General features: G+C 34.9%; 1 protein-coding gene and 1 non-coding gene across 2 annotated transcripts; one reads left to right on the forward strand and one right to left on the reverse strand.

Moving 5' to 3' along the window:
• Positions 1 to 12,876: 12,876 nt before the first annotated feature.
• Positions 12,877 to 14,196, reverse strand: LOC131649153 (uncharacterized). The gene is made up of 3 exons (XM_058918901.1): positions 14,004 to 14,196; positions 13,399 to 13,784; positions 12,877 to 13,296 (listed from the first exon to the last, which is right to left on the reverse strand). Exons 1-3 carry the CDS (start codon positions 14,194 to 14,196, stop codon positions 12,877 to 12,879), a joined length of 999 nt encoding a protein of 332 aa, XP_058774884.1.
• A 17,896-nt stretch (positions 14,197 to 32,092) lies between these two features.
• LOC131654364 (small nucleolar RNA R71) lies at positions 32,093 to 32,199 on the forward strand. Its single transcript, XR_009299405.1, has one exon. It is a non-coding gene; the product is annotated as a small nucleolar RNA R71 (small nucleolar RNA).
• Positions 32,200 to 72,089: the final 39,890 nt, after the last annotated feature.

A 72,089-nucleotide genomic window follows, 5' to 3' on the forward strand; every position in this document is an offset into this window, starting at 1 on the left:
CTTGACTAAAGGAGAGGTTGAATACATAATTAGAAATGAAGCAAAAGTTATTGTTTTAGTTGCACGAAGTTATGATTTGACTTTATCTCATGGTTTCATTATTGAGTTAGAGAACAGTTATTTTGTATTTGCAATTAGCTGGAATATTATTTTGTTTCTTGATTAAATTTTGTTTGGTTTGTTATCTTTAATAAAGAAAACATGTTTCTCTATATATTTAAATGATATTTTACATGCTAGTGCACAATTGAATAAGGGATTATATATCAATGATCATGAACCGCCAATTTATAACTTGACTTTATAAAAGGATTAGTAAGTTTTAGGGCATGTTTTGTGAGTTGTGATGTGATAAAACTAGATAAATGATCCGTGCAATCACATAACTTAATTATTTTTTATTTTTTGTGTGAGATATTGGATCGAACTCTAGTATTGTCGAATGGTAGCTTCTTGGTTCGACAGTTCGACAGAGTTAAGCATGAAGTCGAAGGATTGTTCACATGCTGGTGTCGAAGTGTGCATGATGTAGTCGAAGATGGGTCTAGCATACAGATGTCGAAGATGCTAGGGTTGTTAGCATGTTAAATTAGGTTTTAGTGTTTAAACCCTAATTTGTTAAGTTAACTTGTTTATTAAGTTGGCTTGTGTAATGGGCCTTGCTGAAAAAGCCCATTAGTTTGTATGTTAGGTTTTATTATAAATAGCATACTAGTCTCTCATCATTTCTAAGCTGCAAATCCTAATTTGGGGTGAGAGAGGTTATTTGTTATTCTTGTAAACTTGTAATCTTGATTTAAGAGAAAGTAAAAGAATAGCCGTTATAACCAATCTTGTGTTCCTCTTCTTCCTTGTCCTTTATTCATCCCTTATTTTATACTTTGTTCGTGGCATTGAATTCACAACAAATTGGTGCGGTGAGCGTGGAGAAGATGCCTTCAACAAAGTATGAGATTGAAAAGTTCACCGGAGTGAATGATTTCGGTCTGTGGCGCTTGAAGATGAAAGCCCTACTGGTTCAACAGGGTTGTTTGGAAGCGTTGAAGGGAGAGGCAGCCATGAATGCAGAATTGACGGCAACGGAGAAGACGAATATGATCGAGAAAGCACACAGCGCAATTTTGTTGAGCCTTGGTGATAAGGTTCTCCGGCAGGTATCAAAGGAGACGACGGCATCAGGGTTATGGGTGAAACTTGAAAGTTTGTATATGACCAAATCGCTGGTAAATCGACTCTACCTGAAACAAGCTTTGTATTCATTCAAGATGATTGAAGACAAAGTATTGGCTGAGCAGTTGGATATGTTCAACAAGCTGATTCTTGATCTTGAAAATATTGATGTGAAGATCGATGATGAAGATCAAGCGCTATTACTATTGTGTTCTTTGCCTCGATCACATGCTCACTTCAAAGAAACTCTCTTGTATGGAAGGGAGTCCCTGACGTTTGAAGAAGTTCAATCAGCCTTGTACTCTAAGGACTTGAATGAACGAAAGGAGCATAAACCTTCGACTGTTGGCGAAGGTTTGGCCGTTAAAAGAAAACTCTTACGAAAGGATGGTAAGTTCGACAAGAAGAAAGGCAAAAGCCAGTCGAAGTCTTACAGTGGCGAAGCATCTGGCATTCGATGCTACCATTGTAAGAAGGAGGGTCACACAAGAAAGGTGTGCCCTGAACGCCTGAAATATCATGGAGGTAAGGATAATGGCAACGCTGCCATTGTTCAAGATGATTTCGAATCATCTGATGTTCTTGTGGTTTCAAGCAGTGACTCTAAGAAGGAGTGGATTATGGATTCAGGTTGAACTTGGCACATGACTCCAAACAAAGACTTGTTCGAGGAATTATGTGATCAAGATGGTGGATCAGTATTGCTGGGAAACAACAAGGCTTGCAAGATTGCAGGTGTTGGATCTGTGAGATTCAAGCTCCATGATGAATCAATAAGGTTGTTGACTGAAGTCAGGTATGTTCTCTTGGTGAATTCGACAAGAAAGGATATGTTTTCCAAGGAGAGAAAAGTATCCTAAGAGTCATGAAGGGTTCGAAGGAAGTCTTGAGAGGCGTGAAGAAACAAGGCTTGTATACCCTTGAGGCTGAAGTTGTAAGTGGTTCGACAAATGTTGCATCCACGGAACCTTTGTCGAAAACAGAAATCTGGCACATGAGATTGGGCCATGTCAGTGAAAGGGGTGTGGTCGAATTAGGGAAACAAAATCTGCTTGGTGGAGACAAATTCGAAAAGCTGAAGTTTTGTGAACCTTGTGTACTTGGAAAATCTTGCAGAGTGAAGTTCAACAAAGGCAAACAAAGAACACATGGATCCCTTGATTACATCCATGCTGATCTTTGGGGGCCTGCAAGGTGTCCATCACATTCAGGAGCAAGGTATTTTCTATCCATAGTAGATGATTATTCCAGAAAATTATGGGTATTCATCCAGAAGACTAAGGATGAAACTTTTGAGAATTTCAAAAGTTGGAAGACTCTGGTTGAAAATCAGACTGGAAGAAAGGTCAAGAGGTTGAGAACCGACAATGGCCTTGAATTTTGCAATGAGGCATTCGACAGTTTTTGTGCTGCCTCTGGTATTGCAAGGCATAGAACTACTGCAGGTACTCCACAGCAAAATGGTTTGGCTGAAAGGTTTAATCGAACTATTTTGGAGAGAGTCAGATGCATGTTGACTAGTGCGGGGTTAACGAAGGTGTTCTGTGCTGAGTCTGTTTCGACAGCAACATATCTGATAAACAGATGTCCTTCGACAACGTTAGATATGAAGACACATGAAGAAGTTTGGTCGGGACATCCACCAGATCTCGACAAACTGAGAGTATTTGGCTGTGTAGCCTATGCTCACATTAGGCAAGACAAGGTCGAACCTAGAGTTCTGAAATGCATGTTCATGGGATACCCAGAAGGAGTCAAAGCTTATAGGCTATGGTGCCTAGAGCCAGGTCACAGGAGGTGTATCACCAGTCGAGATGTAGTTTTCAATGAAGCTGAAATGGCTTTTAAGAAAACTAATGATGTTGATCGAAGTACAGAAACATCTGACGAAGAGCTGGAACAGGTAGAGATTCCTGTTGAGGTGGAGCATGTTGATGCTGAATTGCATATCCCTGATGAAGTCAAAGAAGAAGCAGATGATGCTGAGGAAGTTGAGGAAACTGACGATGACTACCTATTGTCGAGAGATAGGTCGAGAAGAGTCATCAAGGTACCTCAGAGACTTGGGTATGCAGATCTTATAGCTTATGCCTTAATCTCTGCAAGTGAGGTTTTAGACGAAGAACCTAGAGACTACAAGGAAGTTATGAGGAGTCGAAATAAGACTGAATGGCTGAAAGCCATGGATGATGAGATGAAATCTCTTCATGATAATCATACTTGGGAACTGATCAAGAAACCTGCTGGGGCAAGGTTAGTCAGCTGTAAATGGATTTTCAAAGTTAAGGAAGGAATTGAAGGAGTGACGTCGAAAAGATACAAGGCAAGGTTAGTTGCAAGGGGTTTCACTCAGAAAGAAGGTGTCGACTTCAATGATGTGTTTTCTCCTGTTGTGAAGCATAGGTCCATTCGAATGTTGCTTGCCATGGTGGCACAGTTCGATCTTGAACTGGAACAGATGGATGTGAAGACTGCGTTCTTGTATGGTGATCTAGATGAAACGATCCTGATGAGGCAACCTGAAGGGTATGTCGAAAAGGGGAAGGAAGATTATGTGTGCAAGTTAAAGAGATCTTTGTATGGGCTGAAACAATCTCCTCGACAGTGGAATAGGAGATTCGACAAGTTCATGGCACGCATAAGTTTCATTAGAAGTCAGTTCGACCACTGCGTTTACTTCAGATTTCGACCTGGTAATTCATTTGTTATTTTATTGCTTTATGTGGATGATATTCTCATAGCAAACAACAATGTTGAAGATGTGACGAGGGTGAAGGCTGAACTCAATAAGGAATTCGATATGAAGGATTTGGGAGCTGCTTCCAGGATTCTTGGAATTGACATTCGAAGAGATAGAAAGAAGTCGAAGTTATGCTTATCTCAAGAGGCATATCTACGGAAGATTCTCGAAAAGTTTGGTATGTCGAATTCGAAGCCAAATGTGACTCCAACAAACCCTCAATTCAAGCTGAGTATTGATTAGTGTCCCAGTACTGATGTCGAAAGAGCATATATGAATAGCATCCCGTATGCTAATATAGTTGGTTCTTTGATGTATGCTATGGTCTGTACTAGACCCGATATAGCATATGCAGTAAGTCTTGTAAGCAGGTACATGGCGAACCCTGGAAAGGCTCACTGGCAAGCATTGAAGTGGATTTTAAGGTACATAAATGGGTCTTTGAATAGAGTCCTAATTTATGATGGAGCCTTGGGTGAAGATAGTAAAGCAGTAATAGGAGGATATGTCGACTCTGATTATGCAGGTTGTATGGATTCTAGAAAATCTATTTCTGGATATGTTTTCACTATGTTTGGCACTACAATTAGTTGGAAAGCAACACTTCAGAAGGTTGTTGCTCTATCGACCACTGAAGTGGAGTATATTGCCCTAACTGAAGCTGTGAAAGAAGCATTGTGGCTTGAAGGTTTTGCGAAGGAGCTGAAACTTCAAGGTCGAGGTATCACTGTTAAATGTGATAGTCAAAGTGCAATACACCTGTCGAAGAATTCAGCCTATCATGAGCGAACTAAGCACATTGATGTGAGGCTGCATTTTGTCAGAGGAGTAATCGAGCGTGGAGAAGTCCAAGTGCTGAAGGTTTCGACTGAAGACAATGCTGCTGATATGATCACCAAGACATTGCCGAGTTGCAAGTTTTTCCACTGTATGCAGTTGATAAAGCTGCATGAAGAAAGCTAGTTTGTTCCTTGACGTTGTAGAGTTAGGTCCAAGGTGGAGATTTGTGAGATATTGGATCGAACTCTAGTATTGTCGAATGGTAGCTTCTTGGTTCGACAGTTCGACAGAGTTAAGCATGAAGTCGAAGGATTGTTCACATGCTGGTGTCGAAGTGTGCATGCTGTAGTCGAAGATGGGTCTAGCATGCAGATGTCGAAGATGCTAGGGTTGTTAGCATGTTAAATTAGGTTTTAGTGTTTAAACCCTAATTTTTTTTTTTGACAAAAGTGTTTAAACCCTAATTTGTTAAGTTAGCTAGTTTATTAAGTTGGCTTGTGTAATGGGCCTTGCTGAAAAAGCCCATTAGTTAGTATGTTAGGTTCTATTATAAATATCATACTAGTCTCTCATCATTTCTAAGCTGCAAATCCTAATTTGGGGTGAGAGAGGTTATTTGTTATTCTTGTAAACTTGTAATCTTGATTTAAGAGAAAGTAAAAGAATAGCAGTTATAACCAATCTTGTGTTCCTCTTCTTCCTTTTCTTTTATTCTTCCCTTGTATTATACTTTGTTCTTGGCATTGAATTCACAACATTTTGTTATTTAATAGTTACATATATTTTAAAATATTAGAATATTAATACGATTAATTTTAATTTGTATTTAAAATGATAATATTATTTAAAATTATGAAAATTTATCTTTTAATCATATTTTAATTATATTATAATTAGATAGTTGCGGATTGAGTAACATAATTATTATTTTTACTTAAATATAAAAAATATATGTTGTGTTTATTAATTTTTTAGAGAAAACAAAATTATTTTGGTGTTGGATATTTATACAAAATATTATATCCTACTTACGATTATAGTCAAAGACATGTATAAAAATAAATTAAAAATTATGTACAATATTAACAAATAATAACTTAGATCCATCATTTTTTACTAAAGGTAAAATCATTTAAAATCTCATATATTTTAATTGATAATATATAAGATTAAAATACAAATATTTATTTTTAGTTGATAATATATAATGCTTTTTTTTAATAAGCAAGAAATATATTAATCAAGAGAACCCAAGTTCTCAAAGTTGAAACAAAAAGCACGGACTGAGTACCGGCCGAAGAAAATTATACTCCAATTGAGCCTTACGACAAATAGAATAGGGGATCCCTACTAAACTCGTAAAAATTACAATTGGGTTGAATAATTTTCCCAAAGAAGTACCAACGCCACACCAAGGCTTTAACCCCCCAAACGATGTCGGAGATGTTCCAAGTGTCGCCTCTGAAAACAATACCATTCCTAACTAACCAGATATGCCAAACCACCGCCAACCACACCACTTCCTCTTTTCCCTTTCTAACTCTAGCCCTCCTTCAAAAGTTGTACCACCTCAAAAAACTTTTCTTGATATCCGCCGCTTTGTAATTAACAAATCCAACCCACTCGGCAATTTCCCTCCAAACCAATTCAACACAGTAACATGACAGCATTAAGTGGACCGAGTCCTCTTCGGAACAACGACAAAAAGCACAAACAGAATTGGAATATGTGATTATACCTTTTCTGAAAAGCGCTCCTTTTGTCGGTAATCTATTAATGAAACAACGCCAACCGAAAGCTTTAGATTTCATCGGGACCTCCATCTTCCAAACGAGTTTTAAAGCTTTGTCAAACTCTCCTTCCGGGCCATGCGGAATGTGCATTCTGCTAAGAGAACCGTAACAGCTCCTTGTAGAGAAAATACCATCTTTTTCAAGAAGCCAAACCACACTGTCTGCTCTGGATTGGTCGACTGAGACTCCTTCAAGATCTTGTTTCAGCTGCTCCAGCAAGGCTGAAACCGAGCTGTTAGCGGCCTGGAACTGATGGTTATGCACTGCTACGGATTGCTGCACGGCTGGGGGCTGGATCTGGTTGTTGTTGGCGTGAAGATGCTGATGCAAACACACAACAGCTACGGGCAGCGCCACAGTGGATCGATTGCTGTTCGACAAAGACCGCGATAAGCCGAAATCTCCCCACTTCCAGACGCCATCTATCCAGCTTCCCATAAGGGCCACAGAGACATACTGCAGAGACGATTTAAGGTATAGCCTTGGATAAAAATCTTTAAGGGGTCCCCTATTTGTCCAATTAGAATGCCAAAAAGAGATAATGCTGCCATTACCTACAGAAAAAACAGTTAGTATTAAAGAAGTTGTCCGGTTCTAATGACAGTATATCCCTCCACCAATAAGACTTCGCTTTCTCCCCCCTTTACTTTAGCTCCCACATGTGCCACGTTAAGACTAATATTTCCATACCGAGCTTTCAACACCCCGAACCACAAAGAGTTCGGTTTGTCTACAATCCTCCATTTCCACTTATATAAGAGAGTGGAGTTAAAATCTTCAATCCTTTTAATCCCCAACCCTCCCTTCTCAATAGGTAGGCAAACTGTTTCCCAACTAACCCAATGGATGCACCTTTTGTTATCCGTTCCACCCCACAAAAAATTACTTTGGATACGATTAATGTCCTTAATAACTTTCTTTGGAGCCTTGTAGAACGAAAGGTAAAAAATAGCTAAACTACTAAGGACCGCCTTAATAAGAGTTATTCTACCACCAAAGCTAAGAAATCTTCCTTTCCAACTAACTAGTCTCTTTTTAACTTTTGTCAACAACGGCTCCCAAGTGATGATCCTTCTAGGGTTGCTACCGATAGGTAAACCTAAGAAGGTAAACTCCTTCCCTTCCCTCCTACATCCAAGAAAGTTAGTGGCTATCGCCAAAATATTATCATAATGTTAATCCCAATTAATTTGCTTTTATGGAAGTTTATGCCTAAACCGGATATCATGTCAAAGGCTCTCAAAACTGATTTTGATGGCCCACAAGTGAGTCCAACTACCATCTCCAATCAAGAGAGTATCATTCGCAAATTGGTGGACATCTATGAAGCACCTTCTCTTGAACGTAAACCCCGCAAAGTCAACATTTTCCACCGCTTTATTCACTAATCCCTTCAAACCTTCCACTACAATGACACAAAGAAAAGGAGAGATTGGATCGCCTTGCCTCAAACCCTTCTCCACCTTGAATTCCTTAGTGGGGCTCCCATTTACCAACACCGACATATGACTCGTAAAAACAAGGGCATTCATCCACTTTATCCACATTTCTCCAAAACCCATTGTAATCATCATGGCTCGGAGAAACTCCCAATTGAACTTATCATAGGTGTTGAAGCGGTAAAGCGGCAAGCAACAAAAGATTTGGAAGTATCTATCCGGGAAATTATCGTCTCCACAGGGACTAGTGCATTGAACTGCCGGTCAACAGTTTCCATAGTTATGAGTTTGGATTGAATTTGTTAAAGATAAAAAATGGAAAAGTAAATATTAACACAAAAAGAATTCATTCTTTAGAGAGAAGAAACTATCAAGTATTGCATATAATCTACTCTTCACAAACTTAAACTTATTGACCAAATATACTCAACTTGTAACCTATCAATATTACCACATGTCAACAACACAACCCACAAAATTATCTAAGTGACGATCTCTCAGACACCTAAACAACACATGAGAAATCCAAGCTTCCCGTAAATGTCGATCTCTCAGACAAACACGACCACTCAGACGCATTAAGCACTGACACTAAGTGATTATCAACCTAATCCATCTCTGCAATTAAGTTAATAGAAAATCATCCTAGATAAGCATTAGAGCCCTACATCTCTATAGCAACTCAAACACATAGCAACAAAGCAACAATCTAAGACAATAATCCATAAAAATATGAAAGCAAGCTTTATATAACATAATAGTCAACAAATATACATGAGATCAAAGTATATACATAACAAAACTCACAAAAGAAACTACAAAGAGAAGAAATGGAGAAAAACCCAAAAATCTCCCGGTTTGTCGGCTCCTATTGATGAAGGATTCAACCCCGGATCATCCATTTGACAGCTCCAATGTGTTTTCTAGCATCATTCCACTCAAAAAATGCTATTGGATGGATTGGAGCTCTAAAATATCCAACCATAACCTAAAAAATGTGTTTTTGGCCCTTAAAACGTGTTTCAGTCAGTACCGCTTCGCCCGGCGACGCAAACGGTTCGCCTGGCGACTCCAGGCAGTAGCAAATCACATTTTTGAGTATTTCTGCTTCGCCCGGCGAGCCAATTGCTCCGCCCGGCGAAGTACAGCAGAACAGCAAAAATTCTGCACTGTTTCGGCCATAACTTGAGAACCGTAACTCCGATTTTCGCCCGGTTTGAAGCGTTGGAAAGCTTATTCAATGCTCTATCTAACTATGAATAAATATCAATGCTTGAATACCTACAAAAATAAGATGAAAACAATTAAACTCAATGATATTTACACGATAACGCAATATATACACTATAACGTAAACTATACCAAATATACACTAAAGTTAAGGTTTATTGACGAAAAGCAAATGAATTAAGCTGATGAGTGCTAATTATTCACACTCAAATTCACAACAATTTACCACTCATCAAACTCTCCCCAACTTAGACTTGTTTGTCCTCAAACAAGAAACAAACAAATCTCACTCAAAAGAAAGTTTGTCCTCAAACAAAACTAAACAACTCGAAATGACAAAAAGATCAATCAAAGAATCACGAAACGACAAGTTTTAAAGAAGGAAACAAATGTATGGCTCAATCAAAAACGGTACACACAAAGTATACTACTTACCACTACTTTGATGATAACATAAAAACATGAAACCAATGCTAAATACAAAATTTATGCCAAACATTCTAAAACAATGCAAGTTCACATATGAATCATACCTAGCAAAAAGAATCATCGGTAGATGAAAAACACACAAAATAAGGTAATTTCACACATCCAACAATCTTGCAAACAATAGAAAAAATTATGCATTTATCTCAAAAATTCACATTGACACATGAAAACATAAGTCACAAGGGCTTTTCAAGGTTGTGATGCGGCTCGGTAAAAAAACAAGTGATAAGTCCTAAAGCTAAATGAAACAAAAACTTGCCTAAAACTAAGGGAGTAATTACTTCCACAAAGTTTCACACAATATAATTTAAATCACACTTCTTCATCGTCACAAGTTTCACACCAAACACAAAACTTATTAGCACAATTTATTCCATACTCTTTGTCTTACTATTTTTCAAAGCTTTTCCTCTTTTTTCTTTCTTTTTCTTTTTCTTTCTTTTTCTATTTTTCTCTTTCTTTATTTTTCTTTCTTTCTTTTTTTCTTTTTCCTTTCCTCAACACATACTCAACCAACCAAACAAGCACATAATCAATGCTCTCCCCAACTTGAATTCAACCAACGTTATACAATGAATACTCCCACTTACTAAGGCAAGGTAAAAACTCATACAACAACAAAAGGTTGAGGGTTCAAGAAAAAACAACAATCAAAATCCACCAAAAAGAGAACTAATTCTCAAGTTCAAAAAGCGAAATGGATAATGACAAAAAGCTCAAAGGGGGTTAACAAAAGATCACACACTCACAAGGTGAAATGACAATATGGCTAAGGTAGTTGTGCTCAAAATCAAACAAAATGCCTTGATCATTTTCATGCTTTCACAAAGTCAATACAAACAAAAGATTAAACATAATAACATCTAGTTAAAACAAGAATTGTGGTCTCCCGCATATGTAAACAATGGAAAGCTTCCTCACAAAAAGGTTGGGAACTAAAGTGATTCACAAATGAACAAGTATACGAAATAATGAATGGCATACAAGTTGCAAAAAGCCTAAGTATCATGAATATGCTACAATCTAGAAAGTGATAAACACATACCTCGAACGTGTACAAAATGTTAAACTCTATCATTACCATACATCCGCAAGTCGCAACGATCAAACTTGATAAATCACCAATTGCGACCTCAAGCTATCGAGCCAAACTTTGAACACAAACAATCAAAAACTAAAGAAAAAATTATAAACAATTTACAAACGTTGGGGTGCCTCCCAACAAGCGCTTGTTTTACGTCGTTAGCTCGACGCCTGTTATTTAAGAACGTTCCTTCAAGTTACTTCCGTCTGGCTATTCCTAACCACACACAAGCAAACGTGAAAGGAAAACAAACAATAATATAACAAATGTACAAGTATAGAAAACATGTGAAAGTATAGTAAACATATACACAAATATAGACAAGTAAGAATATACAATATGTTCAATATATACAAAACTCCAAACCAAAGAAACTATTGCAATGCAAATTCAATAAAACACCAATCCCCGGCAACGGCGCCATTTTGTTGAGGCGGTAAAGCGGCAAGCAACAAAAGATTTGGAAGTATCTATCCGGGAAATTATCGTCTCCACAGGGACTAGTGCATTGAACTGCCGGTCAACAGTTTCCATAGTTATGAGTTTGGATTGAATTTGTTAAAGATAAAAAATGGAAAAGTAAATATTAACACAAAAAGAATTCATTCTTTAGAGAGAAGAAACTATCAAGTATTGCATATAATCTACTCTTCACAAACTTAAACTTATTGACCAAATATACTCAACTTGTAACCTATCAATATTACCACATGTCAACAACACAACCCACAAAATTATCTAAGTGACGATCTCTCAGACACCTAAACAACACATGAGAAATCCAAGCTTCCCGTAAATGTCGATCTCTCAGACAAACACGACCACTCAGACGCATTAAGCACTGACACTAAGTGATTATCAACCTAATCCATCTCTGCAATTAAGTTAATAGAAAATCATCCTAGATAAGCATTAGAGCCCTACATCTCTATAGCAACTCAAACACATAGCAACAAAGCAACAATCTAAGACAATAATCCATAAAAATATGAAAGCAAGCTTTATATAACATAATAGTCAACAAATATACATGAGATCAAAGTATATACATAACAAAACTCACAAAAGAAACTACAAAGAGAAGAAATGGAGAAAAACCCAAAAATCTCCCGGTTTGTCGGCTCCGATTGATGAAGGATTCAACCCCGGATCATCCATTTGACAGCTCCAATGTGTTTTCTAGCATCATTCCACTCAAAAAATGCTATTGGATGGATTGGAGCTCTAAAATATCCAACCATAACCTAAAAAATGTGTTTTTGGCCCTTAAAACGTGTTTCAGTCAGTACCGCTTCGCCCGGCGACGCAAACGGTTCGCCTGGCGACTCCAGGCAGTAGCAAATCACATTTTTGAGTATTTCTGCTTCGCCCGGCGAGCCAATTGCTCCGCCCGGCGAAGTACAGCAGAACAGCAAAAATTCTGCACTGTTTCGGCCATAACTTGAGAACTGTAACTCCGATTTTCGCCCGGTTTGAAGCGTTGGAAAGCTTATTCAATGCTCTATCTAACTATGAATAAATATCAATGCTTGAATACCTACAAAAATAAGATGAAAACAATTAAACTCAATGATATTTACACGATAACGCAATATATACACTATAACGTAAACTATACCAAATATACACTAAAGTTAAGGTTTATTGACGAAAAGCAAATGAATTAAGCTGATGAGTGCTAATTATTCACACTCAAATTCACAACAATTTACCACTCATCAATAGGCTTTCTCAAAATCTACTTTAAAGAGTAACACTTCCTTCTTTTATTTAGTCGTGTTATCGACCAACTCATTCGCCACTAACACCCCATCCAACAATTGTCTCCCGGGAACAAAAGCGCTTTGACTACTAGAAATAACTTTACCAATCACTTTCTTAATTCTTACCGTCAACGCTTTATAAATGATCTTATGAATACTACCAACCAAACATATTGGCCTATAATCGTCTAAACCTAAAGGATTGTAAGACTTAGGGATCAAAGCCAAGAAGGATGAGGTTATAGATTTAGACAAAAAAAATCCCCGAGTGGAATTCCCTAAAGCAAGAAATGACCTCTGATTTTATTAGCTCCCAACACTTCTTAAAGAAAAGGATAGAATAACCATCCGGTCCTAGACTTTTGTCCCCTTCGCAACTCCACACCGCTTATTTTATTTCACTTTCCTCAAAGGGTAATTCGAGACTATTCTTATCTTCAATGCTAAGCTTGTTGAAAATATCTCCATCCAAAACCGGTCTAGACACCTCGCTCTCCTTGAATTTAGACTCAAAGTGTTCAAAAATCTCTTCCTTAACCTCCTCCACCTTACTAAGAATTCCTCTAGACGTGGAAATATGACCTAGGAAATTGCGCCTCAAACCCCTCTTCATTATCGCATGGAAATACCTACTATTATCGTCTCCATCATTTAACCACTTTAGTCTCGCCTTTTGGATCAACATATTCTCCCTAATTTTAAGATTCATCCAAAACTTCCTATTCGCCCTCCATCTATCCCCCGACTCCACCTCCTCATCCAAAGGATGATTATCAATGGCATTAATCTCCTTGACTCCTTCCTCCAACTATAAATTAATCTTGTCGAAAACGGTTGTATTCCACCATCTCAATTTGTTTTTGAGAAGTCTCAATTTCTCCTTCAACACAAAGTCTCCACGCCCATGAACATCCAATCCGTTCCATTCTTTCTCTACAAATCCGATAAACTCCTTGTATTGAAACCATTCATTATTGAATTTGAACGGTTTCGGACCCCAATCCATTTTATCCGCCACAATCCAAATAGGACAATGGTCGGAGATATCTCTATCTCCAATTTGTTGCCCTACTACTCCCCACCAATTAATAATTTTTCTAGACACCAAGAAGCGATCTATCCGACTTTTCGACCTACCGTCACTGCTGAGCCATCTGAATTTCTTACCTTTACAAGGCACATCTTCCAACCCTATAGCATTAATGAATCCTGTGAATTCATCCCACTCTACTTGATTGCCCACCACTGACATACACTTCCTTTCCCCTCCATTTTTAACAGAATTGAAATCTCCACCTATTAGCCATTCACCATCCTTTTACTTGTCTTTTAAATCAAGCAAATTTCTCCAGAGAACACGCTTAAGAAAAAGACTACAAGGAGAATAAACGTTGCAAATATATAACACTCTATCCATCCAAATAACTTTGATACCCAAATAGCCAGAACCCCTAAAACTGCATACTACCTTTAGTTTCAAAGAATTCCACAGAATGATTAAACCACCAGACATACCTACAGAATCAGACACAGAGTAATCGATGCCGACATCGCGCCAGAAACTCTTCGCAGTAGAGTCAGTGCATGATTTCAGTTTTGTTTCCTGGATGAGAAACACATCTGCCTTCCCATTACTAATAATTTGATGAATCCTTCTTCTCTTTATGAAGCTGCATACCCCTCTGATATTGAAAGACCCGATAATCATTGGTACCTAATCTCTTGCGCCTGCGCACCTTCTCTGATATACAATCTGTTAGCTTCCGACTCAACATCAAACACTTGCCGCGGATCGGACACTCCCAACTTGCTGATGCAATTCCTGAGCTTCTCGCCTCCTCCTCCTTGACATAGAGATTCGGTTATCCTCCGATTGCATCTGATAATATCTTATAACTTAGACTTATAAGATATAATTTATAATATCTCAAACTTAGACTTATACTATCTCAGACTTATACTTATGATATATAAAAAATATTTAAACTCTTCGATAAATAAAAAAATATATAATAACTCAGACTTATACTTATGATATGAATATAATTGAGAAGATTAAAAGTATAACTTTCACCTAAACTAAATTTAGGTAAAAATGTCAATTTAACTGTCATGAATAAATTTTCTTTTACTAACATAAATTTTTATTATATATATTTATATCACCATACTATTTCAATTAAGTAAAAAGTAATTGATTAAATACGAATATAAGATTAAATTTATGAAAAGATCAATATTTTTTTCTTACGATAAAATTTTTAGGGATGCTATTATATTTAAATATATCTAAGAGCACTTGGATTAGGGATACTAATTTCTTTTAGATTAATAAGAGGGTCTGCGTTCAAACCCGATCCTAAGCACGCGCACCAGTGTTGCGCACAGAGGATACGTGATTTCTATCAAAATATATATACAAATAAATAATTTTTTATATAAAATTGTGTGTAAATAACAATTATAAAAAATATAACATAACTAAATATGAAATTATTGATTATTTTAAAGATATCTTTAATATAAAAATTAAATATATCAGATTAGTTATTTGTTGATTTGGACATTTAATAAAAAATTATAAATAAATAACATTTCAAGAGTTGCTTGATAAAAATAGAGAAAATTCAAACTAAAAGTTTATAAGACAAACAAACAATATTTCTTTTGGTAGAATTACACTCTATATAAGCTATAATTGATTATTTTAATATAAACTAAATAATAAATAAAATTAGAAAAGTAGATAAACAAATGTTTTATATCAATAAAAATAGGATTAAAATATTTTGTCAATCTATATATTAGAATGTCTTAAAATATACTTCTCAAGAGTTGATTGCATGACAACCAAACTAAATTTTATAGTTTCACAAAACAAACTAAACTTTTTAGTTCGAGAAACCAAAATAAATTAATTTCTTCAAATCTTAAATGATACAATTAGTCTTGTCTTCATTTTCAATATTATATCAATTGAACCATTATTTCATATGCACTCCTTAAAAAAAATGTTTAATCAATACATAAAATGCTCATTATTAAATATCATTAAAATAATCTCATTGTTGTATTAGAATAAAAATAAATTTTATTATTCTAGAACAACCTATAAAAAATATGTGTAACAAAAATTAAGTATATAACATAAATTAAGTAATAAATAAAATTAGAAAAGTAGATGAACAAATGTTTGATATTAATAAAAAACACACGGTTAAATTTTTTTATCTATCTATGGCTATGGTAAAACTAGCTGGTAGGTGATAACTTATAGCTTATAGCTGGAAGGGGGTAGCTGATAGCTGGTAGCTGGTAGCTAGTAGCTTATAGTTGGTGAATGAGAGTTTATAAGCTAACATGAGTCTTTGGTAAATTAGTTGTTTCATTAGCTGATAGATACAAAATGACATAAAAGATCATTTTAATTAATAAGGGTAATAATATTTTGTTAAAATAATAAGGGTATAAATGGAAAAAAGTTACAAGCTAAAAGCTACAAGCTCAAAAGCTACTTCAAATATGTTCATGTAGGAAGTGGGAGCTGTTTGGTTTGCCATGTGTTCATGCCTTGGCATGTATGAAGAGTAGGAACTTTAAATTTGAAGATTACATTCCTGAGTACTATAGGAAGAGTAGGTACATTGCAGTCTACAAACCAATTATATATCCTATGAATGGTTCAAATTTATGGGCAAGGACACAATATCCAGATGTGCATCCTCCAAAGTACAGAAAGATGCCCGATAGACCACACAAGAAGAGGAATCTTGAACAAGGAGAGCTTGATGGGACTGAGAGAAAAATTAGGAGGACAGGTTTGATTGTGAAGTGCAGTAGATGCAAGAAGTCAGGGCACAACAAAGCCACATGTAAGGTGACAGGGCCTGCACAACCAACTACTCAGCAAACATCACAACAAACTCCTCAAGTTACTGCATAGCCAAGTACTCAACAAACATCACAACAGACTACTCAAGTTACTTCACAGCCAGCTACTCAACAAACATCACAACAACCTACTCAAGCTACATCACAATTAACTGCTCAACATGCTGCACAACAAAGTCAAGCAGCTTCTCAGACATCCATAACAAGACAAAGTCGTGCAAATAAGACAACATGCAAGGCAAAAAAGATGGGTTTGAGAAGGCCACCCACTCCTTGGGTACCACCAGGACCAACCACAGGATTAGGTGCATCAAGAATCTGGCCAACAACTAGGAGAACAACCCAAAAAAAGAGAGCCACATCCAACAAGAATGTCTAGATTATGTTTTGGATATTTAGCATTTTAGATTTTTTTTTGGATATTTACCACTTTTGGAACCACTTTTGGGTTTATGTAGCATGTGTGTTTTGGGTTTATGTAACTTGTCTGCTTTGAACATGTTGTTATGAACATGTCTATTTGAACATATCTTTTTGAACATGTATCTTTTGAACATGTAATCTTCAAGTATTATGTAATCTTGGAACCCAAACTGGTTTTACTGTCTATTTAGAGAAGTACATTATAACTTCGAATTGGTGTATTACATCTAAACAATAACTGTTATACATAAATTTAAACTGGATGAATTATAACCCAACAAATCTATTGATTCCATTTGTTCAAAATTACAAGACTTAATTGGTAGATAAATATACACAACAAACTGCTTTCAATTTGTTCATAAAAATGATACAGAACTGGTACAAATAATTAAACAAAATGACACTCCTTCACTAACACATATCCTAAACCTTAAAAAAAGAAGTAGCCAATAAAATTATCACAATCATCAAGCTACAGCATTTTCCAAAATTCATCATCTTATTCAATTGCCTCTGTATCTGATCAGTCTCTTTCCTTATTTCTTTAGTTGACAATCTCATTTTGACAACCTCCTTTTGTATGTCTTCAATATTCTTTCCAAGCTTTTCCAACCTAACCATCATGATTTGCTCATTATTATCTTCAGATTCTTTGAAGAACCACTCGAAAAACCCACACCCAGGATGCACAGGTCCCTACATGTCACACACATTCATGTTCAATTTCATAAATCTAAAAAACAACACTCTTTGAACAAATAACGTACCTTAAAATGAGGACACCCCCAAAATTGTCTTCCAAAAATCTTAGTCGTCTTTGCCCTACGTAGAATGGCCTTATCTCCACAATGGCAAACTGGTTTCCATGGCAAATTTGACATTGTACAAAGCTGGGAGTTCAAACTTTTATGGCTTCCTTGTAACATAGATGACGAATAAGTGGACGATTTCATTGCTCTGGATTTCTGGAAAATCCTAGCAGCCCCTAATTTCTTCTCACGATGGTTGTTGCTCTAGAAACCCTAGCCCCCAATTTATTCAAACTTGGTTTACGTTACATTCTGTAAAATACCTTTTAATGAAGGAGAAGAAGCTCCGCGTCATATGCCACGCTAGCAACTCCAAACTGCCGTTTCCAATGAAACAGACGGAAAGGACTTACGTGAGACCATTTCAAAAGATAAGGTAGTTATTTGAACTTTTTAAAAATTGAGGGACCAAAATAGACCCCGAGTAAAAGTTAAGGGACGAAAAAGGGTATTTTGCCTAAAATAAATGACAAATATAATACAAAACAAATAAAAACTGAAAAGATAAATTAAAATTAGGAAAAATCTAAATTTGGGAGGTTAAAATAGTTCTTGAGAAATTCTTCCAAATAAAATGGGATAATGTGTTCCATCATGTAAATTTTTGTAGGATATGTCATTGGTTTTTCAATTTGTCAACGCATCTATTTCATTCACTGTATGTATACGAGTAAACCATATTTAAGTTAAGTGACTTAGAATTTGATTACTATTTTCAAGTACCAAGAATTTAAGTTATGTGACTTACAATTTGACCATTAATACTGAGATCCCAAGAAATTTTATCTATATGTTTTAGACACATTTCTCAAATCTCTTGCAAGTGTTTGTTCCAAAGTAAATATAATTGTTATTATGTATGCTAGCAATATCTTATTTTTGTTAAGCCTGCAAAAACATATAATGTGTTTTACATGAAAATAAAACAATTGAGTATTAAATTTAATAATAAGATAAACAAATGCGCGAATAGTTATTAGAGAAAAAAAACCTCTTACTGATTAGAGTTGCTATCAATTGCTACCAATTGTGAAAAATCATAGAAAAGAATGAATAGGTGAAATGGATAGGAAAAGAGTATTATAAAGGTGTGCAAGAATACAAAAAGACATAATATTTTATAACAATTATCATATACTATTATTAATGTTATTATTATGACCTATTATTTTTTAAAAATTTTATTCTAGCAATTAATAAAAAATAGTAAGCAATAAACAAAAACAAATATTACATTAAAATAGTATTTTTATGTCACCTTTAATGAAGAGTTAAAAAGATAGAAAAAACTAAAAAATGAAAAGTTGTAGGTAGTTATGGAATAGAAAAGAGATTTTTATATATTTATAATAATTTACACCAAAATATATTATTACAATTAGAATTAGTGTAATATAAAAAAATTAAAAATAAAGTTAAAATAATAAAATATTAGTATTTTTTAAAGTTATTTATTTTGTATTTTAATATGTTGTGATAATTATAAGAATATATAAATTATTTATACAAAAAATATATATATTTTTTGGAATCAAATAAAATTTTACTTCCAAAACAATGAAGTACATAGACTGATCAAAAGATCCAAGACTGTCCAAATCAAATAAACTAATTACTCTCTACAAGAGCAAGCTCATTAATGTGTGTGCTAAGTGTTATATTCCTAGAACATCTAGTAATTACAATATGTTTGACAGTATCACATAATTTTGGATCTTTGTTACCATTTGCAAAGGCAATAGTATTTTGATTTTGCCAAATTCCATATAGAAGCTCAGCAACTGCTACTTTCAGAACTTGTCTCCTTCAGCCCTTCTTCATTGATTCCTCACCGAGCCAGATTTTTTCCTGCTCCCACACGCCAGGATTTCTGCAATATCCTATCCAGTGTAACATGTCAATCCATAAGGCCTTTGTCCAATAACAGTCAAAATAGAGGTGATCCAAAGTCTCTTGATCATGACAGAAAGCGCACACCAGATCAGTTGTGATACCAAATTTCTGGAGTCTAACCTTGGTACTAACTCTCCCCATAAAAGCCAACCACAATTGAAACAGTGCCCTTGGTCTAGCCAGAATTTTGAAGAAGACTTTCCTCCATGTAACCCATGTCTTCTCCCCTCGAAGGCTGTGATACATCTTTGTTGGACAATAAGTGCCATTCTGAGGTGCTTCTTGCCAATATTGTGTGTTAATTATTTCAGCTCTGCAAGCAGCCATGCTCTTAATCAAACCAGAGCTATCAGGTATAGGTTGCCAAGCCAGGAAATCCTGATTTTTTAAGTAATAGATGTTGTTCCATTTCACCCATAGTTTATCTACCTTTGATATAATATTCTAGAGCAACTTCCCCAAAGTGGCTACATTCCACTCTCTCAATGCAGTGATACCTAATCCACCTGCATTCTTGGGATCACACACTTTGTCCCAAGCTACAGGGGCTTTTTTAGTTATCTCATATGTTCCACTCCACACAAAATTTCTACACACAGCTTCAACGTGTTTGATGACACATTTTGGCATAGAGACTTGCATCCAGTAGTTTGTGTTATCAAATAAAACACTGCGAACCAATTGTTGTTTACCTGCATAACTCAAAAGCTTTGCAATCCAATGTTTAATTCTAGACACAATTTTTTCAATCAGAGGCATGCACATATTAACAGTAAGTTTCTTACTAACAAGGGGTACACCCAGGTACTTGAAAGGCAGATATAGCCTTGAAGCTTGTTATGTCAAGGATCTTCTATTACACAGCTTCAAATGCCCCCTCCCCCCAAAGTAAACCTTGCACTTGGTTGCGCTAGATTTGAGACCAGTGGCGGTAGAAAACTTGTGGATAGTTTCCATCATAAGAGTAACAGACTGATCTTCTATTAATCTGATGACTGCAAGTGCACAGTCGTGTCGTGTAGTTTTAAAAGATATCGAATCAACAGGGACTATGAATCGATCTACCATTATCTAAGGTTACTATGTAAAGCTAAGGCTACTAATATTTTGATTGTTTCTAAGGGGAAGTGATTGTGAATTCTAAGAAATATAATAATAGACGGATATCAGTATGTATTTCGTTTAACTTTAGGTGATCCGAAGGTCCATTGGCTAATATATTAATTCGATTAAAAATCTTTATTAATTCAATTGATTAAAAGTCCTCCTCTCAAACTCTCGCTCTGTTGATTCAGACTACTGTCCTAACTCGTAATGTACGCTCTCGCCATCCCATTAGATTTAGAAAAGCTTTATGGAAACAACGTAATTAATAAAATGCTTGTTTTATGAAGTTGTTATCTATTTAAATCTCCTAATCTCAAACTCTCGCTCTGTTGACTCGTAACATGCTAATATCCCTAACGTACGCTTTCGCCATCCCGCGCGGGTGTAAATTTATTTTTTGAAAATAAATAAGTTCTAATTAGTTTTAATACGCTTTCGCCATCCTTAAAACTAATGTCCTATGTCTACTATCCAGTTAAAGATCTCAAACTTTCGCTCTATTGATTTTAACCTTTGACTGTCTTAACCCCTCAAACTTTCGCTCTATTGGTTTTAAGACTTACTAATTAAATTAGACATACAAACCAAAAACAAGTGATATTTAATAAAACATAATTAAGCCAATTTATTTCGGATCCCACGGTTAACTTACTTTACATACCGATATCTTAATTAATTAGCCAGACATATTAATACGGTTAAACATGCATAAATTAATTTGATTTATAATAAAAGGCATGTTAAATGGCATATAATATATCATGCAATAATAATAATAAATAAAGCGGTAAATGATAAACCTAAATAAAATAAATTGCAATGAATTGAATCTTGAAGTACTAGAACTTCCACCACAGGTTGGCTGGATCGTTCTTCGGAAATTAATGGGCAGGAAATTAAAAACAAGGATTATAAAAGATAAATCTAACGTAAGGCTAGATTTATAAAAGTTTCACAACAATCTCCGATGTGGAAATTGTTGTGAGAAAATTAAAGCAGTTAAATTGAAGGCAGGAAAGTAAATGATGGTCGCAGAATAATTTCGGCAGCACTTCGTTAGCAGAAAATCGGACACTTTGAACTGAAGTAGCAGCCACTATTTATAGCTGAGGGTCTGCAGTTGGTACGCGTGAAAGGAGGAGCTTCTCTTGACTGGGACTTGGAGACGTGCGTCTCCACTTTTTGGGGAGACCCTTTGAACGACTTGAGACGTGCGTCTCGAGTGGAGAAAATTTAGGGAGAGCTGGAGACGGGCGTCTCCTCTTGGTGAGGTGGCACAGAGTTGTTGGAGACGTGCGTCTCCACGTGCTGGAATGAGTTGGGCCACGTGCAATTGGTTTCTTCGTGGACTGGACTTGTAGCATGCACAATTGGGCCTTCTTTGCACCCCTTTCTTGCTTCAGCACCCCTTTTCCATCTTTTAGGCACAAATTGTAGTTATTTTAGCTCCATTTCTTTCCTTTTCACGAATAGTCTCAATAAGAGCGTAAAACCTGAAACATAGCAAATACTCGCATAATATCATAATAAAACAATATAATTAACGGAAAATGCTATAAATATTTATGGATTTCAAGCTAAATATATGATATAAAATCGTGTTATCAAATTCCCCCAGACTTGAACCATTGCTTGTCCTCAAGCAAATAATAAGATAGAAAAATCAGAGGACAGTGAAATGAAAAACATTTCCACCACATCGTTCGGGTCGTACTCAGCTATAGAGTGTTTTCGTTTGAAACTTATGCGGCAGACCCTAGCAATAAACTTACAGTAGCGACACTGGACAACTCCCAGCGTGCATACCAATTCGAATCATGCCATTATAGCTTGACCTTGACTCATCATCTCGTTTTACCCTTTTCATTCGCGCGCAATCACATTAAGCCCATTATCTTGACACGCACATAGCAGAGTAGCCGTTTAGTGACTATGATCCTTCTTATGGAGTTCTGGCACATTTATGTGGTATACTCCTTAGCGCTCATTTGTAGATTGTGGGGAATCGAACCATAGTTCTTCCTACCAAGTTCAGTACCAGGCAACTTCTGAACCAATCAACAATGAGTTTTTTTATATTTGAGATTTGTGACCGTTAGGTTAAATGATCGTGTGAGGATCACCTTACTTAGTAGGTACATTTCTATTAGCGGTTAAGCATATAATTATAATTATAAGGATGATACACTTATATTCATCGACTCTTTGCGTAGTTGGTGTCTAAGACGGTGCCGACTGCTAGAATAAACTAATAAGGGTTACTACAAAAATTAAAGTCGATGGTTTCGGTATAAAGGGTATTCAAATTGGTTACGCACACTCGGGGGTTTTAGAGTGTCGGGACGATAAGGGTATTGTCTTGAATCTTTATTGTAGTTTCTATGTGTTAAGTATTTGAGTAGCTTCGTACTTCTCGAACGTGTGGGGTTATGCGTTTATCGTTTTGGAGTAAAAATTTTTGTTATGGCTCAAGAAAATGGAAAAAATTGTAATAGCCACGGAAATATACATATAAGACTTAAAATTCGATAAATATGCTTTATTGAATTTGAAAAGAAACATTACAAGGAAAGGAAATAAAATAAAAGGAAATGATACTAAAGCGAGTAATACGACTCCCCCAGACTTAAATGATGCAGTGTCCTCATTGCATAGCTACTACTCCTCATTGTTGCGGTTGCGGGAACTGCTTGCGCCTCTTGTACGAACATGTTGACGTCTATCACTAGGAGAGCCATTTACACGAATGTTAAGATCATTCAATTATGTAGCAATTTCGGTGTATTGGCCTTCGTTCCTAATAGCATAGTCACGGTGCTCTTGTTGCATTTCTCGAATTAGCCTTAGTGTTTCGTTTTGATTTGTATGCATAGCTTGAAAGAGTTGGTCTTGGCATTGAATTGCAGCATACATGGCATCGAGAGTAATAGGCGGAGGATTGTTTTGAGGAGGTTGGTTGAAATCAGCTTCTGCGTGGTTGAACTCTTGTTCCATTGCATCCACTGGTTCATTATGATGTTCAGGTTGGTTTTCTTGAGGATTTTCATTAACAAGCCTCCAACGTTGAATATAACGGATGTTGATTTTCTTGGGGCATGGCAGGATGACATATGGAATCGGAACTTTGTTGACGACCAGAGTGAATCGGCCATCATGACGTGGTGAAACCAGATGGGAGTCACGGCAGTAAGTGAGATTGAGGGATTGAGCAGGCATCATGAGATGGGAAAGTGAGATGAGGTCGTCAGCGAGACCTAAGGCACAGGCCAAGGTGGTAATAATACCGCCAAACAGGAAGGGGTTTGTAGCGGGAGCGTTGATGCAGCCTTGGATGTGTTGGAGCATAAATGGTGCAGCATTGAAGCAGATATTATTTAGCGCACAATATAAGAAAAATAATTCATTTTGGTTTACCTTGTGGTTGTTGGATCTTGCAAAAATAGTGTTACCCAAAACACGTTGAAAATAACGTATAGCGGGATTTTGAATACGAGAAGCATGAAGGGTCCTCCAACCGGTAGGAATTTCGCCAGTGAGATTAAACCAAAATTCAAAAGCGAGTTGCTCCTAAGGGCGACCATTGAGTTCTTGAAAAATTGTGCGGTGAGCATTTGGTGCATTGTTAAAATGCAAATACGTAGCAACTTCTTCTTGATCCAAATTAAAGTCACGGTTAAACATCCGAAATTGGATGTTACCGGTTAAAAGTGGTTGATCAGAAGGAGTGTCGTAGTGGAAAGAGCTCAAGAACTTTAAGACGAGCGGCTCATAAATGGGTACGGGTTCGGTACAGAGATGGCGTAGGCTAAATTTTGTGAGCAAACGGGTGACACCATCTATTAGACCCAGAGTTTCTAGACATTCGATGTTCACGAATTTCGTGGGGACAACCGAACGTTCATAGAAAGCTAGATATTTGGTTCTTTGAGCATTGTCGTCGTCCTCTCAAAAGATAATGTGTTCAAGGTTGGGAGGAGGTCTCTCGGGACGTACACTTCAAATGATTGAACGTGGAGGCATCGTATGTTTGGAAGGAGATAGTGTGGAGAAATAGAAGAGTAGAAAAATGGTATGGAGGTTGTGAAGAATGAGAGTGGTGGTGGTGTGGTTTTATAGTGAGGTTTGAAAATGGTGGAGTAAATATAGAATTGATAGGGATTTATGGTGGTGTTTGAATTTTGAATGGAATGGAGAAATGGGAAATGATGTAGAGTTAAAGAGGTGGTGATGGAGGATGATTGTGGTTTATGGTGTTTAAATGGAAGGAATTATGGGGAGAAGAAAGAATATTGAATGATGAATTTTGAATTTCAAAATTCAAAATTCAAATAGGGAGAATTGATGTCTCTGCATGGTCAATGAAGCAGAGCAGCTGCTGCCCTTGGGAGACGCGCGTCTCAGGCAGGCAGTCTGTTGGGGGACAGGGTATGGAGACGTGCGTCTCCTGTCCTTAACGTGCAGAATGGTGGTCCCACAGAGGTGGAGATGTGCGTCTCCTAGCCTAGGGAGGTGGTTTTCTCGCATGCACTGGTTTGGACAAGGTCTGACAGGCACAATAGAGTGTGATAAACAGTTCAGAACAGTGTCATATTTTAGTACTATAAACAGCAAAAATAATGGTAACCAAGCTGAATATATTATATGCGTTCAGAAATATATAGCAGTTAATAGCAGCATAATATAGCACAGTAGCAGTAAATGAATAATGCATTTCAGATTAAAACTGGTACTGAGTGTTGATAGAAACAGAATGTAAAAATGCAGAAAATTAAATTCTAAACTAGGAATTGAAAATTGCTAAAACTAGAAATAAAATCTAATATCCTAAAAGTTAACATCTAGCCACGTCTGTTGTTGTGCACATTTGAATAAATGTGTTTGAAGACTTCGTCGAATTGAGCATTGACGGTGTCGATGAAATTGAAGAAGTGCATTTGCAGAGTGTGTAACTCGTTTCACATATGTTGGACTTCGTGTTGCAGTGCATCGATGGCTTGCCCATGCGTGTTCTGATTAGGAGCATTCTCGATCCTCGGAGGAGCGTTTCTTAGGGCCACTGATTCAGCGGATGCAGCAGGTTGTTGTTGTTCAGGCTCGACGTCAGTCATGTCTTCAGATTGAATTTCTTGTGAACCAGTAGGAGTCTCAGGCTCATACTCAGGAATGGGTTCATCTTCAGGTAGAGGCTCATATTCAGGCACATGATCATCTTCAGGCATAGGTTCATATTCAGGTTCAGGATCATCTACGGGTATATGTCCATATTCATAATATCCAGGAGGAGTGTCAGGTTAAGAATCTTGTTCTGCTACATACATGTCATCATCTAAATGTTCATAAGCTTGTGGTGTTTCTAGAGATGACTCTCTTTCAGGGATTTGATCATAGTAAAGCCAGTTAGCAGGGTTGTGCACACTCGTCCTTGGATTCGGTAAGGTGAACTGATCTAGTACTTTATTATCAATGAGTAAATCGAAGGTTACCAATGATACCTCGATTAAAGCAAAAGCGAATGTTCATAGAGTTTTAGGAACCAAAAGGTGTCAATCTAAGTAGTGGTTGTCTCAGACCTATAGCATTTGCAATCATAATGACGAATCCGCCGATCAGAATAGGTGAAACTTTGCCTTGCGTGATGCGCTCGAAGTTTGCTAGCATAAATGCGATAGCGTTGACCGGACGATTCTGAGAGGTGCAGAACATGATGAATAACTCTTCTCTAGAAACTTCAGTGACATTTCCGGGTTTACCGAAGATGTAGTGAGCGATGATCTTATGCAGGTATCTGAAAGCAGGGTTATGAATGTTCTCGGATTGAAACTCGTGCTCTTCAGGGTTATCATTACCAGTAATCTTACCCCAAAATCTTTCCAACTCCCAGTAGGCAAGACTTTCTTCAGGGACTGTGGTGTATGCATCCGATCCATGAGGGATTTCTAACATTTCAGCAAAATCACGGATACAAAACGGATATTCTAATCCAAAGAGTCGAAAGAGGATAACTCCTTTCCTCAATCCTTGTCCACAGTTAGGCAGGTAAGTCAAAGAGCTCAAGAATTCCAGAGTGAGCTTTCGGTAGGTACTAAACTTGCGGAACAGGTGAGAACCGGTCCAACCGATTTGGTTCAGCAAGTGCATGACGCTTTCTGCGATACCTAACCTTTCTATAGACGGGTGGTGAGGATAGCGAGTCAAATCCGTTTGTCTCTCAGCTAGCTTAGCATATCTCGCTTCTTGTCCTCTACCACGGAATACAACTTCCATATTGTCAACTTCTTGCATCTTGATGAGTTAGTAGCTAAGTAAGCCTATAAGTTGAAAAATATGAAAATTAAGTTAGAACTAGGCTAGTGTTGTTTAAAAGGAAAAACAAAGAGAAAATTAAAATTAAAAGGTGTAACAAATTATAATAATAATTATAATTATAAAAATGAGAGATTTTTACGATTTAAAGTAGCGGTTATAATTATAGTAATTATTATAAGAGATAGAAAAAGCATAAAAACAAAAAGTAGGAAATAATAATTCAAAAATAGAATAGAATATTTTAAATAAAAAAATAAAAAAGATAAAAATTTGTGGGTTGTCTCCCACCAAGCGCTTTGTTTTATGTCGTAAGCTCGACGATTTAAATAAAGATCATTTTTCTGAATGAGCGGGCAGCTCGTCAAGTTTAAAAATCTGAATGTTTTCATCGTGTTCGAGATGATGGTAATACTTAAGACGTTGCCCATTAACGTCAAAAGGTTTGACGGTTTCTCCTTTAATTTCTATCGCTCCGCTCGGAAGTATGTTAGTAATTTCGAAAGGACCAGACCATCTAGATCGTAACTTTCCAGGAAATAATTTCAGTCTAGAATTAAATAATAATACTTTATCGCCTATGCTAAAATTTTTCCTAGATATACGCTTGTCGTGCCATTTTTTCGTTCTTTCTTTATAGATTTTGGCGTTTTCGTAAGCGTCTTGTCTAAGTTCGTCTAATTCGTTTATGTCTAGAAGTCATTTTTCACCAGCAGTAGTGTAATTTAAATTCAAATTCTTAATGGCTCAATAGGCTTTATGTTCTAATTCTACCGGAAGGTGGCATGATTTTCCATAAACGAGTTTGAATGGTGTGGTTCCAATTGGAGTTTTGAAAGTTGTTCTATAAGCCCATAAAGCTTCATTTAGCTTGGATGACCAATCCTTTCTAGATATAGCAACAGTTTTCTCCAATATTTGCTTTATTTCTTGGTTAGATACTTCTACTTGTCCGCTTGTTTGTGGATGGTATGGTGTAGCTATTCGATGATTTACTCCATATATTCGAAGGAGTTTTTCAAGGATCCTTGAAATGAAGTGAGATCCACCATCGCTAATTACCAGTCTTGGTACACTGAACCTGGGAAAGATAACGTTTTTGAAGAGTTTGATCACTACTCGTGTGTCGTTTGTAGGAGAAGCGATAGCTTCTATCCATTTCGAAACATAGTCGACAGCTACGAGTATGTATTTATTTCCGAATGATGACGGAAACGGACCCATAAAGTCTATTCCCCAGACGTCAAATATTTCTACTTCTAGGATGCCTTTTTGAGGCATTTCGTCATGTCACGAGATATTTCCGGTTCGTTGGCATCTATCACAATTTAATACGGCAAAGTAAACGTCTTTCCATAGGTTGGGCCAAAAGAGTCCAGATTGGAGGATTTTGGCGCAGGTTTTAGATGTGCTATGATGTCCTCCACATGGTGCTGAATGACAATGTGTTATTATACTTCCTATTTCTTCCTCGGGTACACAATGTCTAAAGATTCCATCGGGGCCTCTTTTGAAAAGGAGGGGGTCGTCCCAATAGTAGTGTTTGAGGTCATGGATGAATTTCTTCTTCTGTTGGTAGCTTAGATCAGGGGGAAGTACACCAGCAGCAAGGTAATTTACGAAGTCCGCATACCAAGGTGTGGCAGAGCGGGCTAAAGCTACTTCTACGAAGTTGTTGGACTCAATGGTTGGATGGTATGGTTCTATTTCGTTAGCTTCCAACTGAGCGATGAGTCTTTCATAAGGGAAATCATCATCGATTGGTACTTGTTCGGGTTTCAGATTTTCGAGTCGAGAGAGATGATCTGCTACGACATTTTCGGTTCCCTTTTTATCTTTAATTTCTAAGTCGAATTCTTGTAATAAAAGGATCCATCTTAACAATCTAGGCTTGGCGTATTTCTTGGTTAAAAGGTACCTAATAGCGGTGTGGTCAGTGTATATGATGATTTTGGCTCCTACCAAGTAGGAACGGAACTTATCCAACGCGAATACGACAGCTAATAGATCCTTTTATGTCGTGGCATAGTTCATTTGAGCTTCGTCTAGGGTTCTACTCGCATAGTATATGGCATGTAGTTTCTTATCTTTTCTTTGTCCTAGAACAGCTCCTACAGCATAATCGCTTGCGTCACACATTATTTCGAAAGGTTCAGTCCAGTCGGGAGGTTGTATAATCGGCGCAGAGATTAATGCTTGTTTAAGTGTTCGGAATGCTTCAGCGCATTTGTCGTCAAAGATGAATTCGGCATCTTTCATCAGTAATTCAGTTAAGGGCTTGGTTATTTTAGAGAAATCCTTAATAAAACGTCGGTAAAACTCGGCGTGTCCTAGAAAGCTTCTTATTTCTCTAACTGTTTTGGGAGGTTGAAGGTTTTCGATGATTTCGATTTTTGCTTTATCTACTTCGATTCCTCTATCGGATATGATGTGTCTAAGTACGATTCCTTGTCGAACCATGAAATGGCATTTTTCCCAATTTAGTACTAGGTTAACGCTTACACATCGTTTGAGTACCAATTCAAGGTTTTCTAAGCATGTTTCAAAACTTCCTCCACAGACAGAGAAGTCGTCCATAAAGACCTCCATTATTCCGTCCAGGAAATCGGCAAATATTGCCATCATGCATCTCTGGAATGTTGCGGGTGCATTGCAAAGTCCAAAAGGCATTCGTCTATAAGCGAATGTACCATAAGGACATGTAAACGTGGTCTTTTCTTGGTCGTCAGGGTGAATAGGAATTTGGAAAAATCCGGAGTATCCATCCAAATAACAGAAATGTGAGTGTTTAGCTAGGCGTTCGAGCATTTGATCTATGAATGGTAAAGGGAAGTGATCCTTGCGAGTGGCTTTGTTTAGCTTCCTATAGTCAGTGCACATTCTCCATCCAGCTTGGGTACGTTGTGCTACAGATTCGCCTTTCACGTTAGTGATTACCGTAACTCCTCCTTTCTTAGGTAAGACATGAACAGGACTAACCCATTTACTATCAGATATTGGATATATGATTCCGGCTTCTAATAGTTTTTGAATTTCCTTTTTAACCACATCGCTCATAATGGGGTTTATTCGTCTTTGATGCTCCCTAGAGGTTTTGCAATCTTCTTCGAGCATAATGCGATGCATACAGAGGGAAGGACTTATTCCTTTCAGATCTGATATGTTATATCCTAGAGCGGTTGGGTATTTTCTTAGGACAGTAAGTAATTTTTCGGTTTCGGTTTGTCCTAAATCGGCATTAACTATGACGGGTCGGTTTAGTTCTTCGTCTAGGAATTCGTACCTAAGGTCGGTAGGTAGTATTTTAAGTTCTATAGCAGGTTTCTTAGGTCCAGGTATAGGATCAGGAGTTAATGCTAAACATTCACTCAGGTGGTTATCTTGATATTCCCCACGCCAGTTGTCATCTTCAAAGATAGGCGGTATAGGAATTCTTAGGATCTCGGTTTCCTTATGTGGCTCGGATTCTATTTCGTTCACACACTCATCGATTATGTCGACAGAGCAGCATGTGTCAATTATAGAGGGTGCTTTCAGGAATTGAGAAAGAATAAATTCAATCTTTTCTTCTCCGACTTTGAAGGTAAGCTTTCCTCGTTTAACGTCTATAATTGCACCAGCGGTTGCTAAGAATGGTCTTCCTAATATGATTGGGATGTTAGAATCTTCTTGGATATCCATTATGATGAAGTCGGTTGGGATGTAGAATTGACCTACACGCATAGGGATATTTTCTAACATTCCTACAGGGTATTTAACTGAACGATCGGCTAGTTGAAGAGACATTCTCGTTGTCTTAAGCTCACCCAAGTTTAGTTTCTTACAGGTTGAAAGAGGCATCAAACTAACACTAGCTCCTAAGTCGCACAAGGCTTTTTCTATAATAGTCTTTCCTATTACGCAGGGTATGGAAAAGCTACCAGGATCTTTTAGTTTGGGAGGCATGTTATTTTGGATGATAGCGCTACATTCAGCGGTAAGTGTTACAGTTTCGTTATCCTCGAGTTTCTTTTTTTTGATAGAATTTCTTTTAAGAATTTAGCGTACGAAGGCATCTGAGTTATAGCTTCTGTGAAAGGTATGGTTATGTTTAATTGTTTCAGAATTTCTACAAATTTTTTAAATTACGCTTCGGTTTTTGATTTAGCTAATCTCTGAGGGTAAGGAATTGGTGGCTTATAAGGTGGTGGTGGAACGTAAGGTTTTTCTTTTTCTGGTTCCACTTCGGTGTTGTTCTCATTGGGCTTAGCAGTTTGGTCATCAGTTGATGTCTTTTTGGTTTCCTTTGGCTCTTGTTGTGACATGGGTGCGTTTTGAGTTCTAGGATCGACAGGTCCATCGTAATTCGTTCCACTTCGTAGTGTAATCGCGTTCGCATGTCTCTTAGGATTAGGTTGTGGTTGAGCAGGAAACGTGCCAGCAGGGGTAGCAGTAGGTGCTTGTTGTTGAGCTACTTGTGAAATTTGTGTTTCTAACATTTTGTTATGTGTAGCTAAAGCATCTACTTTGTTCGATAATTGTTTTAGTTGCTCACTATTATGGATGTTTTGATTCAGGAAGTCTTTGTTGGTTTGTTGTTGGGAAGCTATAAAGTTTTCCATCATGATTTCTAGATTCGACTTCCTAGGGGTGTTTTGAGCAGCTACAAGCGCTTTTTGATAACCAGGTGGGACAGCAGGTGCTTGTCCAGGCGCGTACAACGCATTGTTATTCTTATACAAAAAGTTTGGGGGGTTCTTCCATCCAGGGCTGTACGTGTTAGAATAAGGGTTTCCTTGAGCGTAGTTTACTTGATCAGCTGGGATACCAGTCAAGAGTTGACATTCGGAAACTGCGTGTCTAGTTAATCCACAAATTTCGCAGTTAGGTGCTACAGCAGCCGCGGTGGCTTAAGGAGTGATGGTTAAGTTTTCGATCTTTTGAGTTAAAGCGTTTACTTTAGCGTTAACGCGGTCTATACCACTTACTTCGTACATTCCTCCTTTGGTTTGGGTTTTCTCTAGAGCAGCTCGTTCTCCACCCCATTGATAATGGTTTTGTTCCATGTTCTCTATGAGGTTGTATGCTTCATCATGGGGTTTGTCCATTAGTGCTCCGCCAGCAGCGGCATCTATAGTCATTTTAGTGTTATAAAGTAGACCACCATAGAAAGTATGGATGATCAGCCATGGTTCGAGTCCATGATGAGGGCATAGTTTAAGCATGTCCTTGTATCGTTCCCAAGCTTCGAAGAGTGATTCGTTATCTTTTTGGGTAAATCCGTTGATTTGACCTCTTAGCATAGCGGTTTTGCTAGGCGGAAAATATCTAGCTAAGAATACTCTCTTCAATTCGTCCCACGTAGTTATGGAATTAGAAGGTAGGGATTGAAGCCACGCTCTAGCTCTATCTCTCAAGGAGAAGGGAAAGAGACGTAATCGAATAGCTTCGGAACTAACGTTGTTAGCTTTGACAATGTCGGCATATTGCACGAACACGGATAAATGGAGGTTAGGATCGTCTGCAGGGCTTCCAGAGAATTGGTTCTGTTGAACAGCTTGTACCAACGAAGGTTTCAGTTCGAAATTGTTCGCCTCAATCGCAGGTGGTGCAATACTTGAGTGCGGTTCAGCGCGTGAAGGAGCGGTGTAGTCTCTAAGAGGACGAATAGCGGCCATCTCTAACTTCGGGGTGATTTGGTTAATTTGATCAGTAAATATCAATTCCTGATTAATCGGAATTGGTGCTACTTCGGGAAGATTGCGAGCTCGACGTTTGACGTTAATAAAACGTTCGATCTCGTTAATTCGTTGTATTAAATCTCCTCCTTGGGAATGAGTATTTGGCATACAATCGTTCAAAAAGAAAGGAAAGAATTGCCGTAGTCTCTACGGTGTAACAGTGAGTTACGATATCGACTTAAATAGTCCCGGGCAACGGTGCCAAAAACTTGATCGCGACTTTACGTGTCTATTAATCTGATGACTGCAAGTGCACAGTCGTGTCGTGTAGTTTTAAAAGATATTGAATCCACAGGGACTACGAATCGATCTACCGTTATCTAAGGTTACTATGTAAAGCTAAGGCTACTAATATTTTGATTGTTTCTAAGGGGAAGTGATTGTGAATTCTAAGAAATATAATAATAGACGGATATCAGTATGTATTTCGTTTAACTTTAGGCGATCCGAAGGTCCATTGGCTAATATATTAATTCGATTAAAAATCTTTATTAATTCAATTGATTAAAAGTCCTCCTCTCAAACTCTTGCTCTGTTGATTCAGAATACTGTCCTAACTCGTAATTTACGCTCTCGCCATCCCATTAGATTTAGAAAATCTTTTTGGAAACAACGTAATTAATAAAATGTTTGCTTTATGAAGTTGTTATCTATTTAAATCTCCTAATCTCAAACTCTCGCTCTGTTGACTCGGAACATGCTAATATCCCTAACGTACGCTTTCGCTATCCCGCGCGGGTGTAAAAACATTTTTTGAAAATAAATAAGTTCTAATTAGTTTTAATACGCTTTCTCCATCCTTAAAACTAATGTCCTATGTCTACTATCCAGTTAAAGATCTCAAACTTTCGCTCTATTGATTTTAACCTTTCACTGTCTTAACCCCTCAAACTTTCGCTCTATTGGTTTTAAGACTTACTAATTAAATTAGACATACAAACCAAAAACAAGTGATATTTAATAAAACATAATTAAGCCAATTTATTTCGGATCCCACGGTTAACTAACTTTACATACCGATATCTTAATTAATTAGCCAGACATATTAATACGGTTAAACATGCATAAATTAATTTGATTTATAATAAAAGGCATGTTAAATGGCATATAATATATCATGCAATAATAATAATAAATAAAGCGGTAAATGATAAACCTAAATAAAATAAATTGCAATGAATTGAATCTTGAAGTACTCGAACTTCCACCACAGGTTGGCTGGATCGTTCTTCGGAAATTAATGGGGAGGAAATTAAAAACAAGGAATATAAAAGATAAATCTAACGTAAGGCTAGATTTATAAAAGGTTCACAACAATCTCCGGTGTGGAAATTGTTGTGAGAAAATTAAAGCAGTTGAATTGAAGGCAGGAAAGTAAATGATGGTCGCAGAATAATTTCGGCAGCACTTCGTTAGCAGAAAATCGGACACTTTGAACTGAAGTAGCAGCCTCTATTTATAGCTGAGGGTCTGCAGTTGGTACGCGTGAAAGGAGGAGCTTCTCTTGACTGGGACTTGGAGATGTGCGTCTCCACTTTTTGGCCCTTTGAACGACTTGAGACGTGCGTCTCAAGTGGAGAAAATTTAGGGAGAGCTAGAGACGGGCGTCTCCTCTTGGTGAGGTGGCACAGAGTTGTTGGAGACGTGCATCTCCACGTGCTGGAATGAGTTGGGCCACGTGCAATTGGTTTCTTCGTGGGCTGGACTTGTAGCATGCACAATTGGGCCTTCTTTGCACCCCTTTCTTGCTTCAGCACCCCTTTTCCATCTTTTAGGCACAAATTGCAATGAATTTAGCTCCATTTCTTTCCTTTTCACGAATAGTCTCAATAAGAGCGTAAAACCTAAAACATAGCAAATACTCGCATAATATCATAATAAAACAATATAATTAACGGAAAATGCTATAAATATTTATGGATTTCAAGCTAAATATATGATATAAAATCGTGTTATCACAGACATCTCATTCCCTCTGGTGAATAACATCAGGTCATCAACAAAACATATGTTTGTAATGCCTACTCTTTCACACTTAAGGTGGAAGTTGAAATTATGAATATCATGTAAATTCTTAAGACATCTATGTAAATATTCCATAAATAAAACAAAGAGCATAAGGGAGATGGGGTCACCTTGCCTAAGGCCCCTCATAGCTGGAAGGTACTCACTCTGATGCCCATTCACATTGTATCTATAGGAGACAGTTTGAACACACGCCATTACCCAAGTGATGAATTTTTGGGGAAATTCATCTCCCTCATGATATCCTCAAGGGCTTTCCATTCAAGGGTATCATAAGCTTTTTGGACATCCAGTTGGATAGTGCATCTTGGGGAAATATGCTTTCTATTATATCCTCTAATAAGCTCTGTAGCTATAATGATATTATCTTGGATAACCTTACCAGATATAAATGCATACTGGCTATAGTCTACAACAGAACTGGTCACTCTACTTAGCCTATTGGTAAGGATTTTTAATATTATTTTGTACAGGGTAGTGCAACAGGAAATAGGTATAAGGTCTATCATATTCTTTGCATTAGTAGTTTTAGGTATTAAGGTGACCAAAGCACAGTTCACATATTTAAACATCCTATCCTATCAAAGAAATCATGAATGGCATGTCTAACATCTATGTTAATGATAGACCAATAAGCTTTGAAAAATTTAGAAGTATAGCCATTAATACCTGGTGCCTTGTTCTCCCCTATACTAGTTAAAGCAGTCCAAATTTCCTGATCTAAGACAGGAGCAATCAAAAACTCTGTCTGATGCTGTTGAAGCTGTGCACCTCTCCTCATGGCATCAATATCAATGTGTAATGAGGAAGAAGAATTTGTACATACCAATTCCCTGTAGAATCTCAACACTTCAGTCTCAATCTTCTTGGCCTCACTGAGCATCCTACCCTGATAATCCTCCAGCTTGTGAATTCCAGTGACTTTGTTTTCCCCTGACTATAGCATGGAAATAGGAATTATTTCCATCTCCAAGTTGCAGCCAAGTCACTTTCGACTTTTGTTTGAGAATCTTTTCCTCAGCTTCCATGGCCTGGAGAACTTCCTCTCTCTCTATCTTTTCACATTGGCAACATATGTAGGATTGGGAGAGGTCTCCAGCTAGCATGTCTTCAGCCTGCTTTAGCTGCTCTCTATTATTCTGGATGTTTTCCACTCCTGTAGTAGTAGTGCTACTAATCTTTTTCAATTTGGGCTTGAGCTTTTTGAGCTTCCACCAAACTCTATACATGGGAGTACCATCAATATCACGTTCTAGTTATCTATAACACGAGGCAGAAATAAAGGGCTCTCAATCAGATAATTCAAAAATTTGAAGGGAGGCCTAGGCCTTTGATGAGTTTGTTGATTCTTAACATCCACTTTCAGGGGCAATGATAAAAAAATATGGGCATTGAGAACCTCAATCTCACAATCCAGGTACTGAAGAAACCAATTGTTGTTACATAAGGCCTGATCAATTCTAGAGTAAACCACACCATTAGACCATGTGAAGTGGTGCCCTCTAGTGTCATGAGCATACATACCACTCTCTTCCATCATTGTTGCCATATCCTAATACTCAGAGTCCTTGACCCTATTACCTCTAATCCTTTCAGTTGTACTGAGAACATTGTTGAAATCTCCAATAACCATCCAATGATCTTGTATGTTTTTGTCATACCCCAAAATTTGCCCACCTCATTTCATCTTCAATGGCTCAAGGCTCAACGGTTAAACTCAAGTCACTCTCTCCTAATCAAAGGGTCCTCAAGTTTGGGTTTTGGATTTGCTAAGAAGAAAAGGTGTATCAAGGGTTCCAATGGATTTCATATGGTTTATTACGGTTCGAGGTATCTCCATGTCAAAAGTCAAGCTTTGGATCATAAGATTGTTCAGTCAATGGTTCAGATGATCAATAATCAACTATGTTGACCTAAAAGTCAACTATAGTCAAAATACAGTCAAACTTCAAGACTTTTGGCCAACATCAAGTATTTGAGGTTATATCTGTAACACCTGTATAATTTTAATTTTAATTTAATTTGGAGATTGGATTAATAATTAGAATTATTAAGGATTTTATGAAAATAATGGAAAAATAATAGTTTATGGCATTTGGGCCATGTGAGAAATAGTAAAAGAGGGGGGGTGTGGTGTAGTAAGGTCTTTACTAATTTTTAAATATTATTTTTCATAAAATAATTGGAATTGGGAAAGAAAGGGCAGAACGTGAAAAGGGAGACTGAAGGTTTTTGGAACACGAAGAACTGCAAGGGAACTGAAGAAGGAGAGACCAAAGATCAAGAACACTTGACTAAGGTAAGGGGAGACTCTCCATTTAACCTCTATTATCGTATTATGGATGATGATGTTGATTAGGAGTATTGTTTAGATCAATAGGTTCTCTATTCTGAATTTTTACTTTTGTGTTCATCGTTTGGATTGGAAAATTGTGACTGTTGAATCCCTAATAACTGAGTAGAATTATGTTGTGATGAGTAAAATCGAATATAGAGCCTTATACTATTGATGTTGGATGAATCCTATGCTGTTCGGAGTGTGAAATTTCTGGTTTTAGATCCAAATCACAGGCTGTAGAGATGAATTCGCGAGGAAGACGAATGGGTAAGTTGCAGGTTTTGGTAAACTGCTGCCCATTTGTGTATGATACGCGTATGGTACGCGTATGGGGGGGTAGATACGCGTATGGTACGCTCCCCAAATGCGCATCAGATTGCACTTCCTGCTCGTACGCGTATGATACACGTATGGTGCTTGGCTGGTACGCGTATGCCTGGCTGGTACGCGTACGTGTGTGTTTTGGGTGGAAAACAGGTTCTGCTCATACACGTATGGTGCGTGTTTTTGTGAAATTCTGGCCCTGTTGGTACGCGTATGGCCAGCTTGAACTGGAGATTTTGCTGTTTTGTGATTTTGACAGTTTAATGACGTGTAACTTTTGAACTGACGAATCTGTATAAGTTATTACTATATGATTTATTGAATGATGTTAATGTATATATGAACATACTTGTTAATGATGATGATGATGAATGATGATGAATGAGTATAAGATGATGTTACTCATAGTATGATGATGATGATGATGATAGTATGTTGTATATATGTTTGCATGCATTCATAATCATTGATGAGGGCTGTATCCTAATGATGAGAGGATTCAGTGAAGGGCAAGATTCCCATTGTGTGAATCTGTGCTGGCAGGGCCGTATCTGGATGATGATAGATCGGTCGGTGGGTTTTCCCATTGATGATGTTGGTACCACATGCATAGTGTTAGTTTCATACATATGCATGATTTTTATAACATGATTAATATATGTTATGTGATGACTTGATGTCTGTGGATGTGTGACGATGATGTGTCTGAATGTGAAACGTTTGGGTGAATGATATAACTATGATATATTGTTATTTATGATGCAATAACATTGGTTAACTGTGATCTCACCCTTACTTGTTGTCATTTTTCAGATTGAGGATAGCGGCGTGACTTGGTGAGGATTAGCTCATAAGTCGGTTTAGTGGTCGTGTCGGGTGTCATGCTCTGATAGATGTAACATTGGGAACACGATGTTTTGAGTTTTAGAATATAACTCTATTTGTTTACTTTATTTGAAGTATGATACATTGATGATGTGATGTTGACTTGACGATTTATTTCCGCTGTGTAAACATGATAATTTGAATTATGAGTTATGTTTAGATGTTCTTGGTGAATGCATGACATATGACAAAACGAGGTTTATTTTATTACGAATTGTGACACCTTTCTGCATGTTACTCTAATTTAATTTCGTTAATTGCCGCGGGTTATTAGAGGGTTGTTACAATATCCATCATTTGATCAAAGTTTGATCATGATTCATTAATAAAAACTCAGAAATGAACAAAGTCAAAAGTTCAAATTAGGGTTTTTTAACTAAAAAGTCAACTGAACTTTGACTGGTCATAACTTTCACATGGAGTATAAAAAATTTCCCAACCAAAGCCTATTCTGAAGGAAATTGGATTCTCTACAACTTTGTGTCTCACATGCCAAGGCCATAAATGTTTCATTCAAGAGATATGTTCCATAGTTAGCTTTCGAGTATCCTCAAGCCACATAATGCAAATTCTCCCATTGGGGTGATAAGTGTAGTTATCCACCCAAGACCATTTATTTCCAAAAACCTCTCTAATCTTAGGTGCATTATTATCTTTGACCCTAGTCTCAAGCAAAGCTATACAAGGCATATGAAACTGTGAGAGATGGGATTTAAACTCCATATGCCTGGCTCTTTTATTTAAGCCCATCACATTCCATGCTATAATCATGGGACCCTATATTCAGAAGGTCCTCCATACTCCTCACCCCCCAACACATCAAAATCATTTTGGAAATTGAGAAGTATTTCATCTTGTGGTTTGTCTATTGTTGGTTCTTTCCCCTTTATTGTGTTCCTCACTACAGTCCATGGTATAATCTACTGCTCAACTGGTTGTAAGACTGCAGTTGTCTCAGGTATAGCCTCTTGCACAACCTTTGTTCCCTCTTCGAGAGTCCACGCCATCTTTATAACTTCTTTTCTGTCTTTGCATTGATGACCAACCTTGTTACACTTCTTACAAAATGGAGGCTTCCACTCATACTCCACACTTTGTTTGATGCTAGTCCCAGTTGGTCCTCTTATAGTGATACTCTCTGTAAGCTCTATGGTGATGTTTACTTCAATCAATACTCTTGCATAAGAAACTCCCAGCTTCTTGTCAGTACATTCATCAGTCATCACAGTTTTCCCTATGGCACTTGCTATCCTTCCAATTCCTTTATCCCCCAAAAGACAAGTGGGAGCTGTGGGAATGTTACCCGAATTGGAACATTTATTATCACATCATCCTTCATTGTGAAATCTGGAGTCCATTCATGAATGAACATCGGTTTCCAATGAATCGTGTAAGGTCTTCTATGCAGTACCACCTCTTCGTCCTCTTTAGATTTGAATCGAACAATAAAGTACCCTTTCTCATTGTAGTATATGTTAGGCATTGAGCAAAAGTTCCAGATATTGTTTAAGAACGTTTTGACAGCATTCATAGACAAATTTTCTCCTATCACATACATTACTATAGCATTCTCCCAATATTAAACCTCTGATGCTACATCACTCTCATCGAAGCTTACTTCTACTTCCCCATTCACAACCCTAGGAGGTGTGTATTCAATGTGTTTTCTAGAATAGGGTAAGCGGTTACCTTTGATTATATTAACCCAGGGCTAGGTTGTCCCTTCTGCTGTTGTATCAGTCTTCAATTCCTCAACCAGTTCCTTAATTTTCCCCTCAAATATCAGATCCAAAGGTGTTTTAGGGTTTCGTTCCACCAATAAGATTGTGCTTGTGTGAGTAGTATTCTCTTTGTTAGTGCTTGTTTCTGATGGATGAGCTTGCGACGAGGATGAAAACACGCGTACACTCGCTAGGGGAGACATAACTGCCGGTCTTCACTGCCGGCCACGACCAGGCCCATCTTGCTCTAATAAAGTAAAATACTTATTTGATGTTAATTAACAATGGTCGTTATATACAAAATATATTATTTAATTGATCTATATAGTGTTTATGATTATAAACAAATAAAAGTCACTATTTTTATAAAAAAAATAAAGTTAAAATATTAGTAATTTTCTAGAATTATGTATTTTTTATTTTAACATGTTGTCTTTATTATTATTTTATATATATTTGTGTGTTTGTGTGTGTGTGTGTGTGTGTGTGTGTGTGTGTGTGTGTGTGTGTGTGTGTGTGTGTGTGTGTGTGTGTGTGTGTGTGTGTGTGTGTGTGTGTGTGTGTGTGTGTGTGTGTGTGTGTGTGTGTGTGTGTGTGTGTGTGTGTGTGTGTGTGTGTGTGTGTGTGTGTGTGTGTGTGTGTGTGTGTGTGTGTGTGTGTGTGTGTGTGTGTGTGTGTGTGTGTGTGTGTGTGTGTGTGTGTGTGTGTGTGTGTGTGTGTGTGTGTGTGTGTGTGTGTGTGTGTGTGTGTGTGTGTGTGTGTGTGTGTGTGTGTGTGTGTGTGTGTGTGTGTGTGTGTGTGTGTGTGTGTGTGTGTGTGTGTGTGTGTGTGTGTGTGTGTGTGTGTGTGTGTGTGTGTGTGTTTCAATTTTTTTAAATCTTTCTTTAATAAAAGTAAAAAAGTAAAAATAAGGGTCAAAAACTATAATAATTTTATATAACATTAAAACATTTTAGAGTATTATAAGTTATTTATATAAATAATATTAGTTTTAGTAGTGGTAGTTGATTATAATTATATTACTATTATTATTATTAAATATTAATATGTTTAAATTATTTTTAAATGACCTTTAAGTACACTTAATAATAAATAAAATGAAAAATATATAGTGGTGTATTGATAAAAAAAAATAATAACATACATTTAAGATTCAAAGATAAGTGTTAATATAAATTTATATATTGAAATTAAAGAATATTGAATTCAAAGAAAAAATGCATTAATTAATTTTTTAATTATATTGCTAAAATGTAACGGGCTTTTAAATTATAATTTAGAAAGGAAAATATTATATATTACTATAGAATTGATGAAACTTTATTAAATTGTTTTTGAAAAAGAATATTATATCTAAAATAATTATTTTATAACTAAAAGTGATATATTATTAGTAAAGAATGTCATCAAAATTTAATGATCGAAAAAATAAGTTTTAATATAAATTTGTATTTTGAAATTAAATAATGAATGCATTAATTAAAATTTATTATAATAACTAATCAGAGACTCGTGCTGCCGTTCAGGTGTATTATTTGTGGTGTAGTATTTTTTGAATGATAAAAAATGTGAAGTAAAGAAATTTGACCAAATTGCATATATAAAATGGAAATGAATCATTTAAAAAAATTACTAATAAGATATTAGTAGTATGAAAATTAAGTTCTAAGTTAAAATAATAATCCAGAAAAAAGGTTTAAGATAGGTCAAGAAATCAATAGCAAAATAGGGTCAAGTATTGAATTAAATAATTGACGGTCCAACAACAACAGAGGATAACATGACCCATTATATAATACAACAATATAGCAATAGATGGCCCAGGTTAGCATAAAAATAAATTAAAAGAAAGGGACATGAGTCATTATAGGTTAAAGAGTAAATAAAATTGAGAAAAATCATTAAAGGTATAGTCACATGTGAACATTCCAGAAAAGGGACAAAAAGGGACATGTGAGATGAAAGAAAAAAAAGAGGAAATTTTGCAATTTGAAAATAAGAATTTTATCTCTTAAATAAATATAGTTGATGATTAAAATAAAATAAATATTATGCAGATAGTGAGCCGTGAGATGGAAAGCTAATTGTCTATACAATTATTAGAAGCTTCTCTGCGTTGATTTTTCTTTTTTAATGAGACTCAGTCAACAGCCATAGTAAAAGTATTCTCCATATTTTCTAAACCATGAAAAATCTATAAAATAAAATATACTTGTAAAGTATGACAAATAAGGATTGAGTAAAAGCTACATCTTTTGTTCATTTGTAAATGTGTAACTTTTAATGCTACCTGTATGACAAATAAGGATTGAGTAAAAGTTACCTTTGTAGTTCAATCTACTTCAAATCTTCAACCAACATCTCATAATATCTTTTCACATCCTCCATTGTTTTTCCTCCGACATCCTTTACTAACTGTGTGAAAAGACTAAAGAATTGAGTTAAAGTTCTACAATGTAGACACTATTTTGTAGAGGTTTATTAACTACTTCTGACTTTTATCTTACTCTATATATCACCAAAATAATAAGGTTAGCAGAAATAATAGTCATTTACATTGTTGCATGAGTTTTATTTGTGCTTTCTGTAATGGAGAAACTCGGCAACAAACAACAGAATGGAAATTCAAACTTAAATTCAGTAGCATGACTCTCAAACTTGGATCCAGTGCAAACATTAGACATTTTCCATCAATTACAAATGCTAATTTTGGTCTAGATAGAGAGCTAAAATATATCTGCGCTTCTTCAAAGCACTTCTTTAATAAATCACACAATTTCTACATGATCCCCCTAATGAAATTAAGGATCAGAAATATAAAGAACTATGATTACATTAACAAAACATGGAAGTTAAAATATAAAGCTTACCCTATCTTCAACTTCTCTAATTGAATGAGTTTCTGAACTATTATTAAATTGCAAGCTGTAGGCAAATGGTTGGCACACAAATAAAAAATAAGTGACAGTTGCATTTTAATCATGAACAAAACAATCAACCGTTACTATGCAGAAAAACTGCCTCCACTTGAAGCAGACTCACCATAGGCAATATTGATTGCTGTTTCAATTTTGTCCCCCGTGAGCAACCAAATTTTTATGCCAAATCTTTGAAGAATATCTATTTCATGTTAAAGTCTCATGAAAATGCAAAGAAGAACAATAAACCACAACACCGTATACCATTACATTCTAGAAAATACACTTACAGCTAACTAAAAATAAATGAAACATGTTGTCCAGAAAATCCTGCAAGGCATACAAACTACATCAAAAATTGGCCAACAAGAATCCTACATATTATATAATAAACTTTGGGTACTTTCCACAACGGTTATCTATTGTAACCATGATGCAATGTTATTTATATTCAAAATAAATTGATGCTGCTATGTTTCGAACCCAATACCTAATATATATTACAATAGTTAATAAGCATAATCATTGTAATATATAGTGCGCATCCTCACTTATAATCACGGTCTCGCGACCGTGGTGGAAAGCATCAGACATACGATCACACCTTACCTCACAACGGTTAGCCAAGTGATGTGGTATCCCTTTTTCAAATGTTATGGTATGGCTTTTCCGTAGTAGTGACTGTTAATTTAAATAAATTAAATACAAATTATATTTGTCTATTAAGTAAAGAGAACGAAATCATGGCTATGGCACAGAATAAAATCCCATAACTAGACGGACCATTTGAACAAATTGGTGTGCAAGGAATTCATAATCGGCCTACCTAACTTGCACTTTAAAAGGAATTTGTTATGTGATGTGTGCCTAAAAGGTAAAAAAGTAAAGCCCTTCTTAAAATGATTTTTTTTCTTTAAATAGATTTTTGCAAATTTTACACATGAATCGTTTTGTCCCAGCCAAAACAATACATTTTGTTAGTAATTGTTATGCCCTTGTTATAGTGGATGATAATTCTATCTATATCTTGAAATTTATATTGTCTTATAAAAAGGATGTGTTTGTTGCCTATTGGAAATTATCCATGGTTAACCAAAATCTAAAAGGCTTAATCCTTTCATCTATCTGATGTGACCACCTAGGTGAATTTTAAAATGTGGAGTTCGAGAACTTTTGTATTAAGAATGACAATACATTAGAGGCCATAATCAAGACTTGTTGAGAAATGATACAAAGAATAGGAAGACATAGATTTACATGAGACCAAATCCCTTGTAGCTACATTACAGCTCATAAGCATGCTTTTAGTTTTTTCATGCGTTATGAATTTCAAGCTCTTGCAAATGAATGTAAAACTTGTGTCTTAAAATTTTTCAAATGGTTATAGACAATATGAGGGGAGAAAAATCACTAAATGAAATAAAATATAAAGGTATTATTGGTTCTTTTCTCTATCTTACTGCATATCAGACATGCTGCAAGTGTACAACATTATTGAAATAGTAAATTAAATATTTTCCATAGAGACCAAGTTTTAAATTACCGAATTTTACCATTTCGTTATTTATTTAAGATGGTCTATATTTCAATTTGATTCTGAGAAAAAATATAAAATTTTGGTTTTCTTAATAGTTAAAAAGAAGAATCAAAGTCTTTGATTCTTGTCAAAAATTTTACACATATAAGCTTCATACTGATTGTAAGTTAATATGAAATTAATTATGTTATGACATGATTATTAGTTTCCACCATTGTTGAGTTTTAGAGTTTTGTGATAATGAATGTGAGAGTGGTTGTTTTGATATGTTGTTGATAGTGTTTAATTGGTGAGATTAGATGTTATTTGATGAAAGTATAATGAGATTGCAGTAGGAATTTGATCTATAATGTTAGAAATTTGAAATAAGCTATTTTGACACATTAGGGAGTGTTTGGGAGAAAGTGAAAATTAATTGATTTTAATGTACATGCTGAAAATTGGAACTTTTGGAGTTTATAGTCGAAAAAATCGATTGACATCCTGTGTCAATTGATTGAATGTAGTCTAAAATGTATTTTTTGATCTGGTAGTACCGAAACATGTTTGATGTCAATCGATTCATGTTGTATGATTTTTGAAAAATTCTGAACTGAACCATGCTTGATTTCCTGATGTTTTATACCATAACTTTTGATCCGTATGTTAAAATGACGCGTCGTTCAAAGTGTTAGAAAGCTAAAACTCAGAGCTACATAATGGTAGTGCTCGGTGAAATAATTTAGAAGTGGTCATATGCCTACTGTAGGAATGTTTGTGATGACCGTTATGACCGTATAATGAATCTTTGTGTTATTTTGATGACGTGTAGATGTTATAATAAATTAACATGATTGAATACTTATGAATATGCAATTGTTGAGTTGCTGCTGTTGGTGTTGTTTGTTGATTGTTATGATATTGACTTATGATCGTGTATGGTGATTGATGTTATATGTAACGATGATACATACATGATGATCATTTTGATGAATCTTTTGGTGATAATTCATGTTTTGAGGAATTAGTGATCCTTCATCCTCTGGTGAGGATCAAGTGCGAGTAGTTAGTTCCATTGAGGAATTAGTGAAGCGTTGTGATTAGCGGCGATTTTTGGTGTGCTCTGGTTCCAAGAGGGAATCTGATCTTATGGTGGGGATCAAAGAGAGAGCTGAACATGAGTGTTCATAAATTGTACCACATGCATAATGAGTCAATTGTGGAGTACATTGTATACATACTTGCATACATGGTTGATTATTCGTGATGTTATTGATTGGTTGAGAATATGCGTATGTGGTTGTGAATGGGTGGGAAACCATGTTGTTGTTAACAGTTTAATGAATGTGTTCTTGTTGTATGCTCTACCCTAGAATTCTTTACACTATTTATATTTAATGTTGTTTTCTTCAGTTATGTTGAAGTTGTTAAGAGTTGAATATGACGATTCTTTATTTTGAAAACAAATTATTATAATTTGAAGTTTCATACTAAAGGTCTAAGTTGCAATGTTTTATTATTTGAAATCAGATCGATACCGCCACAATGATACCCTAAGTGAAGGTGAGCGTGCGATGACAGGTGTTGTTTGACGTTGATATTTTCCGTTGCTTATTTGTTAAATGTTGTCATTGTTAAAGGATTGTTGTTGGTGACACCTTAGATTTTCGAGTAATGCTTAATATATAAGTGTCGGGGTTTAGGGTGTAACAACCTACGCGTCTCAAATTTTATACAAAGTCCGATTTAACCTTCGCCTCCAGGTCAATTAAATCTGTGCATTAATGGAAAACACAAGAGATCTTAAAAAATATTAGGATCTAATCGATTAGGGCCTTAATCTAATCGATTAGATGGCCTACTTTAGAAATATTTGAGTCTCATATTTTCTTGGTAGAATCTTCATTGATTTTCTACAAATTTTACACTCCCAAACCACCGAAAAAAACACTATAAATAGGTAACTATATTTCCTTATTTTGCATCTCATACTTTTCTTTCTTCTTCCTGTTCTTGTGCGAGTTTCACTCTACACCATAAATATCTTCACTCATTGCCTCATCAAAATTCCTTCAAACTGGAAATTCTTCATCAAGAATACTATTTGTAGAAGGTACAACATAAAGAAATGAAGAAAGAAATGTGATGTTCAACTGAAAGATGATATGACCCGTTATTATGGAGGATAGTTTTCTCAACAACTTCAAACCATACGCCTATATCTTTCAATGATTGCTAAGAGAATTATTTACAAAGGCACCAAATCAAATGTTTCCCAATCTTGTTAGAGAATTCTACTCCAACCTAACAATTGAAGGCCCAGTCAACAATAAAAATAATAGAAATCGACATTAATGAAGATCAATTTAGAATAATGTTAGACTATGACAAAGAGGGATAAGTATACTCTTAATTGGAGTAGAGTATACTCTCTATTCATGTAAGGGGGTTAATCACTCCAATAACTACTAGAAAATTCGCTTTCAGTGATCAAATTAAAGATCGAAAAAGCTTAAAAATCGGTCACTAAAATATTTTGTGACCGATTTAGCAACCATTAATTTTCAGTTGAAAAAGTACTAGTTGCTAAGCTTTTGCAACGACTTTAGTGACCGAAATTTAGTGACCGAATTGGTGATTGAATTTAATGGCCGAATTTAGTGAGTGATTTTAGTGTTCTTTTTTCGTAAAATAAAACTAAAAGTTGTGATACCTAGGGATCAAACTCGTGACCTCCGCGTAATTTAATGAAACCTTGTTACTACAACACTTAACATCTATTGTTATATTTTAAATTTAAACATATATACATGTATTTTTATATAAATATATTATTTGTTAAAACAATAACAAAGATAAAAATTTTAGTAAAAATTAAAAATTGAAAGAGAATTAAAATATATAAATTAAAAGAGGATTAAAAATAAAAAAGAAAACTAAAATATTAGTGACTGAAATTTCGGTCTCTAATTTTTATATATAAATTAAATTGAATAATAAAACAATTTTTCGTGATCAAATAAATGGTCACAAAATTTTGGTCTCTAAATTGGTGGGTGATTTACTTTAGTGACCGATATAGTGACCTCTTAAAATTGGTTAAAGAATATCAAATTTTGGTAGCTAATTCGATCACTACAGTAACCAAAAATTTTCGGTCACTAAAACCAAATTTACTAGTTATGAATGTTTATCCACATGTTTTTTGTTTTACCATCTCCGTGAGAGATTGTTGTCATCATCAAAAGGGGAAGAATGTGGAACTATGTGTTTGAAAATATAATCAATAAGTGATCAAAGCTCATAAATAAGAAAGATCTCCCTATCCCTAATGATGTGATGGTTTTGATGATGACAACACCTACTAATAAATATGAATGGAGTCAAGCAATAAATGAAATTAGCTCAAGCAGCCAAAGATGCATAAGTTGGTCGATCAGGCTATTCCTTTGAAACAAACTGAAGAATTAGGTTTATGATCATCAATGACTTTTGTTCTCTCTATTGAAGGTGAATAACTTTAAGATATTTCAATCCTCTAGAATATTCAAGTGAGGTACTTATTTGATTGATATATCAGGAAAAAGGAGTTCAAGCTTCAGAGTGTAAAAAAGAGGAAGTTTGAAAGCTTGTCTGGCCGTGTCTGTCTGAGTGATTAGTGTTTTATAAAGACACAGGGGTATTTTTGTAAGTATTATGGATAATACACATACACACAAAAGTATTTTTTGAAAGGGTCAAATTGATAGGATAAGTTTTTGAACAATCTAATCGATTAGAAAAAAATACCTAATAGATTAATGAGGGTGAATCAAGTCCATTATCGATTATGAAAGTGTGTTAGTGAATGGTAATGACTCTCTATCAAAACCTTCAAATTCTGGTAAAAATAATTGATTATTACACGTACTTAATTAATTATCTAAATTATTAGGTCATTTATTTTGCCCATGGATTATTTCCAAAATTGAACCATGTCTTGATTTATAAATAGAGGGATTCTCTTTCATTTCATGTCTTCTAGAAAAACGTGAATATATCTCTTATCCTCTTTCTCAATCTCTAAAAATTATATATTTCTCTCACATAGTTTTAGCCATAGTGATTTGAGAGTGTTCTTGAGTTTAGTGGGGAAATTGTTTTGGGTGAAGGGAATTATTGTAAATTTACCAAGAGTTCTTTTTCCTCTTGAGTAAATGATTCTTCCTTAGGAAGTAGTCTTTTTGGTTTGTGTTACGACCGGCTTTAAATTTTAAGTCTATTAACCTAAAATACATAGTTGCCACCTATATTTATTTTATCATAAGGATAAGGGAAATACGGGAGAAAACCTAATATAAAGAAATTCTAGGTAAGTTGAGAAATTAGGATTAAGGGGAGGTGTTAGGAACCCTTAATCATTCCTTAAGGTTTAAAATGTCTCTTGGTAAGGTTTATGGTAAATAGTTTGTGGTTAAAAATTATTTTAAATAGTAGGGTAAAGAATAAAATCTTAAACCTACAACGGATTGAACTTTAGGGAAAAGGGAGGTATTAGGCACCCTTTGCCTCCCTTGTATTCAAGGGGACCCATTTAGTCTTTAGGTTTTATGAGAATGTGAATGAATCTGAACGATTAGATTTTAAAAAAAATGGTGGAGATTATGTGGGAATCTTTTTTTATCTCTCCTACATCATTCATTTTAATAATCGAGGTCAATTATATATCTATCCTACATCATATATATATATATATATATATATATATATATATATATATATATATATATATATATATATGATCAAATCAAGTCAAGAATATGAAAGTATAAGAGATCAAAAAAGTGTCAATTATGATATCCATGAGTCCACATATAGACTAATGACTAAACGCCACCACATCAAGAGCCACAACCCCGAAGTTCCAAACCATAATGACAGTGATGGTGTAACACCTTGATGTTGTGAGATTTAGGAGGAAACCAAGGATTTAAGAATGTTGTTAAAGTCTTTTCTACATGGATACAAACTTCAATTGGAGTACAATGAATTGTAATTTATTGGGTATATTATCATTTCTTGTTAGAAGGAACTTAACTTTTGCGTGATGCTAAGTGAGTGTGAAGTAGACCGTGTAATATGTTTCGACGATGGTGCCTCATTGACAAGATCGAATGAGAAGGAAATTGTGGAAGGAATTGTAAACCTCAAAGGAGATTATTGAATTATGGTGCTTTAGGTGACTTAAGTACAAGTTCTAAGGGAACACTATTATAGTTTGGTAACGATGGTTTATGATCCATTATGGTTGACGGCTATCTATTGACAAATTAAGGAACTGATCACCCTTAATCTCTTGTTGATAGTAGACGGGATCGAATTGGATGGGATAGATTTTTCTTGATAGCTTGATAGTGTGTAAGGTGACTGGCGTTCTATCGCGAGGATGGTCTTTCACTATTTCGTATGAACTTAATGGAGAAGTGGCTAAAAAGGAATTAGGACTTACTAAATAGTTCAGAGACTTGAGTTGTATGTGAGCTAACGCTGCAGGGTGGAAAATTGGGAATATCAAAGGTGAAAAATGATTTCTAGAGGATAGTAAAGAGAGCCAGGAAGCTAGATGTGAAACTTGTAGATTTGGTAGTTGACCGAAATCAAATGAGGATATTGATTTTGAGGTAGATGATTTGAGTGGCGCAGCCGAAGCGTGATGTGGCATAGTATTTGTGTGGTGTGATATATAACTTAAAAGTGTTCATTATGAATTTTTGTGATATCATAATATATGTTAGTATCGAATTGGTGTTGTGTGATGTTATAGTGACCTTGTTGCAGCTGTTGTGACGTTGTATCGGTTGGTTGTTGATTAATGGGAATAATGAGTAATATTATATATATATATATATATATATATATATATATATATATATATATATATTATGACAAAGTCTGATTATGTTGATTATGTTGATGTCACTATGAGGATGATGTGACATTGTGAGTGATGTTGTTGTAATGACAATGTGATGATTTATCAATGATGTGGCATATCCGAGTATAAATGTGATATGTTGAGGATTATTATGTGGTGTAAAACACACCCGACTAGCTGATAACGAATCTATGTGTGTTGTTGTTGTTGCTACGTTGAAATGTTGTTAAGTGGCTGCTATGTTTGAAAACTGTTATGTCGCGAAGATGTTGTCTGATTAGCATGTGCATTTGGTTGGATTGTTGTTGTATTATCGTTATAGTAGGGAAGTAGTAGACGAAGTATTGCTAAACATAACTTGGGGGACGAAAAGTAGAATGTGATAGGGGTATCTAGATTTGTTGACATGGAGTAAATTTTCGAGGACGAAAATATTCTAAGTGGGGGAGAGTTGTAACACCCATGTTTTTGCTATTAAATGATTTGGTGTTATTTTGATATTTTGTTGATTTATTGGATGGATTTTCTTTAATGTTTTATGATGATTGTGGTATCGGAGGGTATGTATCCTTAGAATAGAGAGTAGTGCCTTTGAATTAAAAGTTGCGGAATTAAATAAATATAATTAGTTCTAATTATTCATTTTATTTAATTTATTAGAAAATTAGATAATTTAATAGGATTGGAATAAGAATTATTATTGAGGTTTAATAATAATAATAGTAATAATAAGAGAGTAAATGAGTAATTAGTTAGTGGGCCTGTGTTGTGTTAGCATGAGGAATAGTGAGGGTGTGTTTATTAAGCCCATTAGTGAAGTTAAAAGTTAGTAAGGAGTTAAATAAACATATGAAAGAAAATAGAATGGAAAATAGGGAATTGAGAGAGAATGTGAAAAGAGAAGGTTTTAGTGAAAGAGGAGAAGAGGCACAAAGAGGCTAGAGCAAGGATTCCATTGAAAGAGTAGAGAACCTTCAATCTAAGGTAAAAGTGAGGTTCTAATTTTATAAGATTGGGTAGGATGATTTGTATGTAGGAATGAGTTTTGGGGTTTTATTGATACCTTAGGTTTTGAAACGGAATTATATGAAATTGATGTATGTTAGTGATGATTCTTGTTGAAATCTGTTGTATATGTGTTGTAGAACTTATATTGCATGAATTTTGATGTTGTTGTTGTGTTTCGTAAAAATTCGTATTTTGACCATAAACCGAAGAATTCTATGAAATTGATGAAATTGATGTATGTTAGTGATGATTCTTGTTGATATGTGTTGTATATTTGTTGTAGAACTTATATTGCATGGATTTTGATGTTGTTGTTGTGTTTCGCAAAAATTTGTATTTTGACCGTAAACCGAAGAATTCTATGAAATTGATGTATGTTAGTGATGATTCATGTGATATATGTTGTATATGTGTTGTAGAACTTATATTGCATGAATTTTGATGTTGTCGTGTTTCGTAAAAATCCGTAATTTGACCGTAAAACGAAGAATTCAATGAAATTGATATATGTTAGTGATGATTCTTGTTGATATATGTTGTATATGTGTTGTAGAACTTATATTGCATGAATTTTGTTGTGCTTCTTCTATTGGTTGGCAAAACCAAGTTGTAGGCTTATGCTAGTGTTGAATTGTTGTTGTGGTTGTTATTGCATACATAATGTTGTCACATACATAGCATAAAAGTTAAGAGCTTATGCTCTGTGAGTTGACCTGGACTGACAAAAGTTTAAAGTTGAAGGCTTATGCCTTGTTGATGCCTCTTTTTATTGGCAATTTTGTGATGAGGGTGTATGCCCTATTGGTACCACATGTATTCGCATAGTCATTGGTCTAGTTGCATTTTACATAATGATGAATGATGATGAGTTGTTTGATGATGAATGAAAATGAGTTGTTTGATGATGAATGATGATGATTTTTTTGGTGATGAATACTTGTATAATCTATGATGTGATGATGGATTAGATGTTGTAAATAATTGTATACTACTTGTTAATAAATGACATGGATGTGTTGTGGAGTGGGGAATCATGTATGACTCTATTCTCATATACTTGTTATCATATGCTTTCATATATTGTTATGATATCTCACCCCTTCTATTTGAATGTTACCCCTATGTTGGTAACACACAGGTAATTTGAAGTAGCTCGAGTTTGAGGTTAGCCGAGGAGATTGTCTCATAGTGAGTAGAATGAGTTGGTGTCAGCTCTGATATGTAACACTGGGGTTAATTGCGTCTGTTTTGTTATGTTGGGAGTAAGACCCTTGTAGAACTCCACTTTATTGTATTTATTTTATGATGTTTGTTGAATATTGAATTATGATGATTATAACTTATGTTGAAGAGTTAAAAGTAAATATTGTTGATGTTTTTCTGCTGCGAGTAAATGAAATGAAGTTTAGATGTGATGAATATATAATTATGTGTTGCGTATCTTGTTATATGAGCATATGTGATGAATGCTGGTGACACCCTAATTGTCTAATTGTTTTAATTCCTTCTATTTATTTTATAAAATTATCGTTGGAGAATTAGGGTGTTACAGATGGTTCCCATGCAACAATTATGTTATGCCTATTTGCAAGCCATCATTCCCTAAATGGTAGAGCCCACATGGTAGAACGAAAGGTCACCGGGAGGTTTAACAGGTTCCATCGTACTCTCACAAAGTAGAAAAGAAATGGACCAAAAGCTCAAGTCAGACTCCAAAGAAAATTGTTCAAGGAAAATTCTAAATTTAAAAGTGTAAAGTACATCAAAAGCCCTCATCAATCTAACTAGGAGGCTAAGCCACACCCATTTTTCACCGAATCAAACATGGGGGCTAATATTCTGGTCTCGTCTGACACCAAACCCACTAATGCTCATGTAACATGAGCCCAAGGACAACTAAGAAAAGACATTGAACCTATAGACATCAAAGAGAAAGGTCACCAGGTCTTTCTAGGACGTAAGGCTGACTATTCTATTGACAATTGTCCTTGGAGCCACATGTAACAGGAAGAAGCTTTTAAGGCCTCCAAAACCATGGGTAGTTGGTATGAAAGAGAAATGTCGAATCAATTTGAGGTACACATAATTCTATCCTAAAAATGTCACCCTTACGACTCTCACTAACTTGGATGCTAGAATGTTTGCATGTATTTTTGATAATCGAATAATAGTAAAAAGCGAATGTGATTTGTCATTTGATCTTCAATGAACAACTACGACCTTTTCAATTTATTAACCAAAATATCATACTTTTTCAACTAATTACCAAACTACCATATTTGCAAACATAATTTTTTTATTAGTACAGTTCCGCCCATTGCCTTGGCGGATCTATATAATTTTTTTATTTATTTTCTAATTACCTGCAACTTTTCTTTCAGAATTAACTGCTAATTTTCCTGCTGAAAAGTATTCATAAAGAATTTTCCACAATGTAATATCCTAATTTTATTTCAAGAGATTAAATATTAGGAATTTTGGTTGAGTTAGAACTATGTGGCATTGTGGTAATTAAAGTCTAGTCGGGGGAGTGTTTTGGTCATTACACCTAATACTAAGACTTAAGGGTATGTTTAGCTAAGGACTAATTGGATTTTGTGGAACAAAAACAGAATTTGGAGAAAGAAGAAGAAAGAAAACGTGAAACAAGAGAAGAAGTGGAAGGTCCAACCCTAAGACTCAAGAATCAACCTTGCATGTTCAAAGGATCATCATCTCAGCTCTAATCCTTTATCAAGAAACCTATTAACAACCTCTTCTTCCCCAATTTCATGTGAGTCTCTTAGTTAGAGACCTTGGGGAAAAGATTTTTGGGAAACTAAGGGATGAGGGTTTGAAGAGAATGCTTCACTTATTTTCAATCTTGCATGTTCTAAGCTACAATACTTCAATTTTTGTTACATGCTTGGTTGTTTAGTATCATATTTTGATTCTCACTCTTTACATGTAGAAATTTGGGGCTTGGGGGCTACATAATGGTAGTGCTTGGTGAAATAATTTAGAAGTGGTCATATGCCTACTGTAGGAATGTTTGTGATGACCGTTATGACCGTATAATGAATCTTTGTGTTATTTTGATGACGTGTAGATGTTATAATAAATTAACATGATTGAATACTTATGAATATGCAATTGTTGAGTTGCTGCTGTTGGTGTTGTTTGTTGATTGTTATGATATTGACTTATGATCGTGTATGGTGATTGATGTTATATGTAACGATGATATATACATGATGATCATTTTGATGAATCTTTTGGTGATAATTCATGTTTTGAGGAATTAGTGATCCTTCATCCTCTGGTGAGGATCAAGTGCGAGTAGTTAGTTCCATTGAGGAATTAGTGAAGCGTTGTGATTAGCGGCGATTTTTGGTGTGCTCTGGTTCCAAGAGGGAATCTGATCTTATGGTGGGGATCAAAGAGAGAGCTGAACATGAGTGTTCATAAATTGTACCACATGCATAATGAGTCAATTGTGGAGTACATTGTATACATACTTGCATACATGGTTGATTATTCGTGATGTTATTGATTGGTTGAGAATATGCGTATGTGGTTGTGAATGGGTGGGAAACCATGTTGTTGTTAACAGTTTAATGAATGTGTTCTTGTTGTATGCTCTACCCTAGAATTCTTTACACTATTTATATTTAATGTTGTTTCTCACCCCCCCCCCCCTCTTTTCTTTGATGTTGTCCACCATGGACATCTTGCTGATACTCTGGAGTAGAGTTTGCAGTTGTAAGTGGAAGTTAGCTCCTAGAGTTACTTCCTTTAGCTTTATCATTGTTTAGAAGTCTTGTTCTAGTCCTGTAACATCAGGGTTGGTAATGTTTGTTTGCTTATTATGTTAATGGAGTTTAATTGTTTTCTTCAGTTATGTTGAAGTTGTTAAGAGTTGAATATGACGATTCTTTATTTTGAAAACAAATTATTATAATTTGAAGTTTCATACTAAAGGTCTAAGTTGCAATGTTTTATTATTTGAAATCAGATCGATACCGCCACAATGATACCCTAAGTGAAGGTGAGCGTGCGATGACAGGTGTTGTTTGACGTTGATATTTTCCGTTGCTTATTTGTTAAATGTTGTCATTGTTAAAGGATTGTTGTTGGTGAAACCTTAGATTTTCGAGTAATGCTTAATATATAAGTGTCGGGGTTTAGGGTGTAACAACCTACGCGTCTCAAATTTTAGACAAAGTCTGATTTAACCTTCGCCTCCAGGTCAATTAAATCTGTGCATTAATGGAAAACACAAGAGATCTTAAAAAATATTAGGATCTAATCGATTAGGGCCTTAATCTAATCGATTAGATGGCCTACTTTAGAAATATTTGAGTCTCATATTTTCTTGGTAGAATCTTCATTGATTTTCTACAAATTTTACACTCCCAAACCACCGAAAAAAACACTATAAATAGGTAACTATATTTCCTTATTTTGCATCTCATACTTTTCTTTCTTCTTCCTGTTCTTGTGCGAGTTTCACTCTACACCATAAGTATCTTCACTCATTGCCTCATCAAAATTCCTTCAAACTGGAAATTCTTCATCAAGAATACTATTTGTAGAAGGTACAACATAAAGAAATGAAGAAAGAAATGTGATGTTCAACTGAAAGATGATATGACCCGTTATTATGGAGGATAGTTTTCTCAACAACTTCAAACCATACGCCTATATCTTTCAATGATTGCTAAGAGAATTATTTACAAAGGCACCAAATCAAATGTTTCCCAATCTTGTTAGAGAATTCTACTCCAACCTAACAATTGAAGGCCCAGTCAACAATAAAAATAATAGAAATCGACATTAATGAAGATCAATTTAGAATAATGTTAGACTATGACAAAGAGGGATAAGTATACTCTTAATTGGAGTAGAGTATACTCTCTATTCAAGTAAGGGGGTTAATCACTCCAATAACTACTAGAAAATTCGCTTTCAGTGATCGAATTAAAGATCGAAAAAGCTTAAAAATCGGTCACTAAAATATTTTGTGACCGATTTAGCAACCATTAATTTTCGGTTGAAAAAGTACTAGTTGCTAAGCTTTTGCAACGACTTTAGTGACCGAAATTTAGTGACCGAATTGGTGATTGAATTTAATGGCCGAATTTAGTGAGTGATTTTAGTGTTCTTTTTCGTAAAATAAAACTAAAAGTTGTGATACCTAGGGATCAAACTCGTGACCTCCGCGTAATTTAATGAAACCTTGTTACTACAACACTTAACATCTATTGTTATATTTTAAATTTAAACATATATACATGTATTTTTATATAAATATATTATTTGTTAAAACAATAACAAAGATAAAAATTTTAGTAAAAATTAAAAATTGAAAGAGAATTAAAATATATAAATTAAAAGAGGATTAAAAATAAAAAAGAAAACTAAAATATTAGTGACCGAAATTTCGGTCTCTAATTTTTATATATAAATTAAATTGAATAATAAAACAATTTTTCGTGATCGAATAAATGGTCACAAAATTTTGGTCTCTAAATCGGTGGGTGATTTACTTTAGTGACCGATATGGTGACCTCTTAAAATTGGTTAAAGAATATCAAATTTTGGTAGCTAATTCGATCACTACAGTAACCAAAAAATTTCGGTCACTAAAACCAAATTTACTAGTTGTGAAGGTTTATCCACATGTTTTTTGTTTTACCATCTCCTTGAGAGATTGTTGTCATCATCAAAAGGGGAAGAATGTGGAACTATGTGTTTGAAAATATAATCAATAAGTGATCAAAGCTCATAAATAAGAAAGATCTCCCTATCCCTAATAATGTGATGGTTTTGATGATGACAACACCTACTAATAAATATGAATGGAGTCAAGCAATAAATGAAATTAGCTCAAGCAGCCAAAGATGCATAAGTTGGTCGATCAGGCTATTCCTTTGAAACAAACTGAAGAATTAGGTTTATGATCATCAATGACTTTTGTTCTCTCTATTGAAGGTGAATAACTTTAAGATATTTCAATCCTCTAGAATATTCAAGTGAGGTACTTATTTGATTGATATATCAGGAAAAAGGAGTTCAAGCTTCAGAGAGTAAAAAAGAGGAAGTTTGAAAGCTTGTCTGGCCGTGTCTGTCTGAGTGATTAGTGTTTTATAAAGACACAGGGGTATTTTTGTAAGTATTATGGATAATACACATACACACAAAAGTATTTTTTGAAAGGGTCAAATTGATAGGATAAGTTTTTGAACAATCTAATCGATTAGAAAAAAATACCTAATAGATTAATGAGGGTGAATCAAGTCCATTATCGATTATGAAAGTGTGTTAGTGAATGGTAATGACTCTCTATCAAAACCTTCAAATTCTGGTAAAAATAATTGATTATTACATGTACTTAATTAATTATCTAAATTATTAGGTCATTTATTTTGCCCATGGATTATTTCCAAAATTGAACCATGTCTTGATTTATAAATAGAGGGATTCTCTTTCATTTCATGTCTTCTAGAAAAACGTGAATATATCTCTTATCCTCTTTCTCAATCTCTAAAAATTATATATTTCTCTCACATAGTTTTAGCCATAGTGATTTGAGAGTGTTCTTGAGTTTAGTGGGGAAATTGTTTTGGGTGAAGGGAATTATTGTAAATTTACCAAGAGTTCTTTTTCCTCTTGAGTAAATGATTCTTCCTTAGGAAGTAGTCTTTTTGGTTTGTGTTACGACCGGCTTTAAATTTTAAGTCTATTAACCTAAAATACATAGTTGCCACCTATATTTATTTTATCATAAGGATAAGGGAAATACGGGAGAAAACCTAATATAAAGAAATTCTAGGTAAGTTGAGAAATTAGGATTAAGGGGAGGTGTTAGGAACCCTTAATCATTCCTTAAGGTTTAAAATGTCTCTTGGTAAGGTTTATGGTAAATAGTTTGTGGTTAAAAATTATTTTAAATAGTAGGGTAAAGAATAAAATCTTAAACCTACAACGGATTGAACTTTAGGGAAAAGGGAGGTATTAGGCACCCTTTGCCTCCCTTGTATTCAAGGGGACCCATTTAGTCTTTAGGTTTTATGAAAAAAGGTTTTGACAATTGTTGTCTAATAATAGGCCTTTGGCCAAAAGGGTAAAACCTCAGAGGTTTTGATAGGGTCATTGTCAGATCGATATAACAATGACCAAAGGCCAAAAGCTATGTAAAACAAAATATAGCAAGAATAAAAACAAAATATAGCAAGAATAAAAAAAATGGCCTCAATGTATCATCATTGGCCAAAACAAGGTTTTTTTTAAAAGGGAGGTCTCATATTAAATCATTGGCCAAAACAAAGATTTGAAAAAGGTAGGCCTCATAGAAATCATTGGCCAAATGTTAAAAAAAACATTTTTAAAAAAGGGAGGCCTCATATGAAATCATCGGCCAAAAGTTTGAGTTTGAGTTGAGAGATTTGAGTTTAGAAAAGGGAAAGGGTTTGTCGGCCGTTGTTAGTTAATCGACAACGGCAGATTAGGGTTATTCAAGAAAAACCCTCGGAGGGAGAAGAGAAGCCTAATGAAAAAAAGTGTAGATAAAAATAAAAATGTGTGTATGTGTGTTGGGAATTTGTGAAAATTGTATGTGAAAGTGAAAAAAAGGTCCATTTTAGGGTTGCCAAGACTCCCTTTTTATAGAGTTAAAGAATTAGGTTAAAATCCATAAAAGGAAATAACCCATATCCAAAATCCCAACAACCCATCTTGGTCACCAAAATTGTGAACCTGGACATACTTGTGTCCAAGTGCAAAAATGATCAAAAATAGCCAAAGTGCACCAAGTGAGAATTGAATCCATGACCTTATGCTTGAAAAATTTCCTCCTTACCAATTGTGCTATTTCATTTATTCGAAATAGGAAGACATTTGAGAGCATATGAAGGATGAGCAACTTTATTATTTTAAAATATAAATATTTAAAATAAACTATTATATTTTTTAAATAAGCCAAATTAATATTAACACCAAACTTTAGTAAACTTGAATAAAAACTTATAAAACAAAATGTTTAAAAATAATTTAAATGTTAGAAAAGAGCGGACAAATTTTGGGGTATGATAGTTTGGAGTTAAACAAATTTAAAAGTTCTTTGGGGATTAGTATATGTCTCTGTTTTTGATCGTGAGCTCTGCCATTGAAGAAAAAACTTTATTTTTGAGTTCGTGAAGAATGACTAGAGAGAAATATTCAAACGGTACTTGAGCTCAGTTTGGTTAAAAGCTTAGTAGGTTCAAGATCAACTTGGCAAATATCTTGGTACGATTCTTGGCCAGCCTGTGTAAAACCTCTATTAGGTTCAGTGGGTAGCCAACACAAAATTCTAACTTGCTTTAATATCAACCTACGCAACCCCTCAGTTTAGCTTAGAGAGTTATAACTCGAAGCTTGGTTTGTTGTTTAGCATGAAGAATAATTGTTTCATTCCTTAGTTCGTCGTTTGGCTAGAAGTTAACCTGAAACTTTATTTTTCTTGTATAAGGTGGTTCGTGGGGCTAACCTTCTAAAAGCTCTCAAGAATTATTGTATACTCTCAAGATCAGTTCTTGGGGAGAGGAGTAGGATGCTTCATTAAGAATGAACCTCTATAAATCTCTAGCATCATATCTTTTCCTTAATTTTTTTTACTTTCTATTTAATTTCCTTATCCTTATTCTCCGCTGCATATCTAAACGATTTTTAGAAAATGTTTTCAAACTCTGATTTTGAAAATGAATTTATTTCAAACTATAATTTTTCAATCTTTCACAATTCACCCCCTCTTGTGTATAGATTCAAATGCTAAAGAAAACGCAATAAGGAAACAGTCTTTCCATATATATATATATATATATATATAACATATCATACGAGAATGCCTTATTTACATGAGAATGTGAATGAATCTGAACGATTAGATTTTAAAAAAAATGGTGGAGATTATGTGGGAATCTTTTTTTATCTCTCCTACATCATTCATTTTAATAATCGAGGTCAATTATATATCTATCCTACATCATATATATATATATATATATATATATATATATATATATATATATATATATATGATCAAATCAAGTCAAGAATATGAAAGTATAAGAGATCAAAAAAGTGTCAATTATGATATCCATGAGTCCACATATAGACTAATGACTAAACGCCACCACATCAAGAGCCACAACCCCGAAGTTCCAAACCATAATGACAGTGATGGTGTAACACCTTGATGTTGTGAGATTTAGGAGGAAACCAAGGATTTAAGAATGTTGTTAAAGTCTTTTCTACATGGATACAAACTTCAATTGGAGTATAATGAATTGTAATTTATTGGGTATATTATCATTTCTTGTTAGAAGGAACTTAACTTTTGCGTGATGCTAAGTGAGTGTGAAGTAGACCGTGTAATATGTTTCGACGATGGTGCCTCATTGACAAGATCGAATGAGAAGGAAATTGTGGAAGGAATTGTAAACCTCAAAGGAGATTATTGAATTATGGTGCTTTAGGTGACTTAAGTACAAGTTCTAAGGGAACACTATTATAGTTTGGTAACGATGGTTTATGATCCATTATGGTTGACGGCTATCTATTGACAAATTAAGGAACTGATCACCCTTAATCTCTTGTTGATAGTAGACGGGATCGAATTGGATGGGATAGATTTTTCTTGATAGCTTGATAGTGTGTAAGGTGACTGGCGTTCTATCGCGAGGATGGTCTTTCACTATTTCGTATGAACTTAATGGAGAAGTGGCTAAAAAGGAATTAGGACTTACTAAATGGTTCAGAGACTTGAGTTGTATGTGAGCTAACGTTGCAGGGTGGAAAATTGGGAATATCAAAGGTGAAAAATGATTTCTAGAGGATAGTAAAGAGAGCCAGGAAGCTAGATGTGAAACTTGTAGATTTGGTAGTTGACGGAAATCAAATGAGGATATTGATTTTGAGGTAGATGATTTGAGTGGCGCAGCCGAAGCGTGATGTGGCATAGTATTTGTGTGGTGTGATATATAACTTAAAAGTGTTCATTATGAATTTTTGTGATATCATAATATATGTTAGTATCGAATTGGTGTTGTGTGATGTTATAGTGACCTTGTTGCAGCTGTTGTGACGTTGTATCGGTTGGTTGTTGTTTAATGGGAATAATGAGTAATATTATATATATATATATTATGACAAAGTCTGATTATGTTGATTATGTTGATGTCACTATGAGGATGATGTGACATTGTGAGTGATGTTGTTGTAATGACAATGTGATGATTTATCAATGATGTGGCATATCCGAGTATAAATGTGATATGTTGAGGATTATAATGTGGTGTAAAACACACCCGACTAGCTGATAACGAATCTATGTGTGTTGTTGTTGTTGCTACGTTGAAATGTTGTTAAGTGGCTGCTATGTTTGAAAACTGTTATGTCGCGAAGATGTTGTCTGATTAGCATGTGCATTTGGTTGGATTGTTGTTGTATTATCGTTATAGTAGGGAAGTAGTAGACGAAGTATTGCTAAACATAACTTGGGGGACGAAAAGTAGAATGTGATAGGGGTATCTAGATTTGTTGACATGGAGTAAATTTTCGAGGACGAAAATATTCTAAGTGGGGGAGAGTTGTAACACCCATGTTTTTGCTATTAAATGATTTGGTGTTATTTTGATATTTTGTTGATTTATTGGATGGATTTTCTTTAATGTTTTATGATGATTGTGGTATCGGAGGGTATGTATCCTTAGAATAGAGAGTAGTGCCTTTGAATTAAAAGTTGCGGAATTAAATAAATATAATTAGTTCTAATTATTCATTTTATTTAATTTATTAGAAAATTAGATAATTTAATAGGATTGGAATAAGAATTATTATTGAGGTTTAATAATAATAATAGTAATAATAAGAGAGTAAATGAGTAATTAGTTAGTGGGCCTGTGTTGTGTTAGCATGAGGAATAGTGAGGGTGTGTTTATTAAGCCCATTAGTGAAGTTAAAAGTTAGTAAGGAGTTAAATAAACATATGAAAGAATATAGAATGGAAAATAGGGAATTGAGAGAGAATGTGAAAAGAGAAGGTTTTAGTGAAAGAGGAGAAGAGGCACAAAGAGGCTAGGGCAAGGATTCCATTGAAAGAGTAGAGAACCTTCAATCTAAGGTAAAAGTGAGGTTCTAATTTTATAAGATTGGGTAGGATGATTTGTATGTAGGAATGAGTTTTGGGGTTTTATTGATACCTTAGGTTTTGAAACGGAATTATATGAAATTGATGTATGTTAGTGATGATTCTTGTTGAAATCTGTTGTATATGTGTTGTAGAACTTATATTGCATGAATTTTGATGTTGTTGTTGTGTTTCGTAAAAATTCGTATTTTGACCATAAACCGAAGAATTCTATGAAATTGATGAAATTGATGTATGTTAGTGATGATTCTTGTTGATATGTGTTGTATATTTGTTGTAGAACTTATATTGCATGGATTTTGATGTTGTTGTTGTGTTTCGCAAAAATTTGTATTTTGACCGTAAACCGAAGAATTCTATGAAATTGATGTATGTTAGTGATGATTCTTGTGATATATGTTGTATATGTGTTGTTGAACTTATATTGCATGAATTTTGATGTTGTCGTGTTTCGTAAAAATCCGTAATTTGACCGTAAAACGAAGAATTCAATGAAATTGATATATGTTAGTGATGATTCTTGTTGATATATGTTGTATGTGTTGTAGAACTTATATTGCATGAATTTTGTTGTGCTTCTTCTATTGGTTGGCAAAACCAAGTTGTAGGCTTATGCTAGTGCTGAATTGTTGTTGTGGTTGTTATTGCATACATAATGTTGTCACATACATAGCATAAAAGTCAAGAGCTTATGCTCTGTGAGTTGACCTAGACTGACAAAAGTTTAAAGTTGAAGGCTTATGCCTTGTTGATGCCTCTTTTTATTGGCAATTTTGTGATGAGGGTGTATGCCCTATTGGTACCACATGTATTCGCATAGTCATTGGTCTAGTTGCATTTTACATAATGATGAATGATGATGAGTTGTTTGATGATGAATGAAAATGAGTTGTTTGATGATGAATGATGATGATTTTTTTGGTGATGAATACTTGTATAATCTATGATGTGATGATGGATTAGATGTTGTAAATAATTGTATACTACTTGTTAATAAATGACATGGATGTGTTGTGGAGTGGGGAATCATGTATGACTCTATTCTCATATACTTGTTATCATATGCTTTCATATATTGTTATGATATCTCACCCCTTCTATTTGAATGTTACCCCTATGTTGGTAACACACAGGTAATTTGAAGTAGCTCGAGTTTGAGGTTAGCCGAGGAGATTGTCTCATAGTGAGTAGAATGAGTTGGTGTCAGCTCTGATATGTAACACTGGGGTTAATTGCGTCTGTTTTGTTATGTTGGGAGTAAGACCCTTGTAGAACTCCACTTTATTGTATTTATTTTATGATGTTTGTTGAATATTGAATTATGATGATTATAACTTATGTTGAAGAGTTAAAAGTAAATATTGTTGATGTTTTTCTGCTGCGAGTAAATGAAATGAAGTTTAGATGTGATGAATATATAATTATGTGTTGCGTATCTTGTTATATGAGCATATGTGATGAATGCTGGTGACACCCTAATTGTCTAATTGTTTTAATTCCTTCTATTTATTTTATAAAATTATCGTTGGAGAATTAGAGTGTTACAGATGGTTCCCATGCAACAATTATGTTATGCCTATTTGCAAGCCATCATTCCCTAAATGGTAGAGCCCACATGGTAGAACGAAAGGTCACCGGGAGGTTTAACAGGTTCCATCGTACTCTCACAAAGTAGAAAAGAAATGGACCAAAAGCTCAAGTCAGACTCCAAAGAAAATTGTTCAAGGAAAATTCTAAATTTAAAAGTGTAAAGTACATCAAAAGCCCTCATCAATCTAACTAGGAGGCTAAGCCACACCCATTCTTCACCGAATCAAACATGGGGGCTAATATTCTGGTCTCGTCTGACACCAAACCCACTAATGCTCATGTAACATGAGCCCAAGGACAACTAAGAAAAGACATTGAACCTATAGACATCAAAGAGAAAGGTCACCAGGTCTTTCTAGGACGTAAGGCTGACTATTCTATTGACAATTGTCCTTGGAGCCACATGTAACAGGAAGAAGCTTTTAAGGCCTCCAAAACCATGGGTAGTTGGTATAAAAGAGAAATGTCGAATCAATTTGAGGTACACATAATTCTATCCTAAAAATGTCACCCTTACGACTCTCACTAACTTGGATGCTAGAATGTTTGCATGTATTTTTGATAATCGAATAATAGTAAAAAGCGAATGTGATTTGTCATTTGATCTTCAATGAACAACTACGACCTTTTCAATTTATTAACCAAAATATCATACTTTTTCAACTAATTACCAAACTACCATATTTGCAAACATAATTTTTTTATTAGTACAGTTCCGCCCATTGCCTTGGCGGATCTATATAATTTTTTTATTTATTTTCTAATTACCTGCAACTTTTCTTTCAGAATTAACTGCTAATTTTCCTGCTTAAAAGTATTCATAAAGAATTTTCCACAATGTAATATCCTAATTTTATTTCAAGAGATTAAATATTAGGAATTTTGGTTGAGTTAGAACTATGTGGCATTGTGGTAATTAAAGTCTAGTCGGGGGAGTGTTTTGGTCATTACACCTAATACTAAGACTTAAGGGTATGTTTAGCTAAGGACTAATTGGATTTTGTGGAACAAAAACAGAATTTGGAGAAAGAAGAAGAAAGAAAACGTGAAACAAGAGAAGAAGTGGAAGGTCCAACCCTAAGACTCAAGAATCAACCTTGCATGTTCAAAGGATCATCATCTCAGCTCTAATCCTTTATCAAGCAACCTATTAACAACCTCTTCTTCCCCAATTTCATGTGAGTCTCTTAGTTAGAGACCTTGGGGAAAAGATTTTTGGGAAACTAAGGGATGAGGGTTTGAAGAGAATGCTTCACTTATTTTCAATCTTGCATGTTCTAAGCTACAATACTTCAATTTTTGTTACATGCTTGGTTGTTTAGTATCATATTTTGATTCTCACTCTTTACATGTAGAAATTTGGGGCTTGGGGGCTACATAATGGTAGTGCTTGGTGAAATAATTTAGAAGTGGTCATATGCCTACTGTAGGAATGTTTGTGATGACCGTTATGACCGTATAATGAATCTTTGTGTTATTTTGATGACGTGTAGATGTTATAATAAATTAACATGATTGAATACTTATGAATATGCAATTGTTGAGTTGCTGCTGTTGGTGTTGTTTGTTGATTGTTATGATATTGACTTATGATCGTGTATGGTGATTGATGTTATATGTAACGATGATATATACATGATGATCATTTTGATGAATCTTTTGGTGATAATTCATGTTTTGAGGAATTAGTGATCCTTCATCCTCTGGTGAGGATCAAGTGCGAGTAGTTAGTTCCATTGAGGAATTAGTGAAGCGTTGTGATTAGCTGCGATTTTTGGTGTGCTCTGGTTCCAAGAGGGAATCTGATCTTATGGTGGGGATCAAAGAGAGAGCTGAACATGAGTGTTCATAAATTGTACCACATGCATAATGAGTCAATTGTGGAGTACATTATATACATACTTGCATACATGGTTGATTATTCGTGATGTTATTGATTGGTTGAGAATATGCGTATGTGGTTGTGAATGGTTGGGAAACCATGTTGTTGTTAACAGTTTAATGAATGTGTGCTTGTTGTATGTTTCTCTACACTAGAATTCTTTACACTATTTATATTTAATGTTGTTTCTCACCCCCCCTCTTTTCTTTGATGTTGTCCACCATGGACATCTTGCTGATACTCTGGAGTAGAGTTTGCAGTTGTAAGTGGAAGTTAGCTCCTAGAGTTACTTCCTTTAGTTTTATCATTGTTTAGAAGTCTTGTTCTAGTCCTGTAACATCAGGGTTGGTAATGTTTGTTTGCTTATTATGTTAATGGAGTTTAATTGTTTTCTTCAGTTATGTTGAAGTTGTTAAGAGTTGAATATGACGATTCTTTATTTTGAAAACAAATTATTATAATTTGAAGTTTCATACTAAAGGTCTAAGTTGCAATGTTTTATTATTTGAAATCAGATCGATACCGCCACAATAATACCCTGAGTGAAGGTGAGCGTGCGATGACAGGTGTTGTTTGACGTTGATATTTTCCGTTGCTTATTTGTTAAATGTTGTCATTGTTAAAGGATTGTTGTTGGTGACACCTTAGATTTTCGAGTAATGCTTAATATATAAGTGTCGGGGTTTAGGGTGTAACAACCTACGCGTCTCAAATTTTAGACAAAGTCCGATTTAACCTTCGCCTCCAGGTCAATTAAATCTGTGCATTAATGGAAAACACAAGAGATCTTAAAAAATATTAGGATCTAATCGATTAGGGCCTTAATCTAATCGATTAGATGGCCTACTTTAGAAATATTTGAGTCTCATATTTTCTTGGTAGAATCTTCATTGATTTTCTACAAATTTTACACTCCCAAACCACCGAAAAAAACACTATAAATAGGTAACTATATTTCCTTATTTTGCATCTCATACTTTTCTTTCTTCTTCCTGTTCTTGTGCGAGTTTCACTCTACACCATAAGTATCTTCACTCATTGCCTCATCAAAATTCCTTCAAACTGGAAATTCTTCATCAAGAATACTATTTGTAGAAGGTACAACATAAAGAAATGAAGAAAGAAATGTGATGTTCAACTGAAAGATGATATGACCCGTTATTATGGAGGATAGTTTTCTCAACAACTTCAAACCATACGCCTATATCTTTAAATGATTGCTAAGAGAATTATTTACAAAGGCACCAAATCAAATGTTTCCCAATCTTGTTAGAGAATTCTACTCCAACCTAACAATTGAAGGCCCAGTCAACAATAAAAATAATAGAAATCAACATTAATGAAGATCAATTTAGAATAATGTTAGACTATGACAAAGAGGGATAAGTATACTCTTAATTGGAGTAGAGTATACTCTCTATTCAAGTAAGGGGGTTAATCACTCCAATAACTACTAGAAAATTCGCTTTCAGTGATCGAATTAAAGATCGAAAAAGCTTAAAAATCGGTCACTAAAATATTTTGTGACCGATTTAGCAACCATTAATTTTCGGTTGAAAAAGTACTAGTTGCTAAGCTTTTGCAACGACTTTAGTGACCGAAATTTAGTGACCGAATTGGTGATTGAATTTAATGGCCGAATTTAGTGAGTGATTTTAGTGTTCTTTTTCGTAAAATAAAACTAAAAGTTGTGATACCTAGGGATCAAACTCGTGACCTCCGCGTAATTTAATGAAACCTTGTTACTACAACACTTAACATCTATTGTTATATTTTAAATTTAAACATATATACATGTATTTTTATATAAATATATTATTTGTTAAAACAATAACAAAGATAAAAATTTTAGTAAAAATTAAAAATTGAAAGAGAATTAAAATATATAAATTAAAAGAGGATTAAAAATAAAAAAGAAAACTAAAATATTAGTGACCGAAATTTCGGTCTCTAATTTTTATATATAAATTAAATTGAATAATAAAACAATTTTTCGTGATCGAATAAATGGTCACAAAATTTTGGTCTCTAAATCGGTGGGTGATTTACTTTAGTGACCGATATAGTGACCTCTTAAAATTGGTTAAAGAATATCAAATTTTGGTAGCTAATTCGATCACTACAGTAACCAAAAATTTTCGGTCACTAAAACCAAATTTACTAGTTGTGAAGGTTTATCCACATGTTTTTTGTTTTACCATCTCCGTGAGAGATTGTTGTCATCATCAAAAGGGGAAGAATGTGGAACTATGTGTTTGAAAATATAATCAATAAGTGATCAAAGCTCATAAATAAGAAAGATCTCCCTATCCCTAATGATGTGATGGTTTTGATGATGACAACACCTACTAATAAATATGAATGGAGTCAAGCAATAAATGAAATTAGCTCAAGCAGCCAAAGATGCATAAGTTGGTCGATCAGGCTATTCCTTTGAAACAAACTGAAGAATTAGGTTTATGATCATCAATGATTTTTGTTCTCTCTATTGAAGGTGAATAACTTTAAGATATTTCAATCCTCTAGAATATTCAAGTGAGGTATTTATTTGATTGATATATCAGGAAAAAGGAGTTCAAGCTTCAGAGTGTAAAAAAGAGGAAGTTTGAAAGCATGTCTGGCCGTGTCTGTCTGAGTGATTAGTGTATTATAAAGACACAGGGGTATTTTTGTAAGTATTATGGATAATACACATACACACAAAAGTATTTTTTGAAAGGGTCAAATTGATAGGATAAGTTTTTGAACAATCTAATCGATTAGAAAAAAATACCTAATAGATTAATGAGGGTGAATCAAGTCCATTATCGATTATGAAAGTGTGTTAGTGAATGGTAATGACTCTCTATCAAAACCTTCAAATTCTGGTAAAAATAATTGATTATTACATGTACTTAATTAATTATCTAAATTATTAGGTCATTTATTTTGCCCATGGATTATTTCCAAAATTGAACCATGTCTTGATTTATAAATAGAGGGATTCTCTTTCATTTCATCTCTTCTAGAAAAACGTGAATATATCTCTTATCCTCTTTCTCAATCTCTAAAAATTATATATTTCTCTCACATAGTTTTAGCCATAGTGATTTGAGAGTGTTCTTGAGTTTAGTGGGGAAATTGTTTTGGGTGAAGGGAATTATTGTAAATTTACCAAGAGTTCTTTTTCCTCTTGAGTAAATGATTCTTCCTTAGGAAGTAGTCTTTTTGGTTTGTGTTACGACCGGCTTTAAATTTTAAGTCTATTAACCTAAAATACATAGTTGCCACCTATATTTATTTTATCATAAGGATAAGGGAAATACGGGAGAAAACCTAATATAAAGAAATTCTAGGTAAGTTGAGAAATTAGGATTAAGGGGAGGTGTTAGGAACCCTTAATCATTCCTTAAGGTTTAAAATGTCTCTTGGTAAGGTTTATGGTAAATAGTTTGTGGTTAAAAATTATATTAAATAGTAGGGTAAAGAATAAAATCTTAAACCTACAACGGATTGAACTTTAGGGAAAAGGGAGGTATTAGGCACCCTTTGCCTCCCTTGTATTCAAGGGGACCCATTTAGTCTTTAGGTTTTATGAAAAAAGGTTTTGACAATTGTTGTCTAATAATAGGCCTTTGGCCAAAAGGGTAAAACCTCAGAGGTTTTGATAGGGTCATTGTCAGATCGAGATAACAATGACCAAAGGCCAAAAGCTATGTAAAACAAAATATAGCAAGAATAAAAACAAAATATAGCAAGAATAAAAAAAATGGCCTCAATGTATCATCATTGGCCAAAACAAGGTTTTTTTTAAAAGGGAGGTCTCATATTAAATCATTGGCCAAAACAAAGATTTGAAAAAGGTAGGCCTCATAGAAATCATTGGCCAAATGTTAAAAAAAAACATTTTTAAAAAAGGGAGGCCTCATATGAAATCATCGGCCAAAAGTTTGAGTTTGAGTTGAGAGATTTGAGTTTAGAAAAGGGAAAGGGTTTGTCGGCCGTTGTTAGTTAATCGACAACGGCAGATTAGGGTTATTCAAGAAAAACCCTCGGAGGGAGAAGAGAAGCCTAATGAAAAAAAGTGTAGATAAAAATAAAAATGTGTGTATGTGTGTTGGGAATTTGTGAAAATTGTATGTGAAAGTGAAAAAAAGGTCCATTTTAGGGTTGCCAAGACTCCCTTTTTATAGAGTTAAAGAATTAGGTTAAAATCCATAAAAGGAAATAACCCATATCCAAAATCCCAACAACCCATCTTGGTCACCAAAATTGTGAACCTGGACATACTTGTGTCCAAGTGCAAAAATGATCAAAAATAGCCAAAGTGCACCAAGTGAGAATTGAATCCATGACCTTATGCTTGAAAAATTTCCATCTTACCAATTGTGCTATTTCATTTATTCGAAATAGGAAGACATTTGAGAGCATATGATGGATGAGCAACTTTATTATTTTAAAATATAAATATTTAAAATAAACTATTATATTTTTTAAATAAGCCAAATTAATATTAACACCAAACCTTAGTAAACTTGAATAAAAACTTATAAAACAAAATGTTTAAAAATAATTTAAATGTTAGAAAAGAGCGGACAAATTTTGGGGTATGATAGTTTGGAGTTAAACAAATTTAAAAGTTCTTTGGGGATTAGTATATGCCTCTGTTTTTGATCGTGAGCTCTGCCATTGAAGAAAAAACTTTATTTTTGAGTTCGTGAAGAATGACTAGAGAAAAATATTCAAACGGTACTTGAGCTCAGTTTGGTTAAAAGCTTAGTAGGTTCAAGATCAACTTGGCAAATATCTTGGTACGATTCTTGGCCAGCCTGTGTAAAACCTCTATTAGGTTCAGTGGGTAGCCAACACAAAATTCTGACTTGCATTAATATCAACCTACGCAACCCCTCAGTTTAGCTTAGAGAGTTATAACTCGAAGCTTGGTTTGTTGTTTAGCATGAAGAATAATTGTTTCATTCCTTAGTTCGTCGTTTGGCTAGAAGTTAACCTGAAACTTTATTTTTCTTGTATAAGGTGGTTCGTGGGGCTAACCTTCTAAAAGCTCTCAAGAATTATTGTATACTCTCAAGATCATTTCTTGGGGAGAGGAGTAGGATGCTTCATTAAGAATGAACCTCTATAAATCTCTAGCATCATATCTTTTCCTTAATTTTTTTTACTTTCTATTTAATTTCCTTATCCTTATTCTCCGCTGCATATCTAAACGATTTTTAGAAAATGTTTTCAAACTCTGATTTTGAAAATGAATTTATTTCAAACTATAATTTTTCAATCTTTCACAATTCACCCCCTCTTGTGTATAGATTCAAATGCTAAAGAAAACGCAATAAGGAAACAATCTTTCCATATATATATATATATATATATATAACATATCATACGAGAATGCCTTATTTACATGAGAATGTGAATGAATCTGAACGATTAGATTTTAAAAAAAATGGTGGAGATTATGTGGGAATCTTTTTTTATCTCTCCTACATCATTCATTTTAATAATCGAGGTCAATTATATATTTATCCTACATCATATATATATATATATATATATATATATATATATATATATGATCAAATCAAGTCAAGAATATGAAAGTATAAGAGATCAAAAAAGTGTCAATTATGATATCCATGAGTCCACATATAGACTAATGACTAAACGCCACCACATCAAGAGCCACAACCCCGAAGTTCCAAACCATAATGACAGTGATGGTGTAACACCTTGATGTTGTGAGATTTAGGAGGAAACCAAGGATTTAAGAATGTTGTTAAAGTCTTTTCTACATGGATACAAACTTCAATTGGAGTACAATGAATTGTAATTTATTGGGTATATTATCATTTCTTGTTAGAAGGAACTTAACTTTTGCGTGATGCTAAGTGAGTGTGAAGTAGACCGTGTAATATGTTTCGACGATGGTGCTTCATTGACAAGATCGAATGAGAAGGAAATTGTGGAAGGAATTGTAAACCTCAAAGGAGATTATTGAATTATGGTGCTTTAGGTGACTTAAGTACAAGTTCTAAGGGAACACTATTATAGTTTGGTAACGATGGTTTATGATCCATTATGGTTGACGGCTATCTATTGACAAATTAAGGAACTGATCACCCTTAATCTCTTGTTGATAGTAGACGGGATCGAATTGGATGGGATAG

The sequence above is a fragment of the Vicia villosa genome, linkage group LG2 (genome assembly GCF_029867415.1).
Source record: "Vicia villosa cultivar HV-30 ecotype Madison, WI linkage group LG2, Vvil1.0, whole genome shotgun sequence".
In the NCBI taxonomy this organism is placed as follows: Eukaryota; Viridiplantae; Streptophyta; class Magnoliopsida; order Fabales; family Fabaceae; genus Vicia; species Vicia villosa.

What these genes read in the sequence shown, in the direction of transcription:
- LOC131649153 (XM_058918901.1), bottom strand. Translation starts at nt 14,196, where the DNA reads ATGATTATCGGGTCTTTCAATATCAGAGGGGTATGCAGCTTCATAAAG. An exon ending in CTCTGTGTCTGATTCTGTAG is followed by an intron (nt 13,785 to 14,003) that starts GTATGTCTGGTG and finishes AATGGCTAATAG; the next exon opens with GTGGAGATTTCAATTCTGTT. An exon ending in AAGAATGGAACGGATTGGAT is followed by an intron (nt 13,297 to 13,398) that starts GTTCATGGGCGT and finishes ATTAATTTATAG; the next exon opens with TTGGAGGAAGGAGTCAAGGA.